Source organism: Telopea speciosissima, unplaced genomic scaffold, assembly GCF_018873765.1.
Source record: "Telopea speciosissima isolate NSW1024214 ecotype Mountain lineage unplaced genomic scaffold, Tspe_v1 Tspe_v1.0014, whole genome shotgun sequence".
In the NCBI taxonomy this organism is placed as follows: Eukaryota; Viridiplantae; Streptophyta; class Magnoliopsida; order Proteales; family Proteaceae; genus Telopea; species Telopea speciosissima.
Window position 1 is genome coordinate 7,630 of NW_025317350.1, and position 72,089 is coordinate 79,718.

At 38.1% G+C, this 72,089-nt stretch overlaps 3 protein-coding genes and 1 long non-coding RNA gene across 4 annotated transcripts; 1 reads left to right on the plus strand and 3 right to left on the minus strand.

Annotated features, from left to right (window-relative positions):
* Window positions 1–15,793: 15,793 nt before the first annotated feature.
* Window positions 15,794–16,390, plus strand: LOC122647227. The gene is made up of 2 exons (XR_006330826.1): window positions 15,794–15,927; window positions 16,251–16,390. It is a non-coding gene; the product is annotated as an uncharacterized LOC122647227 (long non-coding RNA).
* Window positions 15,960–18,660, minus strand: LOC122647226 (pentatricopeptide repeat-containing protein At1g51965, mitochondrial). The gene is made up of 2 exons (XM_043840675.1): window positions 17,865–18,660; window positions 15,960–17,613 (listed from the first exon to the last, which is right to left on the minus strand). Exons 1-2 carry the CDS (start codon window positions 18,621–18,623, stop codon window positions 16,408–16,410), a joined length of 1,965 nt encoding a protein of 654 aa, XP_043696610.1. The 5' UTR covers window positions 18,624–18,660; the 3' UTR covers window positions 15,960–16,407.
* A 39,430-nt stretch (window positions 18,661–58,090) lies between these two features.
* Window positions 58,091–59,288, minus strand: LOC122647211 (disease resistance protein RPV1-like). Its single transcript, XM_043840663.1, has 3 exons — window positions 58,680–59,288; window positions 58,263–58,364; window positions 58,091–58,132 (listed from the first exon to the last, which is right to left on the minus strand). Exons 1-3 carry the CDS (start codon window positions 59,286–59,288, stop codon window positions 58,091–58,093), a joined length of 753 nt encoding a protein of 250 aa, XP_043696598.1.
* An 11,085-nt stretch (window positions 59,289–70,373) lies between these two features.
* On the minus strand, window positions 70,374–71,054 carry LOC122647212 (disease resistance protein RUN1-like; the record flags this gene model as incomplete). Its single annotated transcript, XM_043840664.1, has 1 exon — window positions 70,374–71,054. A coding segment is annotated over one exon (681 nt), but the record flags the coding sequence as incomplete, so codon positions are not given.
* Between the last annotated feature and the right edge of the window lie 1,035 nt (window positions 71,055–72,089).

A 72,089-nucleotide genomic window follows, 5' to 3' on the forward strand; every position in this document is an offset into this window, starting at 1 on the left:
ACTGCCAAGGATTGTTTTAGCTTTGTAATCTTTTCTCTCTGCTTAATCTTAAAAGCCAATGCCTGTGACATTGCGACTGGATTCCAAAACCTTAAGCATCTAAAGAATTTTGGCATGGCATCTCATTCAGTATGTTTTAAGATACATAGTATTGTACTGTTGGATCTCATTCAGATTGAGATAAAAGAATCTTTGATACTGCCAAGGATTGTTTTAGCTTTGTAATCTTTTCTCTCTGCTTAATCTTAAAAGCCAATGCCAGTGACATTGCCACTAGGTTCCAAAACCTTAAGCATCTAAAGAATTTTGGCATGGCATCTCATTCAGTATGTTTTAAGATACATTGTACTGTTGGATTTTTTTTTTGGGGGTGTGGTGGTTAATTGAGATGTTTATATGTTTTCTGGTTTGAGAAGTTTGTAGGGTACAAGGTTAAAGGTCAGATTATAATTGGTTGGGACTTGGGAGGATTAAGGAGATTGTTAATTGGATGTAGGTTTCTTCATGTCCTTTAATTCTAGTTTGTCTACTAGTTCCTTTTGGCTGGCTGATGTTGGGAGTTGTTCCTGGCTGGAATGCAGGTGAATGGTCTTTATGTATAGATCATGAAAATGATGGAAAAGAACCCTTTGGTAGTTGAAAATTAGCATTTAACAGAATTGAGTGTGTTGAGCAAATCAGATCTGATGAACAACTGCAGAACTGAAAAGATCTTTCCAGTCCATACCAGGTGAAAGATGGCACCAGTTTAGTCCTCTTCACTTGATCAAAACTAATCAATGGCTGCAGTCAGAGGAGAGATACAAGCCAGTATAGTACCAATGATTGCGTAGTTGTAAGCTACTAAGCTTATTTGGGGCTGATTGGTCCCTTATTTTAGCTTTATGTTGGGCTTATTTGCCAGTGTTTATTTTTATCTGTTAACTCTAATATGTCCATCCGTATATAAATTATGTAGTGGTTCTTAAGCAAGTGTAGTTTTCTTCTTTTGTCTTTCATTAAGTCTAATATGTCCATCCATATATATAAATTATGTACTGGTTTTTAAGCAAGTGTAGTTTTCTTCTTTTGTCTTTCATTAAGTCTAATATGTCCATCCATATATATAAATTATGTACTGGTTTTTAAGCAAGTGTAGTTTTCTTCTTTTGTATATTTAATATGGGAGCAGCTAGTCGGCCATGCGGCCTAGGCAACACCTAGGTTTTATTCTTCACTTGTTCTCATCATCTATTATGTTTTCAATTAGTTCTATCTATTGCGATCATCTTTTTTATATATATTTTCTAAGTTTTCCTTTTTGTTTCTAACCTTAACCCTTAATTTGAAAACTAGTTCTAAATCCCAACCCTAGACCCAAGAGTCTGGACTTCTTTTCACCTCAATTGCTTGAACCCCTTCAGTATATTGGAGAAATCCAATTTGAAGTTGCCAACTTCTTTTTTCCTACAGTGACCAATCTTTTTTAGGGCGGGCTTTGTGTTTGAATGTTAATGTTGTGGCTGAAATTGATAGATGTCGTCGTGTCGATGGGATTGGATGAGACTTTGATATTGAAATATGGATTTTGTTTTTTTTTTCAATTCTGAATTGAATTATTGGGTTTGAGTCTTTGAGAAGATAAGAAAAGGGAATGGTCATATTTGTAAAATATTTTTCTGTGGATTTTGTCTGTGCTCCCATTCCCCATTTCATTTGTTTAATTATGTTTATATATTAGGGTTATTGTTACATATGATGCATGGGTTGTGTTAAAGATATGTTTAGTAGGTAGAATGCATCATAAAATGCTCAACCTGATCTTCAAAGTTATTTGTAGATATGAATATATAATTTTATGTATGAGTAATTTTGATAGATATTGGACTTATATTAATTGATCCAGCCACCAACACCTAATCTTCAATAGAGGATGTGATGATGATAATGACTGGATATGGTTGGTGATTATTTAACTATAACAATGTCAAGTAGGATTGGGTTTTCAATTGAGTATTGGGGATAATTGTGTGCTATCATTGGAATGCTCTTGTTGAGATTGAGAGAGGTAGTTATGAGAAGATCCATCAGAAGGAGGCTATATGGCTGAAACTAAATAAATTGCTTATGTGGTTAAAATGGACTGATCCAAACTACTTATTTAACTTTTGATCTCTTGTGTAGTCCATTGTAAATTAAACCATGATATTTTGCCTTGATTCAAACCAATTTTCTTGTCGTGGCTAGGATGTTTTTTTCTTACTTTTAAATTGGTCTTTAATGGTGTTTTACTGGCCTCTAAATCTGATCTCCTAGGTCTTTGTTGAACTTGTTTTGTTGAAGATTATTTATTGTGGTAATAAATATCTCCAAATAGTATTTACCTTGTTGAAGTTTTAACTTTTGATCTTAATTTTGTAGGAAAGTGTTATCTTGTTGATTCTGGATACACATATGCCCAGGTATATGGCTCTTTTCAAGAATGTTCGATATCATCAACATGATTTTAAGCATATACAAACATGATGAGCAAAGGTGCTATTCAATTTTATACACTTGTCTTTAAGAATTGTTATTGAGTGGTCAATTGACGTTTTGAAGAAGCGTTTCCCCCATTTTGAAGATGATGCCTTATATGATTTCAAAACACAGTTTTGATTGTGATTGCTTGTGTAGTTGTACACAATTTTATGCAAATCGCTGGAGAAGAAAGAAGTATATGGAGGATGAGATTGGAACGATGAAAGGTTGAGGAGATGGGTTTGGGTTTTGTAATGTAAGGGTAAAATGGTAGTACTACAGTAATGAAGGGTAATATGACCATTTATGAATTTTTTGCTTCAACCAACGGTTTCAACTTAACGGACTAGGGTTATTTGTAAGTTCCACCATAGTCCAAGGGAGGTCCACGTAATTGTTCAAACAATGGGGGGGGGTTCTTGTAATTGGATAAAACTGCAGGTGAGATACATGTAAATTACCCTTAAAGATATGTATGTTGATGTAGTGACTAGCGTCAGAACGGCAGGGGCCAAGGTAGTGAATTCGCAATCTCAATTGGGTTACACCAAGGATCAGTCTTAAGCCATTATTTGTTTGCATTTATCTTGGATGACTTGAGCAGAGGCATACAAGATCCTCTCATGGTGTATGATTTTTGCCGATGATATTTTTTGGTAGATGAGACAAAAGTATGGATTAACGCCAAAGTGGAGCTATGGTAACCAACCTTGGAATAAAAAAAAATCTAAAAATAAATAGAACTAAGACCGAATATATGGTGTGTAATTTTAGCAACTCATGAACAGATAATGAGGTGGTGAATATTGGTAAGAGGGAGAGCCCACAAAGTGATCACTTTGGATATCTAGGATCAATAATAAACAAGGGCAACATAGAAGATAGCAATGCCCAGAAGATTAAAATAGAATGGATGAAGTGGAGAGGTCAGAAGTTATGTGTGATTGAAGTATCACTTTAAAGCTTAAAGTAAAATTTTATAGGACTGTCATTAGATTAGCTATGATGTATAGTGCAGAATGTTGGGTTGTGAAGAAGTGTCATATAAATAAACTTGGTTTTGCAAAGATGAGGATGTTGAGATGGATGCGTGGGAAAACTAGGAACGATAAAGTAAGAAATGGCAATATAAGAATTGGGTTGATCAATGATAAACGTACAGAGAATCGTTTGAGGTAGTATGGTCATGTTCAACGGAGGCCTTCAAATTGAGGGAAACAAAGGAGCCAGTGGCAAGTCTAAGATAACCATAAGAGAAGTGGTCAAAGAAACGCATGCTTAGCTTAGGCCTTGTTCCTGGTATGACCTCAAAGAGAGTTGATTGGAGAGCATAAATCCATGTGGTCGACCCAATTTAGTTGGACTATGATGTTGTGATGTTGTTGTTGTAATACACCCCATTTCGAGGTCTACAGCAGAATGTTGGGCAATTAAGAAGTGGTACATAATTAAGAAGGGTCGATGAGTTTGTGTCAATGTTTTATTCCCCTCCCCTTTACTTCAATTTTATTAATATGTTCTCTTCTAGGATCCATTTAGTCGACCCCCATTAAGTTGGGATAAGGCTATGTTGTTTTGTTGTTGTTGTGCTTATTTTAGGCTTGAATTTGAAACTTCACCAACAAAATGGGTGAAGATTCAGCAAAACCGAACAAGGAAAAGTGTCTAGAAAATTTAGATCAAAATGACGAAATAACACAAACAAATAGATTCTTGCAATTCTATTAGAATCTCACGTACACTTTTTAACCAACTGTCGTGCTTGCTTTAGGCTGTAATTCGACCTGTAAATATCACAAGAGTGAGAATCAATTTAAATGTTGACAAAATCTAGATGCCCCAACTAGGGTATTCCACGGGCTATGAATGTTGTTTCAGATGTCTTGGCTAGGAAGGCTCTGTCTCTTGTGTGTGTGACAGATTAGTCGAATTTCATTCGATGGTTTCATGATTTCTGTGTGAATGAAACCACTGGTTATACGTGCTTTCCCCCTTAGTAAAACCCCCGTTTACCCAAAAAAAAAAAAAAAAAAAAATAGGGTGGCATAGAATTTTCTCAAAAAGTCCTTCAACCTTATTATTATGATAGTTTGTCCAAGCATTCAGGAATAATTTTAGTTTTGTTTTGGCACCAAAAGCCCGAGGAATCTCGCAGGGAATGCAAGAGGATTTGGCAGGATTCCAAGAAATAGAAATCTGGGTGAATAGTACTGACCTAGTTACTTGGTTGATGCAGAGACATCAGGCTGTCTGAACCCTTGAACTCTCTTCCCCATTTTGCTATCTGTCTCTTATAGATTGTATTAAAATTACTATTTTATTTAATAATATTCCTATGGTTTATGCCGCTACTAGGTTAGCTTGTAAGGCAATAGACACTAGGTCTACCTAGGCTGTATTAGACAATGTAACTTCTATTTTATTTTTGGGAAAAGGAACGCTAACTGGTGTTGTGTGTGGGTGTGTACCTACACGCAGACACAATCCGATGTGAAAAGACTACCACACCTCTTGGAAAGGTGGAAAGATCTAAGGGTACAATGATCTTTTCACATCAGGATGTGCCTGAGCACAGGTACACGCCCACACACAACACCGGTTAGTGTTCTTTCTCCTTTTTTCCCCTTTTGATTTTGGTGTTCTCACTATTTATCCCTCAGAATTGTGCTTTTTTCCACAATGTCGGAATGGAGATTCCTTCCCATGCCCTATCACATTATGAGCCATTAGGCTCAAATGGACTGTTTTTTTTTTTTTTTTTTGGGATAGAAATTAGGCTCAAATGGACACTGTCCGACAAAATGTGAAGCCCCACCCACCACCTACTAAACGCCTCTCATTGGTGGAGTTTCCCACTCTGGCATCATGGGAAACCTCTGGAGTTATTTTTTTAAAACAATATTAGCTTTATTATTCAAGATGGATTAATATTTCAATTTTTATTTCTCTTATTTCTAAATATGCTTAATGTTCGAAATTTTTTTAAGATGTATGCTTAATTCTATTCTATGAAGTAGTTACAATCAATCCTTAGATTGAATCCAATTTTCTGTAGATTAAATACAATATTGGGCAATGCAGGGCCTTCTCCGGCCTTTCTTCTTAAGATAAAACACATCAAAAGCCACCGGATAGTTAAGTATTGACAGTCCACCAACCAATATGCCTAGCCTGTTCTTCAAGCTGGTCAATCCACAGTGATACACCAGACTCGTTCCATAGGGTAGAGTCCACAAAGTCCTACCTTAATCAAAATTATAGAATAAATAGTGTAGTAGATTGATATCAATCGTCCAATAGATGGACTTTTTTCCTAAACAGATTGATAGGTACACAAATAGCATAAGAAAAGGTGCTTTGGACCACCCAATAAAGGGTACAACTACCAATGCCCTTCAAAATAAATAGACAATAGCACACAGGAGCCAATAAAAGAGGGGTGTTCCATAGATAGAGCTTAACCTGTTCATGTCTCAGTAATAGAGTATATATGCTAATCCTACCATTCACTTTGGCTCAATTTACCCTCAGCTTCAACAGACCGGCTATGCCCACAAAAAATTCAGCAGACAAATCTTCTACTCATTCAAGTTTTCAAATCTTATTATGATATGTTTCAAAATGGAGTTGAATTTTGGAGAAGGTATTCGTACACGGGAGATTTTCCCATCAACTCCAACAAATAAAAGAGGAAGAGGGGGAGGGGGAGGGGTGTTTTATGTCATTGACATTTATGCCAATCTAACTGCATTTAATGTCAATCGTGCACATGCATATCGCCATGCATGAAAGCTTTTACCTTGAATTTTTTTTTTCTTCAAAGTCCATAAGAAAATATGTATCAGTTCTCGAGTCCTCAACAACATCCTTCAGAGTAAGGGTGTAAATGAATAGCCGAAACCCATTTCCGTATCCATTTAACACTATTCAAATCCGTCCGAAAGCTAAACGGATGCGGACATGCATAGGTTATAGTCATCTGAAAAGCTATATTTACATGTAAACGGATAAAATATCCAATCCATATCCGTGTTCGTATCCATTTAGCACTATCCGAATCCGTCCGAAAGCTAATTTGATGCGGATGCAGATATAACACTATCCGAGCCGAATCCGATCAGTTTACATCCCTAGTCATGGGATCTTCCTTCTTTGGTTTTTCCTGACAAAATGGAACACACAAAGACATAGTTATTTGCATTAAATGAAAAAACTATGGTTGATGGGTTAACCAGAGAGGACTCTTCGAATGTTCAAAGATAAGTGGCTCCTCGACAAACAATGCTGGTCTCATCTGCACGTTTCTTCTTTTTAAAAAAAAAAATTAAGACGATTGCTAAAATATTGACATATCTAAGTATTTATTATTATTATTATTATTATTATGTTATGTTGAAATTGGCTTATTCAGACCATATTATTACTAAGGCATTTAGTTTCCCAATTAAACTTAAATAGAGAGAAAAAAGAAATAATTTCAAATCAAATGGATCGCTGGTCTAATTTTGATCTAGTGGATACATATTCCAATTTATTCACCATTGTATCTAGATCTTATTCAAAGCCAACTTACTGGAAGAAAGAAATAAAAACAGAAAAAAAGAGAAGCACCTTTGATTTGTAGAGCTCATGATTACTTTTAATCACACTCCAATTCCACGTTATCTTCTCATCTACTTCATCCACTCCCTCAATATCACTGTCCCCTACTTCATCCTATCAAAAACAGATGTGAAAGTAACGTTTAAATGGCACAACACTCAGAGATTATTCTGCATTATACCCTATAACACTGAAAGCAAAAAGGGATATAGAAACAAAAGCCAGAAAATAGGACAAAGATTAAGTTTTGGTGCATGCAATCTCACATCATGGTTATCAAGGCGGCAAAACGGCTAGGAGTTGGAGAGGGTCCAAAATCAAAGGCGACACCTTCAAGGCAGCAAGGCGCCTAGGCGGCGCTCAGGGCAATCAAGGAGCCTAGACGCCTAGGCGTTGCCTTGATAACTATGGCTCACATCATTTACACCGATTTCCACAGCTTATGACATAGCTTCATCCATATCTGTTGCACCGCACATATGACAATTACAGGAGCAACACAAATTAGAAGGTGGTTCAAAACTCCACTGAGGCATTTAACTTCCTATGGGAATATCCACCAGTATCATATATCAAGTTCAAATAACAGTGGATTGTGTGCCTATGCCTCCAAAGGACACTTAAATCATGCAGCAGAAAAAATTGATCACAAATGAGATAGCTATATATAGCTGCATCAGAGAAGCTTTATCTTCTACATTACATGTACCTTTTATAAGAAGTGCTTAAAATTCAAATAAATGGTAATGATATGAGAAGAAATCCAAACACAATAGCAGTAAGTTGCACGTCCATGGAATGGATTCACCATTTAATGGTTCTAACAATGGGATATCCTCAATTACAGATTCTAAACTCAGAGACACTAACAATGGGATATCCTCAATTGGATAATCCTAACCATGTAACAGAATATATCTCAGAGACACTACCTGAACAACAGAAAAAGGCCATAGATTAGCTTTTGATCATCCCTTCTCAGAACCATCTTACCTGGTCAATATAGGGATTAAGGATCAGCAGAATGGGATCCAGTGGTGATCACACCTTTCCATATGTTTAAATGCACTTTGTTGACCAAAACTTACAATATATCTGATGGTTTGGTAATCACACCTTTCCATATGTTTAAATACATTTTGATGACCAAACTTAAATGATGGGTAGCTTGTCATTTATCTAAATGAAGTCATAACAGGCAATAGGAAAGGTGCAAGCATAAAATTTTATAGATCATACAAATTAAACTAAGAACTAATTAGACTCGAAGCATACAAACTAATCATAAACTGAAAACAGTCGCATATGTAGCTGCAATTACGTGATTGACTTGAAAGATTGAGGATGCCTTTGAAATCCACGATTTACTAACAAATTCAAGCTGAAAGTAAGTAAACTGAAACTTAACCTACAAAGGATATTAAGACCAAACCCAATGACAAACAAAGAGATATATTACTCTTTTTTTTTTGGGAGGGGGGGAAGGGAGGGGTACTAAGAGTGACATCATACTTAATGTTACAATTTCCAACTACAATTCCACAAGGTTCATGGATTTTATTGAGGCTTCAAGAATTTAAAGATTCAAAACAGTAACAGTAAAAGAACCCCAATCTCTCAAGAGTCGAGCCTCAAAAAAATACATATCCAGAACTCTTTTCAGAAACAGAAGATGGCATAAAGATGTAGAAGTTATTTAAGCTGTATCCATTTTTGCTTCAATCATCACAACAAAGGGAATGTGGTTCTGCTGGTAATACTCAATTTTCTGACCTGCTGAGTTGTACAGTCAGATCAGATGCACAATTTTGCTGGCCTGCTGATATGCATTCGTGCTGCGAAGAACACGGAAGTACTTTGTTCTTCGGCCTTGTTGATGTCACTTTAAGATAACAGCTTGTGATGAATCAGTAAATGTGCCTCCTGTGTTGAGTGCATCTACTTGTGTTACAGTTAAAGTGCTGTGATCCTTGGATTTTCTTGTGTTTGTAGGATCTGTTTTAAAGTATCTTCTATTCTCTAGCAGGTGTGTGCTGCTGTTATAACATGTCTGATTCAAGGGTTACTGTTTCTGATAGTGTCAAGGTTCAGATTACTGCAATAAAGTTGAATGGTGTTGGGGTTTTTTTTATTTACTTTGGTCCCATGTTGTCAGAGTGTATATCCTAGTTAGCAAATTCGGATTCGGGAATTATTCGGGAGAAGAATTATTCGGAATAATGTGTTTGGTAATTTTAAAGATTTGGTAAAAAAAAAAAATGGACTAAATAAAATTCGGGTTCGGGAATTATTCGTTTAAAAAACCAAATTCGGTCAAAAATTCAGACATTATTTTTAATATTTGTATTAAGTATTAACCAAATTCGATCAAAAACATCTCCAACCAAGCATAAGCACTTCTCATTTCATGGACCAGGTTAGCCTTCTCCTTTTCAACATGCTTTCCATAAACATAGCAATGGCTTGCCCTTTCCGTCTTCAAAACCAAAACCCAACCGTAGTAATTAAATCCATAACTCGTGGATTATCTCAAATCCTAGGTAGATCCTCCACCATCAAGACAAGTTTATTTTAATCTAACCCTTAACTTGGATAATCCATAATTTGATAGTCAAAAACTAATATTTTTCTCTGTGCTCACCATAGTTGTCATGGCGTCGCCATGTGATAATATCAGGTGAAGGGATTGGTGGATCTCAATCGACTCCTTGCATTGTGAAGATCGGAGGGCTGCTACTTATCTCCTTGCATCTTGTAGATCGGAGGTCTTTCTTCTCTTCTTCCTGCTACCATTGAAGATTTAATCTTTCAAGTAAGTAGTTTATTAATTCAGCATTTAACCTTCTTCTTCTAATCCTCTAACCTAAGCTCCATCTACTCCTATTATCACCCTTCCATTAATCCATAGATCCATTAGAACCTAAACCCTAAATCCAATTTGCCCTAAATTGCAGAATTTTGTAACTCTTCAAACCTAACTTCTTTATACCAAAATAACCCCTAGACCTGCCCATTAATACCCTATAAACCTCTTTCCTAAAATCTGCCCCTAAACCCTAGCTCAACACCAAAACCCTAACCTAATATTTCTGAATTTCTATTTCTTATTCAAACCTCATTAAAACTATTCTAATAGACTCCTAAAATTCTGCAGACCATTACCCAATAAAACCCTAACTCAATCTCCCATTCCTAACCCTAATTTTGCCCTAGTTACCCTAAACTGCCCATTCGGCCAACCCTAAAACAGAACCTGGTCCTAAGTGAGATTTATTTCACCTAGGCTACATTACATTATTTTTAATATTTGTATTAAGTATTAACCAAATTCGATCAAAAAACATCTCCAACCAAGCATAAGCACTTGTCATTTCATGGACCAGGTTAGCCTTCTCCTTTTCAACATGCTTTCCATAAACATAGCAATGGCTTGCCCTTTCCGTCTTCAAAACCAAAAACCCAACCGTAACAATTAAATCCATAACTGTGGATTATCTCAAATCCTCAGTAGATCCTCCACCATCAAGACAAGTTTATTTTAATCTAACCCTTAACTTGGATAATCCATAATTTGATAGTCAAAAAACTAATATTTTTCTCTGTGCTCACAAGCTATTGTGATTTCCTTATCAATGCTAGCACCCCCATGAGCTGCTTAGTAATGGATACTGTTAGGTAATTATGACCTTTATATAGTAAATAAATTACTTGAAAGGGACAGGATACCATGATGCAGGTAAGGAAATTGTAATTTACTTGCTTCATGGATTGAAGCTGTGGTTGGTTGTGATTTGGAATTTATTTATTTCTACTTGGTTTACTATTTGGATCTAGACATGCATGATCATGTGTAATGATGAGGAATCTAGAATCATCACAGGTATGCTAGTGAGAGCGAAATGAGGTGGTTTCAAATAGAAACCATCCCAGAAGAGAATGTATAATTAGCCTTATGCATTTTAATTAATTGTTTGAAGGTAATGCACAGCACATGACCATCCAATAAGTCTTCGGATCAACTCTACATAAACCCTATCATCTTCCTTCTTTATTACCATCACAACACATAGAAGATAGTGCAAGAGAGATATGGCTTCTGAAATGATAAAAAATACAGAGAGAAGGTGGAGATCTATCAAGGTGAACAGGTATGTAAGAAGAAATCGACTGAAATGTTGGTAGAGATGTCACTTCTCCCAACAATTTGCTACCAGTGGATGAGATGGAGGAGATTGGCTACAACCGAGAAATTGGCTTCTTTTGGATGAAGCTGAAGAGAGCCCAGAAGTACAAATTCTCCAAAGTCAGCGACACCTTGTACGGTACAGAGATCACAGGGTTCATGGAGCATCGTCGACTTAAAGACTTAAAAGGGGTGAGTGGGTGGCTGCAAATCTTTAAAAGGGGTGATTGCAAAGGAGTTGTTCCCCAGCATAAACGTGGCTGAAATGTGTATCGAAGATCCTTCTTCTGGTAAAATTAACTGCAAGACTACTAGTGGCCTTTCTCGCAAACCAGTTAGGTAATGTGATCTTGTATGAGTTTCTAGAAAGGCAAAAGTTTTGTTGGAGAGTTGGGAGTCTTGGACTACAGTCTACAGGTAAGGGGTAAGTGGTAACAGAAATAAATAAAAAAAACAGAGTAATCGCTGCAAACCTGCTCGTAGATCTCCAAATTTGGGGCTCCAAGTTCCAGCCTTCCAGGTCGCAGTCTGGCACTCTGGCCGCTCCACTTCCAAGTTCCAACTTCCACAAAGCTCTTGTTGTCGACAACTGTAGGCCACCCCTAAATCTTCAATCCTCTTAGCTCTACCATATTTGCAGTTGGGAGAACGGAGAAGAAGAGTCTGAAAATCATCTGAGTGAAATTAGAAAGTGTGAAACGGTGAAACCTAACCCTATAGCCAATAATTCTTCTTTTTACCCTTTATTTACTAAAATCCGAATTATTCGGGTTTAATTCGGATTCGGCCAAATTATTCATGGATTTTAAAAAAAGTCTAAGCGAATTTTACCGCTTCTTTGAACCCAGTTCGGATTGGGACAAATTATTCGTAAAATTCGGTTCGGCCGAATAATTTGCCAAATTAAACAACTAAGGTGTATATTAATGCAAATGGCAAGTTAAGATATCTCCTCAATGATCCTCCATTTGTTTTAAAGTATCTTCTATTCTATTCTCTTGCAGGTGTGTGCTGCTGTTATAACATGCCTGATTGAAGGGTTACTGTTTCTGATAGTGTCAAGGTTCAGATTACTGCAATATAGTTGAATGGTGTTGGGATTTTTTTTATTTACTTTGGTCCCATGTTGTCAGAGTGTATATTAATGTAAAGGGCAAGTTAAAATATCTCTTCGATGATCCTCCAGCTATGGATTCTAAAGAATATGATGACATGACAGGTTGAAAATGACACAATTCTGTTTTGGCTCTGAAATAGCATGGCATCCAATATTACAGGTACGGCCAATGTTATTGCAAGACTGTATAAGCAACCCAAGAGGGGGTGAACTGGGAAGTGCAAAATAAAATGTAAATAAAAAAATTCCTACCAACCCTCAAACGTATGCTACCTTAAATCTCCAAACAATTGTTAATAAAACACGATATAAAATGTAATGGAGATGAAGACACAAAGAGAAACAGCACATACAAGATTTATAATCATTCAGCATGGCCTCACTACCATCCTACATCCACTCCCAAAACCCTTCCGGCTTGTAATTTTCAATCTCCTTGCAGGGTAGAAGAAACACCCAACACACAGATCTGGGCCTCAATACCATAGATCAACAATCTCCGTTTAATGGACAGAGCAGCACCTATCACACTCTCCTTGCAGAGTAGGAGAAACACTCTCCACAAGTTCAGGACCTTAATACCCTTCACCAAACCAATCACTAAAAAGTGATCATAAATTCATAATGGCCAAAAACCCAAACACAATGTTACCTCTCAGATAGGCAAATTTGCAAGTACTAGTAATGTAAGACTACAACCAAAATAGGTCTAATCCCAGGAAAGATCAAATAGAAAATCTCCGAAGAACAAGAAAGAGAGCAATGGGATCTCAATTGTTGGAGGAGAATGAGAAGATCTCAAATTGGTAACCACAAGAGAAGTAATAAATATAACCCCACAAATTTGTAACATGTTGAAGTAGCAATCAAGAATAAATAATCTCCTAAATAAAGAGAAGCCAATTAGAATAGAGAGAAAGAAAGATCGAGCAGCACTAAGGGTTTTCTCAAAAACCCTGAAAACCCTAGATTCTCTCCTATATCGATGTTTGGACTGCTCCTGCTGATTCGGTTGATGGAGATGTACCCTGGCAGCAATGATCTTGATGTAGTAATCTTCAAAAAATCGATGTGACAATCAGTTGAAAGAAATCCCAAAAGCTTGTAGTACTCTTGAACTTGATTTGACTGAAACTAGGTTGGAATCAAGAACTGATGAAAGGGAATGGGGAAAGGTGGGGTTAGCTATCTCAGCCTGGGCATCTCAACCATCCTATCTAAGGATTTTCGCAAAGGCTCAAGCTAATATTTCATTAATCAAATTTGTGTACAATGCTGGCCTCCCTTACAAACTTATATAGAAGACTCAAAAATAGACTTTAACACTAAAAAGGAAAAGTCTAACCCAATTCTTAACTAATAAGTTATCCTAAATTGAATAGGAAAGTCAAATAATGAAGAAAACAGACTTAAAATAGGACTCTAACTAAACTAATGAAGTAAATGTCATTTTCCTATTTTCTACCCATATTTTAGGGGCTCGTTAAAGTGGCCAATTACAAAATAAACCTATGGGATCAAAAGCCCCACACCTACTTACCCAACCCAAAGCTTCTTTTCAATAAAATAAACCCTTTAGGTGACTTATCTATACATCAACTAGTGCATATGTTGATCTCTTGCTCAGATGCTCATAGCTCAATGGCTGAATGATTTGCAGGTTGAAGCTCAAAGCCTTCTTTTGCTCAATAGCTCATATGATTTGCAATTTAAAGCGTAATTGCGGATGGATTTTCATGATTTTAGCCTGGCAGCATTTCCATGTATTTGCCCCAAAGTATCTTAATGAAACACTGGCTAAATGACTATTTATGGAGAATTTTCCAACAATTAAAAAACTAGCCATTATGTAGTCTAACAGATCTATTTTATGAACTCTAGTCGACCATTGAACAGGGCTGGCCGGCTGACGCTACGTAGACTGAGAAGAATGCCTCCCAGACATCTTCTAGACAATGTATCAGTTAACCGACCTTGCATCTGTCTGTAGAGGGGTGCTCTTGGTAACCAGCAGACTATGTTCCAGTCATCCAACCTGCAAGCACTCCGGTTTTTCTCTCTGTTTAGAGCCGGTCAGCCGCCAGGTGCAGAAATGGCCTTTTCGCAATTTTAAGCACATCACTTGGACATAATTTTCAATTGACTCTTATGCCATGCCAGGTGAATCAAAATAAAGTCCATTAGGGTTACCAAAGGTTTAAGTCAATGATCATAATGGATGTAAACCATTTAGGTCCAGTTGACCCAGTTAGTCTACACTAAGAGCCAGCTATCTTGGGTCGAATTTAGGACCATAGCTGATTGACCTGAGCATGAGCATTTGGATCATTACATCCTAGGATCATCTAGATATTAGAAGATGAAGCACAAGACCTAGGATACATTTAAGCAAGCTAAAAAAGATCTTCCAATCTTCCAAAGTTGATCCCTCCACATGTACCTGTCAAGTCACCATGGGAAGTTGCATGTATTATTCCCAATGCTGTTACATGCTGCCAACTACTGTATAACACTATAACACATTGTCACATGAGTCCTGAACCCTCTAAATAACTGTCATGCTATCACATATCCTGAACTCACTGTCATTGTACTGTCTGCACTGCCAAGCAACTATCTGCCTCTGTCAGCTCTGCTAAAATACCTGGGATCCCTGTCACATCACATATGATGCCCTGCCATACCAGTACTGCCTGTACACCTCTATACTGACAGCAGACATTTGTACTGCATCAAGATGCACTGTGTTGACAATAACCAACACACATGCCTGTGTTGACAACAATGACAACCATGCACTAACAACCTAAACCCAGCCCAATACCTAAACCACTACACAGCCCATGCCTAAGCCCACATCCAGCCCATGGCAGCCTAGCCAAGCCCGCAAGGCCAACAGTTTGCTGCCCATGTAGGTCGCTGCATGTACAGCCTCATCCCATGCACTCCCATGTCACCCACCCCATGTATGTGGCTGCATGTGCAGCAGCATCCCATGCATACATTAGATAAAAATTTATTTGGCTAGATTAACTATACACAACAAGACTGGCTCAATGTGAACATCGAACATATCAATTTTCTTTCTTCTTCAAATAAATATTAATAATTTGTCTAGATTATTATAAACCATACAAAGGCTGGTTCAAAATGCATTGCAATTTAACTATACAACAAAATATATCCACTAAAATACCCTGTCAATTTTGCAGCAACTTGATGCTTCACTGACATAGAAGTTTATTCATTTTAATAAAGTGAAAATCTACCAATAAGTATAAACCAAGAAGCATTGGTTCATTTAAAGGCTGTCCACTTAGAAATGTAATGGATTTCTACCATCATAAGAATGCCTCTTTTTTTAAATTTCAAACATCAGTCTCCAAATGCTGAAAATAACACCCTATCAAAACCAAAGAGCCTTTTGTGCCAAATAAGAAACCAATCAATAATTCATGACTCCCAATTGCTCAAAGTAGTGTAAATCATCTCTACACCTTTCACCCATGCAACACATCCACAAGATGTTCATAATGCTGCAAGCACACATTTTAAGAGAATGAAAAAACAAAAAATGTTGAGGCACACATGCAGTAAGGATGCAAAGCAAGCAACTAAAAATCCCTGTATCACTTTCTGAACTACATATCAGATTCCAGGCCATACCTGGTGTCCACTCGTAAGCAATTCAGTCGCTTCTCACTACTTTTACCAGCTCATCTCTGCCCTCCCATTAGTCGTCGTTCTAACACCAATTTGCACATCACTCCTCACTGGTGCTCTAGTTGATCCTCACTGAACTAGACAAAACCATCTCAGTCAATTTACGCGCATCTTATCACCCATCAGTACCATTCCCAAGTTCACTTGAATGAATTCATTTCTCCAAATACAGTTACCAATTCCCCTTAAGAACTCCTCAATCATCCCTGATCCTCAAGGTAACATGGGCCAAAACCTATTAACAGCAAATGCCTGTAACACATGTTTTGCCCTACTGTTTTAATCATCTTATCGGGCTTACGACCCAGCCTGTAATAGGGTTCTGCCTGCGTATTCTGACCGTCCTATGTAATCCGCTCTGCAAACGTTCAAGGACTGCATATGTGATAGAATCTGGAGTTAATCCCTGCTGTTTCAGTTTTGCATACAGATCCAGTGCTTCAGCTGTCTTTCCACTTTTCTCAAGACAATCAAGTAAAATGTTATAAGTCACAACGTTGGGATAGCAACCCTCAGCAAGCATCTCATCAAAAAACCTGCAAGCCATCTCTACTCTGTTGGTCTTGCCGAAACATTCAATGAGTGTGCTGTACGTGATTACATCAGGATTCAATCCCCTTTCTTTCATCTCCTTGAACCGCATGTGAGCTTCGACAAGATCACCATTTTTTCCAAGACAGTTAATCAAAGAATTGTAAGTGATAACATCAGGATTACAACTGCTCTTCTCCATTTCCTCAAAGATTTTAATGGCCTCATCAACTTTGCCAGCTCTACCAAAACTGGCGATCAGAATATTGTAGGTGAATATGTCAGGGCAAGGACCATCTCTCATCATCTGTTCGTAAAGATCATGAATGTATGGTATCTGCTTTAACTTGCCAAGAGCTGAGAATAGTGTGTTATACATGATGGTATCAGTGCTGATTCCTTTCTCATGAATCTTACTAAGTAGTTCCAGGGCCTCTACCGTTTTTCCAGCACTGCATAGATTCTCCAACATGGACATGTAAGCATCCCTATCCCCACTATCATGAAAATTCCACATGTTACAAAATACCCTGTGGGCCTCACTTGCATGTCCTAACTTGCTCAGTGTCCTCACAAGATATGCATAAATTGACTTGTTCATAAATTTCTTTGATACTTCTAAAACCTCATCCAGTCTTCCAAGCTTCCCTTCTGCTGCCAGAACTTCCAGAATCACACTGTACGTAAATTCATTTGGTTGGCAGTTGCTCTCAACCATTTTGGAGAAGAGAAATACTGCTTTGTCTACCATCCGGTTCTTAGAAAGTGACTGGATCATAGTGTTGTAAGCAATCAAGTTAGGAGTACAACCCTTCATAATCATCTCCTGAAACAGCGAAAGAGATTCCTCTGGTTTTCCAATCTTTCCAGTCATTCTTATCATAATTGTGTATGTATATTCATCGGGTTCACAATGCTTCCGCTTCATATCACTGAGAATTTTGTAAGCCTGCTCAACCTGCCAAAAAAAAATTTGTTGCTAATCAGCTGGTATGGAATTGATATGGAATATATTGATGAGTATGAGAATGAAACTCGAATTTGTGCTCTTCTAGCTGCTACACATTCATCATAGGGGCTCATATTTTCTGTACTTGGAACACTGATATGAGGTCTTCCTGAATGAAGGAAATGTCAAAATGTGCATACGCAGAAAGCGAATGATAGTTTAACAGTAAACAAGAAAGGGAACAAAAAGAATAATTGAACCTTTTCATCTTTGGCCAGAGCATCCAACAACATATTATATGCAAAGATATCAAGTTTATATCCACGCCTCCTAATCTCTGTGTAAACCTCAAACGCTCTGGAGGAATCATTGAACCTTAGATAGGCTTGAAGAAGACACTTATAAGTATAAGAATTGAAACTGAGGTCCCATTTCTTGACAAAACCCAAACACTTCTCCAGCTCCATAGCCCATTCTATGCTGCTCCCAAAGATCCCAATCAAGATATTGACAGTGGAACTGCTACCTCTCATACCCAATTGCTCCATCTCATCGACAATCCCACGAACAAGTTGGATAGAATCGGGCGCAGACGACTTGGCCAAAATGGTAAGAAGTCGATTGTAGGTGAAGCAATCATGTCTAAAACCGGGGATTGATGAGGAACAGAAGCGGAAGAATTCGAGGGCTTTGCGAGGGGATTTGAGGGCTTTGAGGATTTCACTGGCTTCTGAGGTGGTTATGGTTAGGGCTAAAGTGTTCAGATACTCGGAGAGTTCGAAGAAGGGGTCAGAGGAGGCTGGAGACTGAAGGATTCTGGATACTTTACAGATGAGATAATGGCGTGGTAGAGCGTAGCCCCTGACATCTTTGAGAAGGTCTTCGGGGGCTTCAACTTTGACGGCGACTGCACGGCCATTTTGGGCTTCGCCAACCACTCGGCCGCTGTATTTGGTGGCGAATCGGCGTTTGGAGACGAAATAGCATGTCCCAATTAACTGATGCCGCTGGTGCCTCATAATTCACAGTCATAGTCAATGTCTCTGTTTCATCAGTTTCTCATTAAGTTTCAGAGTAATAAACATTCAAATTCTATTTTTGAAGATGACAACCTTTAAAAGAAGAGAAATTGAAATGTGAAATCTGAAAAAGGTAGAATGTGAAACCTTAAAGCTAAGCGTCCTTGAGCTGATCCTCCTCTTTCTCCGTTGAAGTCTCACTTGAAACATTAAACCCTAGACTTCAAAGTTGAAACGAAGAGTAGTTCTGCTTTGGGAGACTCGCACAGACTCCAGTGGTGGGGATCTGGCTCCTGTCCCACACACGCAGGAGGGTCCAGATCTGTCTCCATCCGTTCCTATGTGGATACCAGATCTGAAATCCCTGTCCAGGAATCCGGATCTGGATCGTTAAGCTCAGATCTGTCCCTATCTTAAAATTTTGGGTAAATTACAAATCACCTCCTGATTTTTTGAAAAACTTAAATCACCCCCTAATTTAGACCCCAAAATGACAAATTAGTTCTTAATGTTAGTTTTATGCTATTAAGTGATGATGTCAACCACTTAAATAAATTTAAATCCCTAAATTACCCTTGATCAATGTTGAAGATGAAGGAAGGATAGTATTGTAAATTTAATTCTACTATTTTAATATAAGAGTAAAATAGTCCTTCCACACCAATAACTAACAGCAAATTAACACTGTTACTGTTGAGGGGGACATTTGAGTTTTTTCAAAAACTAAGGGGTGATCTGAGTTTCGATTGAAAACCAGAGGGTGATCTATAATTTACCCTAAAATTTTTCTTTGTTTTGAGGAGAAGGAGTTTTAGGTTTTTTTTTTTTTTTTTTTTTTTTAATTTATTTATTTATTTTTATTTATAGAAAAGGAGAGGATAGGAGAAGTGGAGGAGGAGATTTGCAAAAAGGGGGAAGAGAAAGAGAAACGAGAGTTTTGAGGAGAGGAAGATGGAATATGGGGGAAGTCGGGTCAAGTTTCGTCAAAGGAGAGGGTGAGAGAGGAAGATGGGTTAAAACGAGAATTTAAAATTTTAGACCGTTGGATGTATAGCTGGCCAAGTGGAAAGATCTTCGGGTGGTGCTGGACGGTCCAGCTCCCGCCACAACTGGACAGGAGCCAGATCCTAGTGGTGGTGGTGTAGTTGTCCTTTGGTTTTGTTTTGGTTTTGGTGTTCAGGGGGTAGCAACACCAGCATGTTGCGACTTTCACATCCGGATTGTTGTGAACCGTTGATCTTATATCAGATTAATCTCAGTCGTTGAATGAAAAAAAAAACTGAAAACCTATTTATCTACCGTCATGTGACAGAGAGCCGATTGAAGAAAAAAAACCAACACACAATAGGGAGACTATGAAAAAGATCCTCTCCAACTCCAACCATCCATTCAACGGTAGTGAGGACTCGGATACGCATCCCCAAGTGTTGATAGGTGTTGGGATGTGTGTCTTAGTCCTCCCAGCTGTTGGATGGGTGGTTAGAGAGGAGTTGGATGCCCAAGTAGTTGGAGAGGATCTGGATCCAAGAACCTGCGAGAAAGAAAGGGAGGTTTTTAGGGTCTCTTTTCTCTCTCTTATTTCCGTTTGATTTATGTTTTTCTCTTCCTACTATGTTTTTCTTTTTCTGTAGTTGTTTGGATCCGTGATGCTCTTTTCTGGCGGTTTTGTGGGATGTTGGGTTTCTGGTATTTTTTTTTTTTTTTTTTTTTTTGTGTGTGCTTAGATTGACTAAAAAGAGATTTTTCTATAATAGTCCATGCAAGGCCAAAGTTATTGCTTTGTTTTCCTCTCTTCGTCCAATAGCCAAGGTTATCATTGGGCTCGATCATTGCCTTCTTCTTTCTAGTGTGACTCTCGTTCCTATGATAGTCAATCCGATGTTGGGGTTCATGCTAATATTGGGTGAAATGTTCAACAACTTGGAAGTTTCTCTAACTCTTCAAGATCAAATCTCTAGGTGGGAATCCCATAAATGGAGTGTGCATAGCTCCCTAAAGTCAATGGACAATTTCTCGAGTTGTTCTCAGGTAATGAGGGTTTTGCAAGGTGTGAGCCATAGTGGGGGTAAAGGCAAGGGTTCTAGGGCTTTGCAAGGTAATTGCTTTGGTGATGTTATTTTCGCTAAGTTGCGGCCTCTAATCTTGTCACAACCCAAACTCGAGAAAAGGGTAATAGGTACAATCCTCATGAGTGATGATCAAAATGATCATGTACATACTACCAAACTAACCCAAGTGTCGGTCTTGATAACATCGAAATAGAAGTCTATTAGGGGGAGGAGTCAGGATCCATTTATAATCACAAGCTCAAAATTGAATTCGTATTAAAAAGCACCTCTGGTGGCATCTACTTACATAAGGGATAGCTACTTAAAGTTATTACATTCATTTAATTACAGCCATCCATATTTACAATATATACACAACATATCAAATGCCAAAAAGTGTCCCTAGAAGTGTGCTTAGGTCCTATCCGCACTGGGCATGCAATCACCACAATGACAACGGACGTGATATGAGAAAAATAAAGTAGATAATGGAATGAGCAAACGGTCCAGTAAGGTATACAGAATCATAACCTAAAACAAGACTATATGCATGATAAGATGATAAATAATTGGGTAAACTACAGATCACCCCTGGTTTTCAATCGAAACTCAAATCACCCCCTGGTTTAGACCCCAAAATGCCAAATTAGTCCCTGACGTTAGTTTTATGGTGTTAAATGATGATGTCACCTAGTTAAATAAATTTAAATTCCTAAACTACCCTTGACCAGTGTTGATTTATGATTTTACCCTTGTAATTAAAAATCCCAAATTCTATCTTCTTCCTCACACACCACTCTTTTCCTCACCTGCAACTCAATCTCAAGCTGAACCTCACCAGAGAGAAGAAAGAGAGTAAAGAGTAGAAATTACAAGGAGTTGCATGCCCGACGAGTGACGACCATTCCTTTCCTAGCCCACCATCCTGCCCCTTTTCTCCCTACTACATTTTACAGATTCAAGTGTTTCTAGACAACATTAGCGAAGGATTCTCTCTCCCCTTCTCCGCAACTTCTCCTTATTCAAATTCTCCTTCTCCTCTGTTTGGCCAAAGTCCGCAGTTTCCCTTATCGCTATCGCTTCAGTTTAATTCTAGCAATTTCGACTTCAATCCTCCACAACCAATCCTTGGAACCCTATTTGAGACCGACAGTGGTTCCCCTTTCTCCATGAAATTGGAGCTCCCATATTGTTCGTTTTGTTCTTCCCACTTCAAATATTGTTCATCTGTATTCCTTCCTGCTTTCACTTTTTCAGCTATTCCTATTTAATGCTTGATTGTTTTTCCTTCTTGGGGTAAAGAGAGAAGTTGTGACGAAATCGCTCAAGTTAGCTCACCAAATCTATTAATACATCAAACCAATGAACTTCCAAAATTCAAGTGGTCTTCATTAATTTCTGCTTTCTTAGTTCTTTAAATCATCATCATCATTATTATTGTTTAATTCAATCTTTCATAGTCCACCACAGTAGAGCATAGTTGTTCTTATAACAAAAATCATGGGTTACTACCATTGATTCATTGCAGGGGTGAAGATAAAGAAAGAGGGAAGAAGACTTGAGGAATTTGTTTGGTATAATCCCTTCTACGATGTCAGAGTTTGAGTGGTATAGCGATAGCGATGAGATTTCAAATGGGCCGTCATTAGGTGTGACTGATGATGAGAAGAGTATGTTCGAACCCTCCATCTCTGATCATTGATTTGGGATTTTAATTCATGACCGGCAAAACCTAACTCTTCATCCCCTAAGTCATCCTCTGTTGTTAGATCGAAAACTTGCAACTTGGATTGATTTCTTGTCTGCCGCTTCTTCTGGTTTTAGCAAACTATTAGCAGAATAATTTATTAGGTTTGGAACTTCTGTGGGTTGAGATTGAGGAGTTGGTTGATAATGAACTTTATTCTTGCAGTGTCCTTGGATTTGGGCTCAAGGAAAGAGAGCTCGATCGTTGTTTCTAAGTTGGAGTTACCGCTAGTCCTTGCTTCCATTGTGAGGATGAAGAAGACTTCTTAAATACCTAAGCTTCTGTTAATTATAGTTATGCTCCTCCTTATTGAGTTGGATTACATTAGACCATTCTTTCTTCCGAAATTCCAATGGAGTTGCAAGGAAGGGGTGGGGTATTTTAGGTTGAAGATGAAGGAAGGGTAGTATTGTAAATTTAATTTTAATGTTTTAGTATAAGGGTAAAATAGTCCTTTCACACTAGTAACTAACAACAGACTAACACCGTTACTATAGAGGGGGTAATTTGAGTTTTTTCAAAAACCAGGGGGTGATTTGTAATTTATCCTAAATAATTTAAAGGGCAAGAGATCTCTACTCAGATGCATGGTCTCTACACATGCGTCTAGGCCAATGGGTGAGCATGCCTGGGTATCTATCCTGAGGCAGAGGCGTCATCTCACGGTGCCCTGTGAGAGGGGTGTAGGAAACACCACCAAGTAGAGATCTTTTTCCCTAACTTAAATGATAGAATGAATCTCAAAATTCAAGCATGCCATCTCAAAGATTAAAAGTAAATATTACATGGTCTATTTGAAATTAGAAGTCTAAGTCAATAATTGATCTGCTAAGGCACATCGAGTGGGAACACGTCATGATCAACAACCACCATTTACACCATTTATATAGTCCATATCACCGGAGCACCAGGCTCTCCAGCTGGCACCATTGGGCATTCCCATAACAGCGGGGGTCATCTTAATAGCTGATAGGCACACCAGGGCATCTTAGCTGGCATCACCAAGGTCCCTCACGTCCCAGACATGTAATGTATTATCCTGGTCACCGGAGCATTGGACAATACTCGTGATCAATGAGTTAGTAAGACAAGAACATAATATTCCCGCCAACACCTATCCCCCTACTGACAAAGGGTGACAATCAATTGGGTTACTGTTTGAACCCTTTTTTCTATTTTTAATTTTAGTCCATTCATCATGTTTCCCTACATTTAATTCTATTCAATTCCATGATCATATCATTTGATTTCATGCATAAAACTATAAATTACAAAAAGCACGAGCATATGTACAATTAATTTTCATGGTCATCGCTTTCAATTTCATTTCATAAAAATTTTCATAGATTTATAACATCAAGTGTGCATACAACATCAAGACAATGCGACTAAATCAAAACAATAGTTATAATATGTTCCACTCACCTCGATGTCGCTTAAAACAACAATTTCATTGACATCAACACCAATCAATTTCTGCCTATATATGCAAACATATATCTAACCTTAATACTATTTCTGTCCTAGTTCCTCATCAATTAAATACCCATTTTCCCTTAAAATTCATCCAATATAGTATCGTCAAAATTCTACCGATAGGTACATAAATAACAGCCCTGAAAAATCTAGGATTTCACCCACTTAACATATCTCGTACGATCACCAAAGTTTACAAGTAATTACCATATCCCTTAACCAAAATCTCCTAAAAATCCCAACTCCGAAATAAATACCTTCTATAGTATTTTGTAAACCACAATCTTAATGTCCAGATTCTATTAAAATCTACGCACTGATATTAAAAATTACAAAATTAATTCATTCAGAATCCAAATTGTTAATGTATATGGTAGAACTAACTAAATAATATTAGTGTATATGGCTGTACATGTTAGGCACCGACTTTGACTTTTGTATAGAGTTATTTATTATCTCTTGTATTCAACTCTTGTATATATATCCCATACTACAATGAATGAAATACTCAGAGTTTTACACATTCTAACATGGTATCAGAGTCATGGTAGTGTAGACACCTCAATTTTGCCCTTAGGGTTTTTCAAAAATCATAGAATACCCAGGGGCATTCTGGTCATTTTTTAATCTAGTCAGGTACCCCTGAACTAATCCTAGAATAAAAAATACACATTGGCTAAACCAATCTATGGAATAAAAAATAAAACAATTAAGTCCAAACCCAGACCAGTTTAAGCTCCAAACTAGCCTTTTGATCCCATAACCCAATGGGGATCCTTTTTTAGTTAGTTAGGAAAGGAGGGCATTTCTATCCTTTTGATTTTCATTGAAAGGAGAGAGTTATGTTGAGGAAAACTCCTTATACACTCCAAGTCATGTTTTGATGATAACAAATAAAGCCTCTCTTGGACTAACATTTGTGTAAGATATTTAGATGAGAGCGTAGCACCAAGTGAGGGAGAGCGTACATAAGAGCGTATGCAAAGACATGAAAATCAAAGAGTCACACACTGAAGTCAAAAGGCTATGATTAACCAAAGAGCATATTGAAGATTGAAGACAAATTTGAAGACTTTGTAATCAAGTGGTTGTAATGATGAAGTCACAATTGATGTAATGCACACATGCACGCATACATCCATTTAGAATGTCCTTAGGAGGTGATTCAACCCCTTAGACATGTGACTAAGTAGTTTTGGAACCCTCCGAACCAACCCCTTAATGGAATTGGACTATTTCTACTGAAATTTCTCAATCCGGCATACCGGTTCCCAATCTGGCATACCGGATCAATGGGAATCTCAGGAAAATGGTCACAGTAACCCTCCGGAGTACGCTGGATAATGATCCAACATACCGGATCCATTTTGGTCTGTGTTTTACACTGATCCGGCATACCGGATAGCTATCCAGCATACCGAATCAATTTGTTACTGTTATAATTTGACCATTTTTCCCTTGTTCAATATGAAAATTAGAAAATCCGGCATACCGGATTGGAATCCAGCATACCGGATTATATATGGCTTTTGAAATCCGATCGTAATTTAGATTCCTAATTAATTTAAGCCATCTAGCCTATAAATACCCACTTGTTTAATGCTCTAAACACCACTACTAATCACAATCAAGAGCCTCCAAAAATAAGTCACTCTCAAGTGAGAATTCAAGCACCAATTCAAGGCATTCACTCTCACTTAGCTTCCTTCACTCAACTTGCATTAAAGCTTCATAAGTTTGAAAGGTAGCAAAGCATTACTAAGGTTTGAGGTAACTCTAAACCCTTTAGTATCACTTTTACTTTATATAAGTAGGTTGAGTCCTCTTGTTCATTAAATCAAGATTAGTTGTTTTTGAATCATTTTGCTCTTTCAAGATTTGTACGAGTCCTTTTGCTCTTACTCAAAATTCGATTTAATGAAATTCTCTCTAAGGTGAGAGGAGTGGACATAGACAAGTGTTGGCCGAACCACTATAAATCTCTTGTGTCACTCTTTGATTTATTGCTTGTCTTTATTTGGTTATTTTTGCATAATTTTTAATTTTACTACCTTCACCTATTCACCCCCCTCTAGGTGAATTCACAAGATAGAAAAGAGGATTTTACCCTAAGGGTAACCCAGACAAAACACGAAAAAAAAAAAACAAACCAAAAAAGAAAATAGAACAAAATAAAAGGTTTTTTTTTTTAATCTTAAGGGTAATCTGGTTAAAACATAAAGACAAAACAAAGAAAAACCAAACCAAAAAAAGAGGGAAAAAAAATATAAAAAGAAAACGAAAAGTCATAAAGAAAGGGGGGTTTCTTTTAGTTTTTCATCGTTTTCAGAGGGGAGGGAAAACAAAGAGAGGAGAAGCGAGGGGAAGAAGAAAAAAAAAATGGGATTGATTAGGGTTTGAGAGTGAGAGAAATTTGAGGAATCAGAGAGAGAAAGAGTGAAACTAGATAGAAGATTAGGGAGAGATCTTGGGAATTGAAGAACGGAAGTGACGGAGGCAGCACTGGATGATCAGAGCGACCTGAATCGTCGACATCAGACGCTGGAGCAACCTGGATCATTGGCATTGCTCCTATATTTTTTGGATTTTTATGTGTCTGATCCACTCTCAATCTTTTTCTCTTTTGATCTGTAATTTTATTTAGTTTTTGGTCTATAAGAATAAACCCTATCCCCTTGCACTTGAATCGATCGTGTGTTGTTGCGCTGGAATCAAGAAGAGCAAGCATTAGAGTCAATCGTGTTTCCGCAGTTTCAGGTATGGATTTCATCTAAGGTTTAAATTCTTGTTGAATCATGGTTGGTCTGAAAGTTCTTGTAGTTTCTATTCATCTTTTGTCCTGCACACTTAATTTTGGATTTCAAATATGAATATTTGAGGCCTTTTTCTTCCATGTATCTTGAATCCAACCTTTGATTTGGTAGTTCTTTTATGTCTGAAACGAACCAGTGATCTTTATTTCTCTTTCTTTCTTGACCAACCTTTTAGACCTAAGATGACCGAATGGTTTTTGTTGATCATTTCTTATTTGCATTCTTGATTGATCACCTAAGCCTGAGATAAATGTGAGATTTATGTAATCTCTATTTCACATTTTCTTGATCGACCTTTTGAATCTAATCTCTATATTTTTTTCTCTTTCTCTGTGACTAATTTTAAATCTGAGATGGAATATATGTCTCAATGACTTCCATTGTGGTTGCTTTTGTGATCAATCCCCGTGTACAATTTTAGATGCAAGAATGCACTATTCTCAGTATCTCTGAATAATTATTTTCTCTCCTTGTAATTTGCATTGTGTCTAATCTCTGTGTTTAATCTTAGATTCAAGATTGCCTATCTCTAATTTCTTTCATGAGTACCCTCGGTGACTGATTTTGGATCCAATCTCTATTGATGAGTCTGAATCCTTTGGCTTACATTTTGTTTTGAACATGAATTGATTTCTAGTTCCGTTACATCTTGATTCCATTTCTAGACTCGAAATCATGTCTTTGTATTCTCCAAATATAATGGACTTATATCATGTTGTTTGCTAAAACCCATCCCTTCTTAATCAAAGTATGGATCAATTGCTTGTATCTGACATTGTTCATGATTTCATATTCTTCTTTGTTGATGCATTCCCACCATTTTTTTTATTCATCATAACGGTTAATTACAAAGCCAAACAATCAGATGCATGACCTATTCAGTATTTTTCATGGATCCATCTAGGACACAATGTCTTGGGATGGGTTTTGACCCTATCTTAGATGGGTAACAATCTATTTCATTTGTTTTGTATACTTAGATCAATCCTAATCATACAGAACTTTGAGGCTATCCCGTTCGGAATTACAAACCCATATGAAATAAGGCGAGATTTATTCGCATTATGGCCCATGACAAAAAATGAAAGTCTCAATCTTAGCTCGGCCCACCTAGTGACTTTTTGGGCCTAAATACGGGCATACATGCCCATCAGACACAGCCCTCTTGGTTTTCTTTGCATTTTTGGGCCTCAAGCCCATTCCAGGATCTAGCGGGCTTATACAAAATTTGGGTAAATGGCTGCTCCAATATTATAACCTCATTGTTCGGGTCTTAAACCTATTTCAGAACCAAATGGGCCCATATGACTGATTTTAGATGATTGCCTCAATCTTATGAATTTTTTTTACCTCAAGCCCATTCCAGGATCTTTTGGGCATACCAATCTTAAGTCTCATTGTTTAGGCCCCTAGCCCATTTCAGAGTTTAATGGGATACATTGCGAATCATCAAAGACCTAGCCAAGCCCATTTAGGAAATCCATAGCAGTCCATTGCAAGCCTAATCCCATAAATCAGATTTGTTCAATTTTTAGGACCTCTATCTACTTATGCTGTTAGTGATGCAACATCCGCTTATTCAACAGAATTCTGCTTAGTAAAAAAATATGGTCGAGAGCTTGACAAATTGCAAAACCTATGACTTGATCAAGCGGATCATCAATCGAATCCATTGCTTCATCGACTGGATCCGGATCATCGACTGATGGACCTGCTACCCTTGCTACCTTTGCTACTTGTGCTACTGGATTGACTTAAGTGACTACCGGTATTAATTGACTTGTGCTATAAATCGTTTTCGAATCAATCTTGAAGAAGAATCACTTTCATCCAAACAAAGGCCCAGTCAGGCCCATTTGTCCATAAAGGGGACCAACCCCTAAATCATTTTGGCTTGTCTAGTTGAGGCCTAATCAGGCCCATTTTAATTCATCGAGGGACTACCCCCCTTGATACAGTCTTTTTTAGCTTAGGCCTAGTTCATCCCATTTTAAAAGAAAAACTTTGTTTTAATTTTTTCTTCTTTTGTCTTTTCTTTTATATTTTATTTTATAAATCATTTTTTCTTTGATTTCAAAAATGATTTTTCTTATTGCCATTGACAAGCGGCTTAGATCCATCATGATCTTTGACCCAAGTCATTTGGCATACATCAATCGGCCCTAGGAAATCGCTCTTTTAATCGATTGCATCCCGAGTCAAGCTCATAAGACCTTGGGACACCAGATCCTTAAATCATGCATATGGGCTTCAATCAAGCCCGTCATCAACAAATCATCCGAGTCCTTTTCAAACTTTTAGGCTTTCGAAAAAGTCAACCAAGTGATTGGGTTCAAGTTCGAACCCAATCGAGTTTTTTTTCTAAAAGCATTCCCTTTGAAGCATGTCATCTCATTTGGAGTTGGTTTGTGTATTGGGCTGCATTATAATAAAAGTTGAGTCATTTTTTGGTATCTGAATCGTCCTATATTGGCCAGTCCAATATCCGGACTCCCCTAGAGCCGTACATTCCCAATTTGTCAATACAAATCGGTTTTCTCTTTTTAATCTTTTTGTATTTTGTTTTCACTTTGAGTCCCTTTTGATTGCATTCGGCCTATTCAACCCAAAATAAGTTAAAGTACGAGTGTGGGGAGTTATAGCATTCCAAATTAAGACCATAAGCGATAATACGTGATAATCTAGTATATAGGATCATATTGGGAGGTGAGTGTACAATCTCGGGCACCAATGCCCTTCGATTAGCCATTCAGAGATGGTTAAATGGGTGTTTAATTAATCCACCATCCCCTGCCATAATAGCCTTTATTTTATAATTCTTGTCTTTTATAATTATAAGTTGCAATCTTGATGTATCATCCCTTTAGCTATTTTTATGATCTTGATTATGATTTGTCATTGTCCTTAATTTATTGCCTTCAAATGAGATAGAAGAACATAACAATTTGATCTAAGACAACACATACCATAGAATATACCTAGCCTAAGAAAAGTGCCTTTTAGAGAATTGTTTAGGGTCTAGCAATAACAGGGAGACCTTCTTTCTATCGGATAGGTTGGGTGCCTAATACCTTCCCAACCTGTAATTTGACACCCACCTAGAGTTCTGGGAATGATCCAACTGCCTTATCCGCTCTGGAATCATTAGTTTTCTCTCCTCTAAAAGAAGAGAGACATTCTTTGGGCCTTAGGCCGTCTAACCTAGGTGACGACTTTTTCATATTTGGCTTAATGGGCCCTCTTGTGGCAGCAAAGTGGCCCATCTCATAGGAAACCCCTTTCACACCGCATATGACCATGTGGTATGATCCCAGTCCATCTATCAAAGGACTTGAGGGACGATGTGTTGTCTCTATTGTGACGACTTCACTAGGGATTGTCAGACTCCCGATTAGACCCTTTTATGTTACAAAACAATTCTCTGTTAGGACTTTGCTATGTTAATTTATCTTTCATATTGTATACACTTATTTCACACACGTACACTGCACGGTCTGCTTGTATACCCCCATAGTGTCACTGTAAGGGTCCCTCATGCAGATTTGGGCCACCCCCAGTGGCATCACAAACCTTGATACCGTACCTACTTTAGTTTTCAACTTATCCAATTAATTGAAGAACTACCTAATGATCTTTGGGACATACATTTAGGTGTCCCGAAAGGCATTATGGTAGACATTTCAATTGATTTGATCAAGTTGTTCCCTAAAGTGGTACATAAAGAGGAAACACCACCGTACTCGGGACACAATTGTAACCGGTATGCCGATGATCCTTGTCAAGGAGAACCATTTTTTCAGCCTTGCATACTTCGAGCATATACCTTGTCGGGACATAGCTTGGAAACCTAGGAACAACACAGCTAATTGTAACAATTGTTTGAGGTTCAAATTGGAACTCCTACAACAGCTGATATTACCCTACCATGGTTCTTCGGATGCTAACAGAACTTCAAGGTTCCACCCTTTTCATAGAAGTGCGAATATTGTGTTCCCTGTTGGTCAATATTTTTTTTACCATACGATTGACAAAGTGCGGTGATGCCGATATAACCATCATAAGGTGGCTATGATAGAGGCGATGCCTACGTAGTCAATTAAAAGTGGTATGCATATTTTTGACCAATGGAGGATCACATGTTTGTATTTTGATGCTAGGGGGAGACCCTGGTTGTATTTATTATATAAGTCCCTGAAGCATCAGGTTCGTATAATACCAGCTATGAGGATCTTCTAATTTAGACCGCCATATTTGAGATCATCAATTAGGAATCTTTTCAACTTTTATCATACTCCAATTTGTTACAAAGTTGGAATTACTCCTAATTGAGCTGACTTTGCTTGGTGTGTCTTTAGTTTGGTCATATAGGGAATTTAGTTTAGGCTTCCATCCTTACCAAATTCAAAGCCATGTAAAATAATTATCTTCATCTAAAGTAACTATGTAAGCCATAAAAACCTAGTTTAAAACTCTGTCCATTAAACTTATTGTCACCCTGAGTGTCCTTATTTCTTCCCTTTTGTCATCCATAGGTGTTGAGATCCTGTCTAGTCGTGTCCATTTCATAAGTCCTCTTTCGTGGTCCATAAGTTATGCTTTGGGTTACCATTTCAAAATCCTAATCCACACATATATACATCTTCCATAATTTGGATTATCATCTTTTAGAACCCTATTCCATACAAATCTTCCTTGTACATATCCTCCATGTTTTGGGTTATCATTTCAAAATCCTATTGCACATGAGTAATTCGTGTGAATATCTTTCATGTTCTGGGTAATCATCTAAAACCCTCTTCCATGCGAGTCTTCTGTGTGAACATCTTCCATGTTTTGGGTTATCATTCTAGACCCTATTTCATACGAGAACATCCCTCTTGCTTTGGGTTAATCTCGAAAGCCTAATCTGCACTAGCTTTCCATGTGTACCTATTCCACACGATTTTCTCATGCACACATTTCATGATCCAATTAAATGCATAAAACTCTGATTTTTACATCATTTGTATTTTATATTTTGTATGATTTAGGTAAATGCATAAGACCCTGATTCTACATCATTTGCATTTCACAATTTGTTTTGGTTAAGGAACACATTGTCCATACTTGAGTTTGGCTTCAATCTCTGAAGAATCTTAAACATATACACGAACTTTATTGGGGCCAAACTTGGGACAAAGGGATCTCTATTCTAACCATCTTTGGATTCAATGCATAATTTGAATTTTGATTCGGCATCATTCTGGTCTTAGGATATTTTCCATCAACCAGTAGTCCAGAGGCCTCACCAACATCCATTCCTAACTCGCGTCCTTTCACTCCTCTCTTTAACAGAGTATACTGAGATTGAATATTAAGCATGAGTTCTAGTGGAAGCCCTCCTCTCATTGTTTTGGTGTCATTGGAAGATCGAGTAGCCAATATGGAGTAGATGTTGTCCAACTTGACTAGTATGGTGTAGAAACTGATGGATTGGGCAGAGTCAGCGCAATTACCATATCCAAGTCATCATCATACTCTTGGGACTATTTTCCCTAACCTAACTTTGAAAGAAGATCATGATAGGATGACAAACTTTGGTCATGCTTTGGAAGCACCTGAAATTGAGGCAGAGAAAACATCAAAACTGGAGAATCCTAAGCATACTCTCTTGGATACAAAAGAAAAAGGTGTCGAAGAAGAACTTTCTCCAGAAACTCAGCTACCCAATGAGTGGTCTTTTGAAGGGTTAAAGGGGGCAAGTTATCCCCATAAGCAACAAATGAAGAAATGCAAAAGTGTAGGTCTTTATCAATTTAGTGTGGGTCTGTCCGGTATTTCTTCACCCCATCATTCATGAACTTGCAGAATCAGTTTAGCCCGATATGCTATGTTTGGATCTAACAAATTCAATTCTCCCAAGAAAAGGTTGGGGGAGATGACCCAGAAATAGGAGAGATCCTCCTTTCTGAGGTAATAACATCCCCTGGGTGGCCTACACAACAGAGCAAACCAAGAAGCTCATAACCATGGCAACCTTTTGAATCTTTGATAGCACCCCATATTCCAGAGCAAGTTTTGTCATATAGTCGTGAGGGGATAATCCACAAATTTGGGGATACCCTTGGAGAAAGTTTTCACCAAATTTTTGGAAGCCGGTTTGATAACCAAAGCAAAACCCATGACACTTTCGGGCCTAGAATGGAATGACCAAAGCTCGTACTGCTACTGCCACTCCCAGTGGGGTCATGCAACAAATAACTGTATCTATTTGAAGTAGTCAGTACAAGATCTTCTGGATGCTAAGAAATTTGAGATCCGGTCTAAGCAACTCAATATGATTCCTAATGTTGCTCAGTGTACTGTTCGGAGACCTACTCAATCAAGGGTTAATGATGCCAACTCTTCCTAAGGACATTCCAATCCCTACTCTGAAATGGTACAAATCAGAGTTATATTGTGCATTTCACATGCAAGCGGGGGCATTCCATTAACAATTATGAAGATCTTCAAAGGGAATAATAGATCCTTATAAATGACAAGAAGGTTCAGATCCCCTCGCCTAGGACAAAGGTCGCTATTTCCCCTGCGCCAATATTAGTACTACCCCTTGCTAGAAAAAGAAAAAGTCCTTATCCTCGCTACCCAAAAAGGCAATATACTGACTTAGGGATTTCTCTAGGAGAAGCTTTCACCATATTGTACAAGGCAGGTTTGATCCATATGCCTGAACAAAATCCACCCCAAAAAAATAGGCAAATATGGTACAAGCAGGAATTATTTTGCGCATTCCATATGCAAGTGGGACATTCTACTGACGAGTGTTTCCAACTCCTGAACGAAATAGAGAACCCTCTCGATCAGAAGAAGATCAAGATTCCTCTGGGGTAGTTTTAGCGATAACAAAGTAATGTCATGATCATGAGAGAAGATGTCGAGTTTGCTTTCATTTCTTTGAGTTACTCATTCAATGGGTTAAACTTCATATGCCTTTTTGTTTCTCTTACAGTTTTATCTTTTAGAGTCATATAAAAGTTGTTCATCATCAAAATCAATAAAATGTGCTTACTTTCCAAATCCTTGTCTCGTTATCTTTCATTTCAAATAATATAGGCTTGTGTGTCGTAGCATTGATGATGGAAGTTTCTTAAGCTTTCCATTCGTCTGATCCCCTTCAAAAGAACCTGAAACCTAGAAAGAGGTTTTGTCACATGTGATCCAAAAAGGGAGGTCATTTTTTTTTGGTCACTAGTCTTTACCAAAACTAAATCCCAGTCATCATAATCCTTTGCTCACCCACATCCAGCCTTAGCCTATTCGTTGGAAAACTTGTATGACCCACCCATAGCCTGCCATCCCCATTACCTTCAATCCATCATTACCTATCATTTCCCCAGGATTTGATGATGACAAGAAGATAGAGCATTTTCATAGAAAAGAGAAGAAAGGAAAGAAAATCATTGACACGTTGTTGAGCCTTGATAATAAAAGATCTTGAGCTTTCCATACATCTAATCCCGTTCAAATGAGCTTGGAGCTTAAGAGGAGACTTTACTTCATCAAACCTATTAAGGGAGGCCATCCTTGTCCGCTAGTTATCCAAAGAAGTCCTGAGACGTTAAAATCCTCTAGTTAACCTTTTAAGCCTTAGTCTATTATTTGGAAAACTTATATGGCTCACCCATACCCTGCCATCCCATTGTCCTTCAAACACTTAATCCTATCATCTCCCAGGGTCTGATTAATACATTATACCAAAGCCCATTTTTGCCACAGGGGCAAACAAAAAATTAGGAGAGTCAATTGCTCAGAAAAGAAAAAGGGGGGCAAAGTGGCAAAAGAATTCAATAGCTCAAAAAAGGGCAAAGAAAAATGAAGAGAGTCAATAACCCAAGCAGCAACAAAAAACAAAAAAAAAGTTGCAATTCATGGAAAAGAGTTCCATATCCCGAATAGGGGCAAGAAAGAGGATTCTTATAGAATAAAAAAGGGAGTTTGGTTCTCAGTTAGACCATGGGAGCATACTTTGAGCCTTTTACCCTTCCTTTGGAGTCAAGTCCTAAGCCCCGTTGCAACCTTATGAAGTCCTCCTAGGCCAGATGCGGTGAGGTTTTCCTCTAATAGCTTTGAGCTCACCTGGCTATGATGGAACTTAATTATGAAGGCTCTTACATGTGCCTAAGGGACGCAATGTTCAAACGAGAGCAGGAAAGAAGAGTCTCTTACAAACAGAACCTAAAGGAAAGAAACAAAGAGTGGTTGAACCATGAGTTGTCAAATTCTCAATTAAATCTTGGGGCAAATTTTGAGCCTTTTATATTTCCTTTGGAGCTAAGTCCTAAGCCCCATTATAACCTAGAGAAGTCCTCCTAGATTATATGATGACGAGATTTTTTCTGACGATAGTTTCGGGCTCACCCGACTATGATAGAGCTTAATCATCAATGCTTTGACACTAAAGCCATGTCTCTTTCCACTGAACTACGTTTGACCTGATCCCTCTCCAGGGTACGGAGGCAGTTTGGCATATACTTTTGCTGAGCTCGATCTTCATCCATTTTTTTTTCAAAAAAATCATTCTCTTTTGTAATCCCTCTTCCTTGAAATACGTTTGCCTTGTCACATCCTGGTTTATACAAGAAGCTTATCTCAAACACAAAGTCCAGTCCTTTTCATTTCTTTGTCCATCTACATGTCCCTCTTTCATTAATTTGAAACATCTCTCTCACGATCAACGAAAGATATAGTGATAAGATTGCCATAGTGCTCTTGAAAGGACAAGAGTAAAAGATCTTCCTGTCAGTGGGGCAAAAGATAAGAGCAAAAAATAGCACAATGATACACAATATACTAGGGCATAGTCTGACATCAAGGACAATAAAAAATGGATATTCTTATATTTGCAACATGTAAGTCCCTCATGGAAAAGTCTAAAATCAGATACAAGGTTGCCTCACCATAGAGGGACAGGCAATTTCTATTCATGAGCTTTGATACCAAATAGGCTATATTGATAATATTGGCTAAAGATGCCTTCAAACGTTACAACAAAAAATATTTATAGGCAATACAATGATAGACTTGACATACTTTGAAATCCACGGACTTATCACAACGTGAAATCCACGGACTTAATACATATTGAAATCCCCAAAGCATTCAACATGACAGGTCACTACAAATACATGACACAACAAACAGAATACGACAACGGTAACTAAGATCACTAACTTTAACACGGCTTTAACTACTTTTCAGGCCACGAAAACCACATGAACTACTTTAGTCTGTCTTTGGACTGTTGGATGAATCAGCACCAGTGCGGTAGTAGAAGTATTGGTGGACTTCATACTCCACATGTTGCCTCATGATGTGATGGATTAGTGGGTGTTGTAGAACATTATTGACATCCCATGCTATGTGAGTGGAGTTGAGAAGGATAGAAGGCAAGGTAGCCGGGTCCAAATTATTTTTGGTACACATGGTTCTCATGAACTGTCTCCATCGTTCCCCTATCGAGTCATTGGCATCTCTTTAGGCAAAGAGGTCATCATCACTAGTTCCGAGAATGGAGAAGGACGGACTATAGGCTATGAGATGGTAATCAAGGATGGGAGGTTCAACGAGGGTAGGGTGGATGTGGTCAACAGGGCGATGGAAAAAGATGGTGACAAAGAGATGATCGTGAGGCAAGCAGCTCAGCATATTAATCCAATGTGGGATGGGGGCAAAGAGTTGGAGGAACCTCACAAAATGAGAGGGCACCGCAAGGTGTAGATAAGAATTGGGCCAGGATGGCAACCTATATCTGGAAGAGGTTTGGCGTAAGTAGTGGATGAGGGCAGGGATGGAAAAACACATGGCGATTTTATGCACAACTAACAGGTGCCAGAAAAATACCACAAACTCTTTGTCAAACATATAATACTGGGTGATGGTGAAAAGAGTTAAGTATGGATAATCTGGGTGATAGACCATCCAATCGTAGGTAAGGCCATACCTGTGAGCAAGGACTGCAAGGAGAGATTGGTAGGTTTGGGTACTGTAAGCAACCATGATTCTGCCCAAAATATCTAAGTAAATTTCGGGGGAAAGAGTGGACAGAAGATGGACAATATCAGGTAAGGGGGGGGTCTGGTGGTGGTGGTTCGGATGGGCCTGGGTCATTCGGGTTGGACCGAGAAGATGAATTGCGGGAACAGAAGGAAGGCCAGAGTGGCATACAGAGGATGGGAATGGATGAATTGATCGGCCTTTTTGTCTGAGAAAGGAAATCTGTGAGAATGTTTTCTTTGCCTTTGATGTGTTTGACCTTAAAAGACCACTGAGAAAACCAGTCTGCCCATCGGAGGAGCTGTGGCTCAGGAAGAACCTTTGCTTGAATTGAAGCATTTTTGGGAAGGAAGACATATCCATCTCAACTTGGAAAGTGTGACTGATGAGATAAAATTGAAACTTCTTAATGCCACGCCTGATAGCCAATATTTCCTTGAAGGTAGAATGGTAATGTTGTTCTGCTAGTTTGAACTGTGCGCTTCTGTATCCGTAGACTTTTTTGGTTCCATCCTTTGATTCTTCTAAAAGAACTGCTGCCCACTGCTCATCACTTGCATCTGTTTGCAAGACTCTAAGTCTTATAGAAGGAATTTGCAGAGGGGGGAGATGCTGGGCAATTTCCTTTAGAGTTTTGACTGCCTTGCTGTGGACCCCCGTCCATGGGGGAGGATTTTTCTTGAGAAGCTTGTTCAGAGGTCCTGTATGTTGAGTTTGGTGTAGAATGAACTCAGTCATATAATTTATTATCCCAAAGAATTGCTGAAGCTGATGCACAGTGAGAGGACCATCAGGGAATTGGACGAGAGATTTCCCAATATGAGGTTGAAGCTCATATTTTCCCTTATTAATTATAACACCAAAGAAATCTATTGTCTAGACTCCGATCTCCATCTTCTTGGGCGAGAGCATAATTCCGTATTGCACAGCAATGGCATGAAATTGAGCAACTAAGTGGTGGTGCTCTTCTTCTGTCTTGGAAAAGAGAAGGATGTCATCAATATAGATAAGAGCCTGGGTTTGGATGGGTGCATAGATTTTCATCATTGCCTTCTGGAAGAGAGATGGGGCGACCTTGAGGCCGAATGGCATGATATGCCAATGGAAATGGTATCCAGGGATGCAAAAATCTATTTTGGGTCGATCATCAGGGTGAATGTCAAGCTGCCAAAATCTTGCCTTTAAGTCAAACTTACTAAAAACCATAGCCTCAGAAAGTTACAACATAAGGGTCGCTCTTGTTGACAATGGGAATTTATCATCTGCCAGGAATGCATTGAGGGGTTGGTAATTGATGACGAGCCGAAGTTTGCCCCGAGATTGTTCTGCTCTCTTGTGAACATAGAATGCTTCAATGCCCAAGGAGAAGAAGTTGGTTCAATAAGACTTTGGGCTTGTAGGAGTGTGACTTCTTCTCGAGCAAGAGCAAGATGGGATGGATTCATGTCCGTGTGACTGGCTTTAGTTGGATTTGCATCTTCATTCTTCTTGAAGGGGAGCCTGATGAAAAACTGTGGGTTTTGCCAGAGAGGATGCTTACACTTAGTAAGGAATTTAGTGTGGGAATCTGCACAACACTGAGAGATCAACTGCTGCTTGATATATGCAAAAGGAATTGTTAGAAAAAGATTAAGAACCAATGTCCAGGGGAGAACTTGCTTTTTATAGGTCAGGCCATGGGCACTCCATTGAAGGGAAGGGAGTTTGTTGAGAAGGTCAAAACCAATAAGAGCATCACGACTAGGTAGAGAGGACCCTAGGACCCTATGGTTAATGACCAAAGTGGGAAATATTTTGAACTTGATTGGGTCTTTGGAAATAAGATCCACTGAAAAGGTCTTGCCGTCAGCTATGGTGAAGTACTATTTGTGAGGCTTCCAACAGCAAGGGGGTAAAACATGGGGTGCTAAAATGGTCATGGTTGCTCCAGTGTCAAAATATCCGATAATCTTGACTGGGCGGTCCCATGCTGTTGGGACTATGTATAAGAGGGCTAGGGGGAGGAGAACCTTAGATGCTGGAAGTAGCTGTAGGGGTAACGGTGGAGATGAGGGTGAAGGATTAGAGTGGAAGAGGGGGTAGATGGATTCAAATCCGTTGAACTCCGTTTCAGACCCAGATTCTATCTTCGATAACTATACTTCCAATGTAAATAAAAGATCTGGGGAGAATTCATCATCTATAGAGTACATTGACTCTATATCAGCATCCATGTCATCAGTGGTGTCAACCTTGGCCAACATATGCATGAGGTTGGTCTTCCTCCTCTTATCAGGGTAATTCTTGGCAAAATGACCTTTTTTCCCACAAGAATAGCATGTATCAGAAGTCTTTCCTCAGAATTTCTTCTTCTTGAAATATCGGTATTTCTTGCTTTTAGGATGCTTATGGGACGGATGAGAGTGCTTATGAAAAGCTGATTTGCACCTGTGAATCTTGGAAAAATGGGATTGCTTCTTTATGGGACAAGAACAGTTCTTGTCTTTGCATTTAATTTTCAAATATGAACTGTCACAGGTGTCCTTTAGCTTTTCTGTGGTCTTCTCCCATGTTTTGAAAAATTGCTGTTGATCACAGAGCCTTTGAAGAGCAGTTTGAATTTCCTGGTACAGTCTACCAAGGGTGATCTGATGAAGTTGGAGACCTTGGATATGCTAATTCTTTGCTGTATCTTTGCCCAGAGGCTCTGGGAAAGAATTTAGGAATACCTGCTTCATATTTACATCATCAAGACCGCCAAGGATGTAGAAACGATCCATCATTCTTGTAAAATGTTTCTCAAGGTCTGATTTTTGGAAAGAGCAGCATTTCATCTGGAAGTATTCTTCCTTGGCTTTGACTCTGTTGCTCTCAATCGGACCTATGAATTCATTATAGAGTTGGGATACAAATTCATCAATACCTATTTGTACCCATTGTAGCTACCTATAAGGGCTAAGGGACATGTACCATTCTCATAAGGTGCCATGCGTTCTTGCCAGAAACTTTGTAATGGCCGCATGAGAGAAGTCATTCCCTCTTGAAGCAGTTCCGAAGTCAACCAAGCATGGAATTCTGAGATCTTATCAGGCCACTTATGGAATGGAATTCCATCAAAAGTGAACAATTGCTTGGGGTCTTGATTTTGATAAGGTTGGTCCGGCATCGGAGCCTGTAGGTTAACTTGGGAGCGTTTTTGTCGACATGGTCTTCATCATCCAAGATGATGGGATCGGTGACTCCCGTACCTGCCTGTTGGTTCTGTTGGTTTGGCTGAGTGTTTGGTTGGGCTATAAAAGCAAGGGGGAAATGATCATCAGACTCAATGGAGGAGTCAGACATGATAGAGCTGGAATCATGGTGATCTTGTATAGGGAGAACTGAGATTGCTTATTTGGAGGTAGAATGGAGTTGTTTCAGAAAAGGACTCAAGGCATTTGGGTTCTTTTCAGGAATCAATGGGGAACATGCTGGCTGAGTAGTGTGTGGCTTGGTAGCTGGAGGTACATATGGGATGAAGGGAGGTGGCCTTGATGGGGCAGTATAGGTTGGTTGAAAAGTAGGTTGAGAGTATGGCTGATGATGGCTGATATGGCTGATAACCTTGCTGTGGAGAGTGATGTAGTGTAGATCTTTCCTGAGAGGAGGATGAGGAAGTTGACTTATCTTGGGATGAGGATGAAGATTTTTCGTTGCTTGATGCATCTCTGGTCTCGTTATAGCTCCTTGAGTAATTCTGTCGGAAAGGTATGTTGTGCTATTGAAGAATCAACTTCAATGACGGGAGGAAACTCAGGGAAGAATGGACTGGGAGACGTCTGAAGAAGAGTCTGCACCCAACGAAGCTGTTCCTCCAATGCCTTCTTTTCCTTTTCACGAACTGAGATGAGGGTAGAAGCATACGCAACGTCCTTGACTGTGGTGGCTATGTGCATAAGTTCATTGTGCAAAGCTTCAATCTTCTCCTTCAGATATCTGACATCCAGATCTTGTTTTTGCAAGGCCAAAGTAGTGTGTTCTTGGTAGGACACTATTTTCAAAAGATATTGGTTCTGAACTATAGCATTCTCTGCTTGCTAGTTCAGCTGGGCTTCAAAAGTAGAGTTTCTAGGCCTCTGGCCATTCTGGTCCACTGTATTTGGAGGAGTGGCCTTCCAACGGTGCATTCTCTGGTTAGCATCTTCATAGTCAGCTGCTTGGGGGAAATTTTTACTAATAGAGGAGGACGATCCGCTACCCATCATATAGCAAGGTGTGGGTTGAGGGGAGCAGCATCCTAATGAACAGAGTTTTCTATTACCATACTCAACAATGAATTGATACTTTCCAGGGTCATCACCAAGAGGACCAACATTTGGACAACCACGTTGGTAGCGTTGCCAGAGAGGATCCAGGACTTTCTTCTTTTCTTCTGAGGGGGAGATTTTTGACGCCTGTGAGGTTCATCATCCTCATCAGTTTGACAACAATTTGGATAGTCACAGATGTAGAACCATTTATGGTCTGTAGGACTCTAAAATCGATAAATTAGATTCCCATTGGCATCAAAAGCAACAATCAGGACCTGAGGCAACCAGGCTGGGAGCTCTTCAGGAAGAACGGGGACTGCTGGACACATGTTCGCTGGTTTTGGGAAACTAACCTCTGTCTTTCCTCCTTCCAGACGCTTGTAAGAAGGGTCAGTAAAAACAATCGAAGGAGTAGCCGTTTCTTCATGGGTCGATTCATAAGCGGTGATCCAAGATTCTGGGATCAGCTTAATCAGATCAGATCGACTAAGCTATTGGGGAACATGTGTGATAGTGGGTGTTCTGTCAGAGTCGATATGTAGAAACAGGGCCGAATCATTACTGGTATGGCCAGTGTTGAGATCAAAAGCATGGTTTTGAAGCCTGTAACAAATCTAGTAGTGCAAGGTTGCCACAATGATAGATTCTACCTAAGGTGCGCCAATGATATAGACGAGGAATTTCCAGGCAATGGGAAGATTGGGGTCTTTCAGCGAGATATTATAATTAGGATACAGAGTGTAAAAAATTGTGCCATCATTCAGGGTAATTTGAACATTGGTGATGGTAGCATGGGGGTATTGCTTGAATCTGGTATCCAAGAGATCTAGTTTCATCACCATGGGAAGACCCTTTCACCCATGCAAGGTAAGAGTAATATTTACTGCACCGAGATGGAGGTGAGTGTATCCTAAAGCAAGCCATTGCCGAATGAGGTCAGGGCTGATCTTAATGGGAAAATATTGTTCCTTGCCAGAAGCTGTGACCTGATTTTGTGAAAATGGAGGTGCCTGGACATATTCTTTTAAACCAGGGGTTTTTCTAGGGGAGAGAATGGTCTTAATCTTCTTGGTGAAGGATGATGGATTCTGAGGGAAAATATCATAAGGATTCAGAATGGAAAAATTGGTGGGGTGGATCTGTTGATCAGCAAGAGTGTAACAGAGCTCGTACAAATAATCTACCTTAGATGCATGTGTCTGTGGGAATGTAATGGAGGAAGAACTTGAGGAGGAAGGTCTTGGAGGTTGTAAGGCCATGACTTATGCTAATGAAGAGTTATGCTGAGGAAGAGTTCACCTACTAGATGGAGATACTTTCTCTGAATGGTTTCTAAAGAGGTTTTCAAAACAAGTACCACAATTTGGCTGAAGCTGGAAAGGATAGACACAGAAGGTTTTTTGAGCATGTCTGGGATGTACAACAGTCTCATGCCTAAGACCCAGATCTGGTGCTCAAGGACTCTTATCTACGTATATACATTCAAGACGACAGACAGACGGATGCCATTCCTTTCTGATGGGGAGGATCCTTTATGAAGGCAACCCCAGAGCATACTTGGATAAGGCAGAAATAGAACCTCAAAAGAAAACCATCCTAGAAAGAGCAGAGGTCCTCCCAGTAAGCGAAAAAGAGGAATTTAGAACATACTGCTAGCTCTGATACCAAATAGGATGGTTCATTGAATAAGGAGGAGTAAGCTCATGCCTTTCACTTTTGGTTTAGTTTGGGTTTACTCTGTTGAAGAGAGGGAACAACCACTTTATTTCATCATCAAATCCATTTAGACCATCACATCTAATCATCATTACCATGAACTCTCATTTCCATCAGCGACTCATCTATAGAAACTCCAAAATCACCCCCTGTAATCCTTGACTAGAATAATACCAAGTTTAGATCATATTGTGTTCGAATTCGTTCAAAAATTTATAGATCCCTATCGAATAATGGTGTGCCCCCATTCTCTCATGTCTAATATCATAAACAGACCATTGTTGGTTGAAGCTAATGGCCATATGAAATGTCAAAATTCTCGTGATGGAATTTGGGGGCAATACTCACTGTCGGTTTGTTTTCCCTTGTTAAAGCTTTATTTGATTTTTATCTTTACTTCTGAAAAGACATGAATAGTGTATTCAAAAATCATCATTCATACATTCCTGTATAAGCATAGCTTTAACTTCATCAACCCTAGATAGTCTGAACTAGTCAGTTTCAATCATAATCATGCATTTATCACAACACTGTCATTTCATTCTTTATAGGTAGACATTCAACAAAGTTCAAACCATAGAGCCGTCCATGATCTCATCAATCACCATTCCTTAGTAATTTAAACCACGGGTAGATCATCATTTGTCATCCTTCATTCTTGATAAAAAACCTCTGTAGTTAATCATTTCATCTTTCACTTCGTCTTTATCTAAAACCTCTGTAGCTGATCATTCCATCTTTCACTCCATTCTTGATCAAAAGCTTTTGTGGCCAAACGTTTTGTCTTTCATTTTCACAATCAACAACTTTTCATGAGTACCTATAGCCCACCATTTCATCCAACACTTTCCTTGTTCATTTCATATTTACACTTTCATAATCAAAACCCTCCATAAGAACTTCCAAAACCAATCATTCCATCTTTCTTTTCATGGCCAAAACCTTCCAACATGATCATGAGTATCTATAGCTCACCATTTCATCCCACACTTACATGATCATTTCTTCTTACACTTTCATAATCTAAAGATTCCATAGCCGAATGCTTCATTCTTGATCAAAAACTTCTGTGGCCGATCATTCCATCTTTTATTTTTATGACCACAACTTCCATAGCCGATCACAATCAAGCATATCTACATCTCACTATTCCTTCATCTTACACTTTCATGATTAAAGGCTTCCTTAACCGATTACTCCATTCTTGATCAAAAGCTTATGTAGTCAAATGGTTCGTCTTTCATTTTCGCAATCCTCAACTTCCATAGTCAATCACAATCAAGCGTATCTATATCCTACCATTCCTTCATCTTGCACTTTCATGATTAAAAGCTTCCATAATTGATTACCTCACTCTTGGCCAAGAACTTTTGTAGTTGACCATTCCATCTTTCATTTTTCATAACCAAAACTTTCCATAGTCGATCACAATTGTGAACACCTATAACCTTCCCTTTCATTTTGCATTTTCATGATCACTCCATCATATGGTTTCATAATCTTACCCTTCAATGATTAGAAGCTCTCATAGCCGATTACTTCATCCCTGATAAAAAAACTTCTACTTTAAAAGCTTTCGTAGCTCATCCTTGATCATACATTTCTATAGCTGGTCAATCCTGTGTTCCCTTTTTAGAGATGATTGTGAGCTAATCACTCTTGCCTAATCAAGTTTGACTAAAAGCTGAAAGACTTGTTAGTTATTCTCCTCCATGGTTGCAAACTCCAATAACCAATTCAAATAATCAACCCTGAAAATCTCTTGGTTTAAAGTTGAAGTGCTACCCCCGAATTTTCAAAAAGCCTCAATCCAAAAAACTAAAAGTCAACTTTGGTGTAGTCCTCCATCCAGTCCTTAGCTCTAATGTAAGCCTCTAGAAGCACAGTCCTAGTCAACTTTGGTGTAGTCCTTCATCCAATCCTTATTCTAGTGTAAGCCTCTAGAAGCATAATTCAAGTCAACTTTAGTGCAGTCCTCCATCCAGTCCTTAACTCTAGTGTAAGCCTCTAGAAGCACAGTCCAAGTCAACTTTGGTACAGTCCTACATCCAGTCCTTAGCTTTAGTGTAAGCCTCTAGAAGCACAGTCCAAGCCAACTTTGGTGCAGTCCTCCATCCAGTCCTTAGCTCTAATACAAGCCTCTAGAAGCACAGTCTAAGTCAACTTTGGAGCAGTCCTCCATCCAGCCCTTAGCTCTAGTGTAAGCCTCTAGAAGTACAGTCCAAGTCAACTTTGGTGCAGTCCTCCATCCAGCTTTAGCTCTAGTGTAAGCCTTTAGCACACTAAGTCAACTTTGGTATAGTCCTCCATCCACCCTTAGCTCTAGTGTAAGCCTCTAGAAGCCTGTCAAGTCAAGTTTGGTGTAGTCCTCCATCCAGTCTTTAGCTCTAGTGTAAGCCTTTAGAAGCACAGTCTAAGTCAACTTTGGTATAGTCCTCCATCCAGTCCTTAGCTCTAGTGTAAGCCTCTAGAAGCACAGTCCAAGTCAACTTTGGTATAGTCCTCCATCTAGTCCTTAGCTCTAGTGTAAGCCTCTAGAAGCATAGTCCAAGTCAACTTTGGTGTAGTCCTCCATCCAGTCCTTAGCTCTAGTGTAAGCCTCTAGAAGCACAATCAAAGCCAACTTTGGTGTAGCCCTCCATCTAGTCCTTAGCTCTAGTGTAAACCTCTAGAAGAGCAGTCCAAGTCAACTTGGTGTAGTCCTCCAGTCCTTTGCTCTAGTGTAGGCCTCTAGATGTGTAGTCCAAGTCAACTTTGGTGTAATCCTTCAGTCCTTAGCTCTAGTGTAAACCTCTAGAAGCGCAGTCCAAGTCAACTTTGGTGTAGTCCTCCAGTCCTTAGCTCTAGTGTAAACCTCTAGAAGCACAATCCAAGTCAATTTCGGTGTAGTCCTCCAACCTTTGGCTCTAGTACAGGCCTCTAGAAGCGCAGTCCCAATCAACCCCGGTGTAGTCGTCTAGTCTTTCGCCCTCTAGAAGCGTAGTCCGCAAGCCTTTTGTTTTAGTTTAGTCATCTAGAAGAGCAATCCAAATCAATTCTACTGTAATATGTCAATAAGTCGGTCCCGATCCCGTCGGCCAAATAAAACTCAAATAAATACTTCCTGAATAACAAAATATCGGGGTCTCTTTTCTTTACTCCCAGACCATTTCATAATCCGCGGGTAAAGAGGGGCATTCTGTAGACACCCCAATTTTTCCTTTAGGATTTTTCAAAAGCCATAGTATACCCAGAGGCTGGTCATTTTTTAACCTAGTCAGGTACCCCTAAACTAATCCTAGAATTAAAAATACCTATTGGCTAAACCAATCTATGGAATAAACAATAAAACAATTAAGTCCAAACCCTGACCAGTTTAAGCCCCAAACCAGCCTTTTGATCCCATAACCCAATTGGGATCCTTTTTTAGTTAGGAAAGGAGGGCATTTCTGTCCTTTTGATTTTCATTGAAAGGATAGAGATAGAAGAGAGGATTTTACCCTAAGGGTAATCCAGACAAAACACAAAAAAAAAACCAAAAAACAAAAGAGAACAAAATAAAAGGTTTTCTTTTTTATCGTAAGGGTAATCTGGTCAAAACATAAAGACAATACAAAGAAAAATCAAACAAAAAAAAGAGGGGAAAAAATATAAAAAGAAAACGAAAAGTCATAAAGAAGATTCTTTTAGTTTTTCATCGTTTTCAGAGGGGAGGGAAAACGAAGGGAGGAGGAGAGAGGGGAAGAAGAAAAAAAAAAAGGGATTGATTAGGGTTTGAGAGTGGGAGAAATTTGAGGATTCAGAGAGAGAAAGAGTGAAACTAGATAGAAGATTAGGGAGACATCTTGGGAATCAAAGAATGGAAGTGACGGAGGCAGCTCTGGATGATCAGAGCGACCTGAATCATTGACATCAGACGCCAAAGCAACCTGGATCGTTGGCATTGCTCCGATATTTCTTGGATTTTTATGTGTCTGATCCATTCTCGATCTTCTTCTCTCTTGATCTGTAATTTTTACTTAGTTTTTGGTCTGTAATAATAAACCCTATCCCCTTGCACCTGAATCGATCGTGTGTTGCTGCGCTGGAATCAAGAAGAGCAAGCATTAGAGTCAATGGTGTTTCTGCAGTTTCACGTATGGCTTTCTTCTTAGGTTTAAATTCTTATTGAATCATGGTTGATCTGAAAGTTCTTGTAGTTTCTGTTCATCTTTTGTTCTGCGCACTTAATTTCGGATTTGAAATATGAATATCTGAGGCCTTTTTCTTGCATGTATCTTGAATCCAATATTTGATTTGGTAGTTCTTTTAGGTCTGAATTGAACCAGTAATCTTTATTTCTCTTTCTTTCTTGACCAACCTTTTAGACCTATGACCGAATGGTTTCTGTTGATCATTTTTATTTGTATTCTTGATTGATTTCTTAAGCCTGAGATAAATGTGCGATCTATGAAATCTCTATTTCACATTTTCTTGATCGATCTATTGAATCCAATCTCTATATTTTTTTCTCTTTCTCTGTGATTGATTTTAAATCTAAGATGAAATATATGTCTCAATGATTTCCATTGTGGTTGCTTTTGTGATCAATCCCCGTGTATGATTTTAGATGCAAGAATGCACTATTCTCGATATCTCTGAATAATTCTTTTCTCTCCTTGTAATTTGCATTGTGTCTAATCTCTGTGTTTAATCTTAGATTCAAGAATGCCTATTTCTAATTTCTATCATGATTACCCTCTTTGACTGATTTTGGATCCAATCTCTGTTGATGAGTCTAAATCTTTTGGCTTGCATTTTGTTTTGAACACGAATTGATTTCTAGTTCCATTACATCTTGATTCCAATTCTAGACATGAAATCATGTCTTTGTATTCTCCAAATATAATGGACCTATGTCATGTTGTTTGCTAAACCCCATCCCTTCTTAATCAAAGTATGGCTCAATTGCTTGTATGAGCTGGTGTCATTCTAACATTGGTCATGATCTCATATTCGTGGTTGTTGATGCATTCCCACCATTTTTTTTAATCCATCATAATGGTTAATTGCAGAACCAAACAATTAGGACCTATTCACTATTTTTCTTGGATCCATCTAGGACACAATGTCTCGGGGGTTTTGACCCTTGCTTAGATGGATAGCAATCTATTCCATTTGTTTTGTATACTTAAATCAATCCTAATCATACAAAACTTTGGGGCTATCCTGTTCGGAATTACAAACCCATATGAAATAAGGCGAGATTTAATCCCATTATAGCCCATTACAAAAAAACGAAAGTCTCAATCTTAGCTCGGTCCATCCCATGACTTTTTGGCCTAAGTACGGGCATCCATGCCCATCAGACACAACCCTCTTGGTTTTCTTTGCATTTTTGGGCCTCATGCCCGTTTCAGGATCTAGCGGGCTTATATAATTTGGAAAAATGGCTGCTCCAATATTTTAACCTCATTGTTTGGGTCTCAAACCTATTTTAGAACCTAATGGGCCCATATGGCTGATTTTAGATGATTGCCTTAGTCTTATGATTTTTTTTGCCTCAAGCCCATTCCAGGATCTTTTGGGCTTACCAATCTTATATCTCATTGTTTAGGCCCCTAGGCCCATTTCAGAGTTTAATGGGATACATTGAGAATCATCAAAGACCTAGCCAAGCCCATTTAGGAAATCCACTGCAATTCATTGTAGGCCTAATCCCAGAAATCAGATTTGTTCAATTTTTAGGGCCTGATCAGGCCTATTAATTGACTTGTGCTGTAAATCGTTTTTGAATCAATCTTGAAGCAGAATCACTTTCATCCAAACTAAGGCCCAGTCAGGCCCATTTGTCCATAAAGAGGACCAACCCCTAAATCATTTTGGCTTGTCTAGTTGAGGCCTAATCAAGCCGATTTTAATTCATCTAGGGACTACCCCCCTAGATCCAGTCTTTTTTAGCCTAGGCCCAGTCCGACCCATTTTAAAAGAAAAACTTTGTTTTGATTTTTCTTCTTTTGTCTTTTATTTTTTATTTTGTTTTCTAAATCATTTTTTCTTTGATTTTAAAAATGATTTTTTTTATTATCGTCGACAAGTAGCTTAGATACATCATGATCTTTGACCCAAGTCATTTGGCATACATCAATCGGCCCTAAAAAATATCTCTTTTAATCGATTGCATCTTGAATCAAGCTCATGAGACCTTGGGATACCAGATCCTTAAATCATGCATATGGACTTCGATCAAGCCCGTCATCAACAAATCATTCGAGTCCTTATCAAACTTTTAGGCTTTCAAAAAAGCCAGCCAAGTGATTGGGTTCAAGTCCGAACCCAATCGGGTTTCTTTCCTAAAGTCATTCCCTTTGAAGCATGTCATCTCATTTGGAGTTGGTTTGTGTATTGGACTGCATTATAATAAAAGTTGAGTCATTTTTTTGTATTTGAATCGACCTTTATTGGCCAGTCCAATAACTGGATTCCCCTAGGGCCGTACATTCCCAATTTGTCAATACAAATCGGGTTTCTCTTTTTAATCTTTTTGTATTTTGTTTTCACTTTGAGTCCCTTTTGACTGCATTCGGCCTATTCAACCCAAAATAAGTCGAAGGACGAGTGTGGGGAGTTATAGTCTTCCAAATTAAGGCCATAAGCGATAATACGTGATAATCTAGTATATAGGATCATATTGGGAGGTGAGTGTACAATCTCGGACACCCAATGCCCTTCGATTAGCCATTTAGAGATGGCTAAATAGGTCTTTAATTAATCCACCATCCCATGCCATAATAGCCTTTATTTTATAATTCTTGTCTTTTATAATTATAAGTTGCATTCTTGATGTATCATCCCTTTAGCCGTTTTTATGATATTGCTTATGATTTGCCATTGTCCTTATTTTATTGCCTTCAAATCATAAGATAGAAGAACATAACAATTTGGCCTAGGATAGCACATACCATAGAATATACCTAGCCTAGGAAAAGTGCCTTTTAGAGAATTTTTTAGGGTCTAGCAACAACAGGGAGAATGACCTTCTGGTCGGGCAGGTTGGGTGCCTAATACCTTCCTAACCTGTAATTTGACACCCACCCAGAGTTTTGGGAATGATCCAAGTGCCTTATCCGCTCTGGAGTCATTAGTTTTCTCTCCTCTAAAAGAAGAGAGACATTCTTTGGGCCCTAGGCCCTCTAACCTAGGTGGCGACTTTTTCTTTGGCTTGATGGGTCCTCTTGTGGCACCAAAGTGGCCCATCTCATAGGAAACCCCTTTCACACCACGTATGACCATGCGGTACGATCTGAGTCCATCCATCCAAGGACTTGAGGGACGATTCGTTGTCTCTACAGGTAGCTCTGCATCCAGAGCGTCCAACCCCTCTTTGCCACCCACCGCCATCGCCATCGTCACCGCCAAAACAACTTCTGCTCCCCATCATCATTTCACCACCAAGCCACTACCCTTGTAGGGATTCCTCTTGTGTAGGGTTTTGTTTCCGTAGCCCCTGCAATGTCTTGAATCCTTCTAGTCGTCGTTTGTCCATTATCACGTAACCTACTGTCGTGATATCTTGGATCCTCATCAAAGCTCTGTGTGACGGCCCAAAACCCGAACACTCGGATTTCGAGTTGTTAACTCATATCAAACAGGCTAATCATCATTGTAACACGTTAGTCTTCTAAAAAAAAATCCCGTCATAATGGTCATTGAATTAAAACCAAAATAAATGTCATTATCTTCAAAAGAGGGTAACATAACTAATGGTCCAAACCATCTAAACTGAAGTAGAAAAATAGTTCAACATGAACACTCCAACTAAAGAAAACCAAAAGTACTAACAGTAGATAAGCTTAATAAAATGGGGAAAGGCTTTTCATGATCACGCGCACTCAAGACTACACGTTCCCAAAATCCCTGGCTAGATCTACGTCATCATTTGCAAAACATCACATCTTCCCTGAGTTTTTGGAAACTCAATAGGCTACCTTAAATAATAGTGCTTGTAAAGACATGATAACAGTGGTTCATGGTCTAATTAAGTGACGGAATATAGTATAAATAAGTGTAAAGTTCCATATCTAATAAATTAACCACAATTTGAATGCTTATATAATACAATCCAAAATCCAAATCAAATTTCGAAATAACAAATACACTAAATATCGTATAGCTTGTCTATCAAAGAGCAATAGCCATCAAAAGTAAACCTCGGCAAAATAGGAAAAACTCATTTCAAAACAAGGGCAGTTGCATGGAAATCTTCCTTTTATATTTATAGAGACGAACAACGACCACCAAAATAACTAGTGGTACAAGTATAGCCCACTAGGCTACAATACTAAGACAGTATGAATACTAATGCTGGCCTATTTCCATTTCTTATCCGTTAAAAGGTGGTATAGGACTTACAAAGAAAATCGGAGTCAAAGACAAAGGGCTTTCACCACCCATACCGTCGCACGAGGTTTCTAGTGAGAAACAACAAAAGGGACTCTATCGGTAGGACCATAATCCATCTTTCTGGGCAGCCACCCTCAATGACTAGTAAACCAGTCCCACTTTCAGCTCAAAAGTATTATCAAACATAATAGAGTAAAGCAATAAAATAATCACATAAGAATAGACTCCAAAACAGAATTTAAAACATCAAATCAGTGTATTAAACAGTTACATGAAAAAAAAAATCAAAACTGAATTTTAAAACCCTATAACTATATTAAATGGTCACATGAAAATGAAGCTAAAATAGAATTTTAAAACACCATAACAGTATATTAAATGGTTACATGAAAATAAAACTAAAACAGAATTTAAAAAACACAAAACAATTTATTAAACAGTTACACGAGATGAAGCTAAAATAGATTTTTAAAACAACATAACAGAGTATTAAATGGTATTATGAGATGAAACCAAAACTGATTTTAAAAATAGCATATCAGGGTATCAAATGGTAACATGAGATGAAATCAAAACAGATTTTAAAAACAACATAACGTACAATTATAGACAGAGGTATAACAATAGTTTTAGAATGGACTTCAAAACAGAATTTTAAGATAACATATCAGATATTTAGGGAATCTCAATTAGGACTGAGCCTATAACGGATTTTTTTTTATATAACTTTAATCTGTTAAAGACCCTTAGCCTATGAACACCAAACCCAAAACAAACCTAAAACAAGAACTTTAGTCCACCAAAAACTGAGTTTCTTTTCAGATAATTCAACAGAAAATAGGATAAGGGCTTACCTTAAGCAAAACCAATGTCCTCTTTCTTCTTCTCCTCAGTAGGGTTCTTCTTAGTCTTTCTCCGATCCTTTTCCAACCTCCTTAGCTCTCTCTTAGTCTTGAAACTTTATGGCCAAGATGGAATGATTTTCAAGGGCCTAATTTCCTCTAATTCAAATATCCCAAATCATAGTCAAAACAGGGAAACGAGAATCAATCGAACCTCACTTTCCTTCCCTATTCCCTGAAATCCTCTTTTTTCCTTTCTTAACCTTTGTTTTCTTAAGGGGGGAGAATGTAACGCCCCAAGAATATGGCCTAGTAGCGGCCTGCCTAAGAGATCGTTGAGGTGTCCCTACCAATACACAGCTGAGTACCAGGAGGTTTGGGAGATCGGTGAGGGGGTACAAACTTAGTCCCACATCGACTAGGGAGGGAGATCCCGAGCTATTGATAAAGAGTATCCTCCTCTACTTGGTATGACACGTTTTAAAGCCTTGAGACCCATTGGGTCAGAGATGACAATATCAAACCAATAAAAGGGCTGGGTCGTTACACTGCGCCCATAGAGTGGTTTTGTTGCCATCTCTGTTTGGGATCGTCTTCGTTGTCTGTCCATAGAGCTTCAGACTTGGGGACTTGGGGTTTGTCTTGCTACCATCCCTGTTTGGGATCGTCTGATCATCGTCTGTCATTGTAAAGGGATTCACTTTTGCACGGATCTCAGCTATTGCATGGCTCTGTTTCATTGCTGTCTTCACCGCCATCATCAACAGTCCGCCTGATGCCCTGTCTTGTCCAAAGTCCATCGCCAATGGCCTGTGTAAAACCGTTGGTTGATGGCCTATTTCCTATGTCTAAGATCAACCTTCATTATAAAAAAAAAAAAGAATTCTATCTCCTAGTTGCTGCATCCAGCACTCACCTTCTCACTTGCCGAGGCCACCTTTACACCTGCAAAACCTCCATAATCTCACTGCCCATCGTTGTCTATCGTCCTTCCCATCATTGTACCATGATCTGAAACCCACAAGACCCTTGCATCCCTGCCCCATCGTCAAACATAAAACTGTACCAACCCTTCAATCGCCGTTACAACCAACCAGCACCTTCACTCGAATAGGAACTTTTGAATCTGAATGCATGTACCTTCGTCATCGTCGATACCGTCTTCGTTGTGACTTTCATCATGGCCTTTGGACCTTCTGCGAAACCATTCCAGGCTATTTGCATATTTTCTATTCTCTCTGCCTTCTTTGTCTTTTCTTCTTTATTATTCCACCCATTAGTCCCACCCAATCACTTTCTTTTCTCTGTCTTAGTTATTATATCTCACCTAAGTCATATTATACTCATTTTGTCAACAAGGCAATCAAATCAATCTTGTTGCATTTTCATACTCGTCTTGCGTCTTCTTTCTTTATTTTAAACTTTTCTGTTTGCATATATCGCTTTGAATCCACCCGTTGTTGACCATTACGTACTTCACTTTGTTCCTTCCATATCCTGTCTTATGACTCTTATCCTGTTTTACATCCATTTCTTTACTACAAAAATTTTTGACAGAGCATTGGCTCCACTTTCCCATCCATTTCTGACCTTTGTTGACAATCGGCACCAAAGTGTTAGTACTACGATCATCACCCCATATTGTCACACCGACCCATGCCACTGTCTTATCTTTTTGTTTATTATTATTTCATCCACTTTGTCTCGCAATCTTCATCATCAATTCCAGCCAATCTTTTCCGATGTCTCGTGTTCTATTTTATACCCATCCCATGAACCTAAAAAAAAAATAAAAAATAAAAAATCGTCTAAAAGGAGGGTTATACTGGCAAACCACCACCTGCATCAGCAACATTCATTCGGTCTCCCATCCATCCGCATTATTTTTCGTCAAGGCACACTTTGGTTAGGACATGCTGGTTCTTTTTCCAAAGCTCGCCCATGTGTTCTCAGTTTCTATCATCCAAACTCCAAATGGTTTTCAACCATGTTGAGTTTGAGGGGGAGTGTTAATATATATGGTAGGACCGACTCAATAATATTAGTGTATATAATTGTATATGTTAGGCATCGACTTTGACTTTTGTATAGAGTTATTTATTATCTCTTGTATTCAACTTTTGTATATATCCTATATTACAATGAATGAAATACGCAAAATTTTACACATTCTAACACAAATGATTATAAAATTTTTCAGACTTAATAACAGTGTTACCAAGAAACAAAATCCGACTCAAAGTTTTCATATTGATTTCACATAGTTAAATTCCAGTGCATAGATTTTGCCTGAAATCTACACCAAAATTAAACATTGCATAAACACGGATATAAAATAACTCTAAATTTCCCATAATGATTCTAAACTATAAAAAAATTATCCATAACAAATTTTCAGGTTTCGTCTCAAAGCATAGGTCAGGTTATTGATCATCCCTTTACACTGTTATTGTTTTTACTCTTCCAACTAATCAGTTCCGAGTTAATAAGTTATGGAGATATCAAATGACCTCAGTTAAAGTCCAAACCTTCTAGGATTAAAATAGAAATAATAAGGACCATATTAAAATATTTTCATGTCAAAATTCAAATTCTAGGTCAGGTTTTTATCCTCCTCTTTTTTGAATTCAGATTTTGTCCCTGATTAAAACACATATTTATCTCCATTATTGCATCTGAGCTAAAGGTTCCAAACTCAGCAAAATCAAAATCATCAATCTGATCCCTAAATCCTAGATATCTGTAACATGATAATATAATCATGCATCAAATCTGTGAATTAAATTCTCTCTCTCTCTCTCTCTCTCTCTCTCTATGGTTTCATGTCTGAAAAGGTTGTTTTCTCTAAGTAATTCCCCATCCAAAACTTGGTCCCCAAGCTATTGTTCAAAATAGAAAAATTCACCTTTCCATCTTTCCTTTTACCATCAATTTCATTGACTAAAATATCTTCGCAAACTTGATGCCTAAGAAATGTAGAATGAGAATTTTCTAAAGTCTTGCCACAACATGTAATGTCCACTTGTTCTATCACTAGCTTATTATTACACATGTATTATAATTTCATTAGTTATATCATAAATTGTATTATTATGATTTAAATTTATTGTATTAATTAGTTAGTGCATACCTACATACATATACTATAATATCATATAATTATTTACACCTTAGCATGCATTATCATACCTAATCTGTTATATACTTAATCAACAAAGGTATGCACATTAAGTTTGACTTAAATCTCTATCACTAGCATGATTGCAAATATTAGAGTTTTCCAAAAGTTTTAAAGTATTATTACATCATCCCCTTCTTATAAAAATTATATCTTCAAAATTGTTTATACTTCAAACGTTAAACAAATGTGGATAACTTGACCACATGTCATCTTCCAAGGCTCTAGCCCATGCGTAGGTCCACTTAAGACAAATCATTAGTTTAACATTCTAATAAGAGAGTAAGAAATGGGAAAATAGTTTTTCTCATTATCAAAATGTCATCTCTAGTCCCCTCCCTCAGTCCCTCCATTGTGTTGAACCCTTCTATTGTGCTCTTAAGTTTTGAAAAGCTATAAATTATATCTCACTAGAAACACCCAACTAGCTTTTTCAAAGATTTATATGAGAGATTCAGAAATTTCACTAATAAATAGTCTGATGTAGTTACAACATGGTTTAAAAAATGGGAATCGAGTACAGGATCGTCTCTATCGATTCCAAATTGAATCCACTTGGAATTGGTGAAAATTGTCGAAATTAATCCGAATCAATCGAACTTGGTCATATTTGGTTCAACACTGCACTATGTATTGGGGTTAATTGGGATCGGCAATGGTCGATTCTGATCCAATATTTCGTTGATTCTAATCCAATATTTCCCTGCAACAGAACTAAGATGTTGAAATCATCTCATATAGTTTCCTGTAAGACTCTTGAACTGAAAATCACCATTAACTATTATTAAGCAACCAAAAGGTGCTGGCAACCACAACCTCTGGCCACCCTACATAGTCACACATGTAGCACCAGATATATGCACCAAGATTAGTGAATGTGAGGCCCTCATCACTATAATAAAGTTACTTGACAAAACTCTTTGTGCAATATCAAGTGTTATAGAGGGGTCATAGAAGCAAATGCTTTCTTAATTGCAGGGTTGTGGGTGAAGAAGCCAGCCCAAAAACCATGATCAAACACTAATGGGATTGAGACAGTGAATGCTTCAAAATTTTAAGCAACAACCACCAGTTGGTAGGCTTAGGAGTGAAAAGAAATGATAAAATTAATTAATCTCACCTGAAATTCTCCAATGCCGGGAAATACCAAGCCCCACTTCAATGTCTGTAATAAGTCCTGCCTCTAAGAAATCTGACATGTTCTCTCTCTCTCTAAAGCTCTTCATGTAGTCACCATATATATAAACCTATATATAGAAATTAGTACTACCCATGATGCTTCATCATGAAAATGTCATAACAAAGTTACAAACAGTGTTGAGAAGAAGAGCATGACCTCCTGAGAAAATCAAACGTCAAGTCTGTTTTGACTTTTATTTCAGGAATACTATTTCAGGCCATTGCACTTTCACATCTCGACCCTTTAAGGCTCCTCCAGGTCATGATAACACTTCTGTTTCTTTATTTCTTTATTTTTTTTTTATGGAAACAAAAATCGAATAGAAATCTGTTTGTTAACACTAATTCTTTTTCTTTTTTTGTTCTGGAATGAACCGAAACGAATAAATTGCTGAGAAATAGAAAAAAAGGAAATTCAATTTGAATATTCTTTGTCCCATAAATAAAAGAAAGAAATAATTAAGAGGAAGGGGGAGGGGAGCTGCTCTTAAATGAACACATGGTTAACGTGATGGGCAAAGTAGTAATTTCATGTTCAAAATAAAATACCACCTCCAGTGCAACTTCCACCTCCCTTCACCACCACCTCCTCCACCATCGTCGCTGCCACCGCCATCACCATTACCACCACCACCCCCGTTTCGTGAGGAGGCTGTTTCCTGACTCGAACCATGACCATTAGGTCAGAATGGAGAAACCTTACCATTGCGCCGAGTTCCGCCCTCAAAGACTGCACCAGCTGGGAAATAAAATGCATATAAGAGTTTCATTGGTCATATAATCACGTTCAATACACTCTAAAAGACACCAACCTAATTGAAATTCTAGCTTAGCAGACTAAATCCAAATATTTGAGGGACAGAAACCTGATTTTAGCACTGATATCACGTTCATGTCATTAAAACGCATTTTAGAGCTAAATGATATGATACACTTACCAAATATCCCACCATTTGGATGATTTGGTCCACAGAAAATGGCATTTGCTGCTGATCATCAATCAAACTGATTGCATCAACAAATATACACATGGTTAGATTTTCTTCTTATTTTTATATCATATTTAAAAAAAAAAATGAGAGATAAAACAAAAAAGGTTGGAACGGAAACCTGATTTAATTAGGGGCAAATTAACGGAGATCCTTCAGCATCATCATCATCATCAAGAAATGAAGATTCACAATCATGATATGAAGATTTACCATCATCATCCTCATCATACGAAGAAGAAGATTCAGAGAAAACCACCGGAATCTCTTCTCTAGCATCATCGTGTGACCATCTGAAGAAATCTGCTACCTTCCTCTTGACAAAACTACAATATTCTTCTTGTTTAGATATTATTTGCTGCTCCTCCCATTCTGTGCTTTCCAACAATAAGAGCTTCCACAATTTCAATTCAATTGGGGCAAGAATCCAAGGCCTGCTTAAACTTGTATATCCAACTTTTATTTCCACAATTTCATCTGTTTCTTCCAATGGAAACCCAAACCAGTCAAACCCTTTGAAATGGTGAGTGTATATTAAATCTTGCTCAGTAGTAAATTTAACTCTCCTCATTGGCAGATCAATGTAATAACGAATCTTTCTATGTTTTCCACGGATGATATCAGCTTCAAGATACATTTGGAAGTTCACAAGCTCACCCTCTTGTACCGGGACTGGAACCGGGACCGGGCGGGTTAATGGCAATGCAAAAATAAGACATTGAATTAACCCCTTACGTATATATGCCCCATCATCATCATCATCATCATCATCATCATCATTAACATTCAACATTCAAGGAGACAACACTACTACTTGTCTATATCTCATCATCATCATCATCCGCTAATAAAAGTGTTCCCTGCAAAAAATAATAATAATATTAATAATAAGGCTTGAAAGGAAAGGATGGGAGTAGGAACAATCAATAATCATCAATGAATTATTTAAGAAACCAATTAAGACAGCATTAAGACAGAAAAATAATTAACCTGGCCAATTATCTTCCTTCCAGCATCTGCTATGGTGTTGCAATTACTTATGGACAGTTGTTTCAAGGACTTTGTTCCCTTGAGGCCTCCAATATCTTCTAACTTTTTGCAATTATAAAGACTTAATTCCATCAAATTAGTTAGGCCCGACAAATCTGGGAGTGACTCGAGCCTTGTGTATCCTCGCAATTTGACCTTTTCAAGCTATCGAACACCACTAAACTAGGGTGGGAGAGAAGATTCCAGCTTGTTGTTCCCCATTCTTAACTCCACTAAACCAGGGAGCATTACAAAATCATCATTCGATGATAGTAAAATGTTGGTTCCTACCAGGATAATGCAATGCAAACACCTCAGTCTCCCCCCAAATATTGGATCTAGCGTCACTAGGTTATGGCAATCCTCAACACTTAATACCTTAAGTTTCTTTAACCATCCAACACCATTAGGAACTTCTTTAATATTTGTCTGGTTCAAAAAAAGTTTAACCAAACATTTAAGATTACCAATGGCCTTAGGCAACCTGTTTAGTGACTCCATTCCATTGAGATCAAATGTTTCGAGAGAACTTAGCCTGCAAATACTGTCTGGGAGTTCTTCGATTTTTGTCCCATGCAAGGAAAAGTTAACCAAAGACTTTAAATCACCGATTGACTCAGGCAAGCTTTTGAGTGATGAGCACTCATAGAGACTCAGATTTTTGAGAGAACTCAGCCTGCAAATACTGTTTGGGAGTTCTTCCATTTTTGCCCCACTCAAGGAAAACTTCACCAAAGACTTTAAATCACCGATTGACTCAGGTAAGCATTTGAGTGATAGGCAATATTGGAGACTCAGATCTTTGAGAGAACTTAGACTGCAAATACTGTTTGGGAGTTCTTCCATTTTTTCCCCATCCAAGGAAAACTTCACCAAAGACTTTAGATCACCAATTGACTCAGGCAAGCTTTTGAGTGATGGGCAATATTCGAGACTCAGATCTTTGAGAGAACTCAGCCTGCAAATACTGTTTGGGAGTTCTTCCATTTTTGTCCCACTCAAGGAAAACTTCACCAAAGATTGTAGATCACCAATTGACTTAGGCAAGCTTTTGAGTGATGAGCACTCAATGAGACTCAGATATTTGAGAGAACTCAGCCTGCAAATACTGTTTGGGAGTCTTTTGATTTTTGTCCCATCTAAGGAAAACATAATCAAAGACTTTAGATCACTGATTGACTCAGGCAACCTTTTGAGTGATGAGCAATAGCTGAGACCCAAATCTTTGAGAGAACTTAACCTGCAAATACTGTTTGGGAGTCTTTCAATTTTTGTCCAACCCAAGGAAAGTGTAACCAAGGACTTTAGATCACCAATGGATTTGTGTAAATTAACCATTCAAGAGCAAACTTCAAGATCCAGTGTCTCTAAGTAAGGAAACCATGAAAAGTCAGGGGATTCATATAGACAAAGACATTTCCTAAGACGGAGAACTTTCACTTTTTGGAACCGCTGTCAAAAAAAAAAAAGGAGAAAATATAAGATAATGCTATATTTATAATATTTGATAACGAAATGGGAAAAAAGAAAAAAGGACAAAAACTATACATGAATTTCATTTTGGGGCTTGTTTGTCCAAGCTTTTCTAATCTTGCTGTCTGATAGGTCCATATGAACTAAATTCTTGTGATAAAAATTTGCAGGTAGAATTTCCAAAGGGCATTGCCTCCAACTGAACCGTCTTAAATTAGAAGGAAGATGTGGAATGTGTTGGAAAACACATTCCTCCATAAACTGATTTTGATGATAACAAACATTAAGATTAATACTAATATTCCAATCTTTAAGCAAGCTTCATAGTCAGACGTTGGAAGCATCAAGCATCCAGGAAAAACTTGATCAACGGAGCTCACAATAGAAGAGTTAAGGAAAAGAAGAAATTTGAAGATTGAAGAACATCTTCTAAAGGAAGCCAAGAATTAACAAGACAAAGATTCTCCAAGAAGATTCAAGTGTATTAGAACACATTTCTTTACATGTGCATATCACATTGTACACACATTGCATTCACATGTAAGAGACCCTAGGAGGAACTCATTCCCATGCCCTAGACTCAAGAAACATGGCCATTAAAGTGTTAGACAAAAACCTATGAAGTCCCAAGCAATTGGACCAAAAATCCCCTTGAGACAATCAAAAAGCAGGACAACTGCGTCGGTCGACCTACGGACTCGTCGATCGACCTACTGAATATAAAAAACACACACTGTTTCCGGTGGCCTCGGTTACAGCCAGACAGAATTATAGGTCGACCGACACTTGTAGGTCGATCCATAGGTCGACCGACAATCGATCGACAACCCCAAACTTGGCCTTAACGGTTAGTTTCTCAGCGGCTAGTTTTTGATGGTCGATCGACAACCTTTATAGTGTCGACGCAGTCTAAAAATATGATTGTTTTATATCCGTTGGAGAACAAACAAACTCCAACTTTTGACTTTATAAAACACATCCAAACAAGAAACAAAATACATCTTTTAAGAGAAAAAGTGCATAGTACATTTGTGAAAAGTACAAAAGTGAAAATTTGTCATTGAGCTAAATTATTCAATTCAAGCTCTTCAAAGAGATCTTACTAAGCTCTTAACTCTCCACTCTCTCCAACTCATGCCATCAAGGAGAATCATCTAGGAGACTCAAGGTGCATCACTCTCATTCATATCATTGTGCACCATCACTCAAAGGGTAAAAGTGTCACTACTCTTTGATAGGTATTTATACCAAACTTCTATTGTATTTACTTGTTTATGCTTTTGACTTGATAAAGCATTGTTGTATTAATTTTGACCGTACTTAGATTAGTACAAGGACCCTCTCATCCTTAAGAGATTGAAAGGATACTCTTGTCCTGGAACTAAGATTGTAAGGATCCTCTTATCCTGTTAAAAAGAGTTGTAAATGTGTCATTTCCCCACCTATTGTATTGAAAGGGAAATACTAGTGGAATTCTCTTAAGGTTGAGAGGAGTGGATGTAGGCTAAGTTAGCCGAAACACTATAAATCTTGTGTCTCATTTACTTTTGCTTTTTATATTTAATATAAGTGTGCAATCAATCGAAAAAGAGGCAAAATCCACTAGTAGTAACTTATTCACCCCTCTAGGTTACCCAACAATTGGTATCGGAGCGGAGCTCAAAACTAAGACCATATTTATCTTTATATTGTGCTAAAAATGATCCATGGCATCATCATCATCTACACACCAAATTGAGGGGCTCAACACTTCTAGGCCTCCATACTTTGATGGTGAAGGATTTTCCTCTTTGGAAGTGTAGGTTCAAAAATTATGTGTGTACTCATAATATTGATGTATGGACTGTGATTGAGGAAGGTCCCTTCTAAATCACAAAAGAAGTTGGAGGAAAAATTATACCTAAGGAGAAATCCGAATGGACACCATCGAATAAAACACACATACAACAAAACTACAAAGCTATTGCATTCCTACAATGTGCTCTTAGTGAAAAGGAATTCAATAGAACTAGTATGTGTAACATGGTTAAGGAGATGTTTAATACTCTTGTGGTTACCTATGAAGGAACATCACAAGTTAAACAACTCAAAATTGACAAGCTTATTCATGAATATGAATTGTTTAAAATGCTTGATGATGAAAGTGTTTATAACATGTTTACTAGGTTTACTAACATTGTTAACAAGTTGAAAAGTTTAGAAAAGGAATACACCAAAGCGAAGAATGTAAGGAAGATCTTGAGATCACTACCCTCCAAGTGGAGACCAATGGTGACCGCCATCAAACAAGCAAAAGATCTAGAGGTCCTATACATGGATGAATTGATGGGTACTCTACAAACCCATGAAGTTGAACTCCTTGAAGATGATAAAGTCATAGAAGTAAAAGAACCAAGGAGAAAGTCCATCGCACTCAAGACCTCTTGTGAATCCGAAGAAGAAGAAAGCGATGAAGAGGATTTAGAGAAAGAAATCTCTCTAATCACAAGGAAGTTTTAAAAATTCCTAAGAAAGAGAGGAGGAAGATTCTACAAAAGGACAACCATCAAAAGAAAACAAAGGTAAAACATACACAAAGGAAAAACCTTTCAATACTAACAAGGACATTGTGTGTTATGAATGTAGAAAGCCCGGACACTTCAAAACCGAGTGCCCCCAAGCTAAAAAGAAAGGAAAGTAGAAAGAAAAAGGCTTGCACCGCTGAGATATCATGGGATTCAAGTGATAGTGATGAAGAAAATAATGAATCCGATGAAGAGACCGTCAACTTGGCACTAATGGCTCACAACAATGATGATGACAAGGTAAACTCTCCCTATCATAGCTCCTTATCGGTTTGCAATGATGATTTAGAACATGAAGAACTTCAAGATGCCTTTAAAGAACTTTATAATGTAAGTCTCCAAGAGGAAGCTTCTAAAAAGGCCTTAAAAAAAGAAGTAGCCAATCTTCTACACAAAATTGATGAGTTGACTTCACATGCACACAACCTAGAAGAAGAAAATAAGAATCTAACCTCCACATTGCACACATTTACTAAGGGTCAAAATACCTTAGATACATTATTAGGAAACACACAAAAGGGACCTCAAAATAAAGAAGGTCTAGGCTATGATGGTAAAAGACCACATCAAGCCAAAGGAAAGGGAAAGATGAGAACTCCAAAATGGAGAAAATCAAACCAAGGCCAAACCTCACATCCCATTGTATGTGAAAAATGTCATTTACCCGGACATAAAACTTGCATCGGTGCCTATATTGATGGTAAGGTGATATATAAAGAATAGGGTACAAAAAGGAAGCATCATGCATTCTACTACACTTCTCAAAAGAGGACCAACAAACCTCACAGAGAATTTGTGCCCCAAAGGCCACAAAGGCAATATCCCAAGCCTAAGCCATTTTAACCATATAGGCAAAATGCTTCATATATGCCATATGCATCCCAAAGACCTCAAAATCACTATAGACCAAACACATACACTAGGCCCCATGATCACCAAAGGGCCTATATCAACAATAAGTCTTACACATCACAAAATTACTATGTTCTATATAGACACTATGAATTTCAAGGGCCAAGAAGAACCCAAAGATCATATGGACATCAAAAACCTACATCTATCACTCCTACAACACAAAATCAAAATTCTATAAGAGCTTGGATACCTAAGGGTATGATCGATCCTAACCTCAATGGACCCATGAGATTATGGGGACCAACATATAATTGATTGCTTTTGTAGGTATGCTTAAAGAGCAAGAAAGCAATTGAATGGTATATTGATAGTGGATGCTCCAAGCATATGACGGCTAACCCTAATCTATTTACCAAGCTAAACAAATACAATGGAGGAATGGTGACATTTGAGGACAATAGCAAAGGAAAAATCATTGGTATCGGTGAAATCACCATTGGAGGTACAATCATATCCAATGTATGCCTAGTTGATAATTTAAAGTATAATTTGCTTAGTGTGAGTCAACTATGTAATATAGGATATAGTGTCATTTTCAAAACCTCTCATTGGTTAGTGAAAAATTCAAATGATAAGACTATCTTGAAAGGAATTAGGAAAAATAATATCTATATTTGCTTATTGGATGAAGCTAATTCTAGTAATACATGTCTTATGTTAAATGATGTTGATCCTTACCTATGGCATAGAAAATTATGACATGTTAATGTAAAAGTAATTAAGACCATTGCATCTAAGAATTTAGTTAGAAACTTACCCAAACTCAAATTTGAAAAATACCATGTATGTGATGCTTGTCAAAGAGAAAAACAAACCAATGTGTCTTATAAATCTAAAAATGAAGTGTCTACCACTAGACCCTTAGAACTACTACACTTGGACTTGTTTGGACCTATTACTACACCTAGCCTAGGCGGTTCAAGATACATCTTTGTAATAGTTGATGATTTCTCTCGCTTCACATGGACTCTATTTTTAAAATATGAAGATGAAGCCTTTGATGAATTTGCATCTCTATGTAAGAGAATACAAAACCAAAAGGGATATCTCATAAAAACCATTAGAAGTGATCATGGAGGAGAATTTGACAATCTCAACCAATTTGGGAGTTATTGCAATGAATAAGGCATAACCCATAACTTCTCCGCTCCTAGAACACCTCAATCCAATGGGGTGGTTGAAAGAAAGAATAGATCACTCTAAAAGACCGCTAGAACAATGATAAATGAATACTCTCTTCCAAAATATTTTTGGGCCGAAGCGATCAATACGGTTTGTTATGTGTTAAATCGTGTGTTAATTAGACCTATATTACTCAAAACACCCTATGAACTCTATCATAATAAACTACCTAAAGTTGATTACTTTAAAGTGTTTGGGTGTATATGCTATATATTGAATACTAAGGATAACTTAGACAAATTTGATGCTAAAGTCGATGATGACATTTTCCTTGGATACTCTTCAAATAGTCGAGCCTATAGAGTCTTCAATAAGAAAATCTTGATTATTGAAGAATCAATGAATATAAAATTTGATGAATCTCATCCTAATGATAGACACAAGCCATTGGTTGATGATGATGATACATTTGTTGAGATTAGGGAGAGCATAGAAAATTTCTCTCTAAGAGAACCCGAAGACCAACCAAAGGATCTACCCAAAGAGGTTAGACCTTGGAAAGACCATCCCTTGGATCATGTCATTGGAGACTTAGACAAAGGAATCCAAACTAGATCTAAAACTCAAGACATTTGCAACAATGTTGCCTTCATATCTAAAATTGAACCTAAAAATATAAAAGAAGCATTGGAAGATAATGATTGGATAGTAGCTATGCAAGAAGAGCTCCATCAATTTGAAAGAAACAATGTTTGGGAGCTTGTCCCAAAACCCAAAAATCATTCTATTATAAGAGCCAAATGGGTGTTTAGAAACAAACTTGATGAAGATGGATTAATTATTAGAAACAAAGCTAGATTAGTTGCCAAAGAATATAATCAACAAGAAGGGATACATTTTGATGAAACCTATGCACCGGTAGCAAGACTAGAATCTATTAGAATGCTACTTGCTTTTGTATGTCATAAAAATTTTAAGCTGTACCAAATAGATGTCAAAAGTGCTTTTTAAATGGCTTTATCATGGAGGAAGTATATGTTGCACAACCTCCGGATTTGAGGATACAAAATATCTGGATCATATCTTCAAACTTAACAAAGCTCTCTATGGACTCAAACAAGCTCCTAGAGCTTGGTATGAGAGATTAAGTGAATTCCTAATCGAAAGTGGACTTCAAATGGGTAAGGTTGATACAACTTTGTTTGTGAAACATAAAGGAAAAGACTTTATTATTGTGCAAATATATGTTGATGATATTATATTTGGATCCACCAATGAAAATCTTTGTGTTGAATTTAGCAAATGCATGAGTGATGAATTTGAAATGAGTTTGATGGGTGAACTAAATTTTTTCTTAGGACTTCAAATTAAGCAAACCAAAAATAGAATCTTTATATGTCAAACTAAATACACTAAAGAACTTCTCAAGAAATTTGATTTTGATGGACAAAAGTCATCTAGCACCCCCATGAGTACCTCTCTAAAGCTATCTAAAGATGAGGAAAGCGCTCCCATAGACCCTACACGCTATAGAGGCATGATTGACAGCCTTCTATATCTCACCGCTAGTAGGCCAGACATCATGTTTAGTGTGTGTGCTTGTGCTAGATTCCAAGCTAATCCAATGCAATCCCACTTTAGTGCCGTTAAAAGGATCTTTAAATATCTTAAAGGTACTACAAATGTAGGATTATGGTACCCAATGAACTAAAATTTTGATTTAATAAGCTTTTCGGATGCCGACTTTGCAGGGTGCCATCTTGATCGTAAGAGTACAAGTGGCACATGCCACTTCTTAGGATCTTGCTTGGTTTCATGGTTTAGTAAGAAACAAAACTCTGTTGCTCTGGCAAACTCTCATGGACTATAGGATACATTTTGATTCATCTCCAATTAATTGCGATAATACAAGTGCAATCAATTTAAGCAAAAATCCCATTCTCCATTCAAGAGCCAAACATATTGATATTAGGCATCACTTTCTTAGAGACACAGTTCAAAAAGGGGAAATTGTTCTAAAATACATTGAAACTGAAAAACAACTCGCAGACATCCTCACCAAGCCATTAAGTGAAGAGAGATTACGCTATTTGAGAGAGAACTTGGGATCTGCAACCCTTTTGAGTAAAGTGAAATCCTCAAAAAGCCCAAAAATCAGGCTGCTAGAGAATTACAGGCTAAAATCCCATAAAATCCCTGTTTTTGACTGTCGGTCATGACGGACTCGTGTAGGTCGACCGACACGGAAAAATTCATTTTTAAACAAGAACCAGGAGGATTCTTTTCATTTTCCTCTTCTTTTGTTCGAGACCTCTCCTCTCCAAAACCCTTTTCTCACGAACTCCAAGGCAAAACCCTACAAAATTCCTTGAGATTTCATCAAATCCAAGCCCCAGATCACTCTTCCTACACAATCTACCCACTTCCAACCCAAAAATCTCTATTTCTCTCAAATCTCTAAAACCCTAGGTTTCAAATGGCTCCAAAGCAAAGCAAGGGCAAGCAACCAAAGAAAAAAGCCAAAGTTGGAGAGAGCTCTATAGCATATGACAAGTCTCTCTTCATCTTAGAAGAAGCCTCCATTCTCTGGGGAAGATTTGAGAAGAGAAAGGTTGACAAGAAAAGAACTGTAAGAGTTTCTCAATTCCTTGACTATGACATTGAAGAATATTTTAAATATTTGGGTTGGGAAAATACCTTAGTTTATGTTGATCCCTGCTATCCTGACCTTGCCAAACACTTTTACTGTAATCTTAGAACCCAAATAGTGAATGATAGGCTTGCCATCACATCCCTAGTAAAGGGTGTTCCCATCATGTTCACTTATGAAGATCTAGGAGAGATCATGAGAATTCCCACCTTAGGAGATACGAGATATCTTCCTCCCAAAGGGGATGCCAAGACCTTTATGAATGTAGATGAAATTTATGGTGCCATCATGAAAGACTATGTTGGGTTTGAACCAACTGTTAAAGCTATCCAACTTCATGAACTACCTAGAATGATCAGTTTCATTGTAAGCTACAACATCTTGCCCAAAGGAGGCCATAGAGACCAAGTCAATCCCTTTCAAGCCTACATTACTTGGTGTCTTGTCATTGTCAATCCTATCAATCTTCCATACTTGATTATGAAGACCATGGAACACTATGCAGTACCTCATTATAGGGGAAACCTTCCATATGGCGGGACTCATAACTGTCATCCTTAAGTTCCATGAGGTGGATCTCTCGGGAATTCATTGACCCCAAGATGCTTGACATTGACTCATCCACCATCAAGAAGATGAAGCTGGGTTTTGTTCGGCTCCTCCTTCACACCAAGCCCGAAGGAAGCGAGCTACCCAACATGTCACAGGTGAAGAAGCGAGTCACAAGAAGAGGACGATAGTGAGGATGAAGACTATGTTGGTGAACCCTCGGGAGACTATGTCACCAGAGGAGAATTTTTAAGTTTTTGCCAACAACTTGACACCCCTGAAGGGCTTTGATGATCACTTCACCTCTCTCCACAAAGATCAAGAAGAGATTCTTCGCATCCAAAAGGAGAACCAAGTGATCTTGCGCGTCTCAATCGCATGTCTTTCCTCCTCCTCCACAGTAGAGATAGTTGACATCACTCGACTTTATATTAGAACTCTTGATATGTACTTTTGTGGCATTCTTTTAAAACATGGAACTTCTATTTTGAAGCACATGATGCTTTTAAAATTAACACTTTATTGGGCTTCATATTATTTTCTCTCTGTTCTTCTAACCATGCAGGGAGTCATTTTCTTAGGGGGAGCCACCCTAAGATTGTTTTTGCTTGTTCTTGATTACTAGCACTGGCTCAGGGGGAGCTACTCATACTCTACACCTCCTTTTTGCGTTGACAAAAGGGGGAGAAGTTATTATGATTCAAATATTCATAATATGTGATAATGCATATATGATATGCATAATTTACCTTGAATTATGATTCAAATAATCATATGATGTATGATAATGCATATTCATCTTGAGTTACATGCCTACATAAGAAATGCATATATTTATCTTGAAATTGTATGCATACATGAGTAATGCATATTTTGAATCACATGTTTGTCATCATCAAAAAGGGGAGATTATTGAAAAACACATTCCTCCATAAACTGATTTTGATGATAACAAACATTAAGATTAATACTAATATTCCAATCTTTAAGCAAGCTTCATAGTCAGGCGTTGGAAGCATCAAGCATCCAGGAAAGACTTGATCAACGGAGCTCACAATGAAGAGTTAAGGAAAAGAAGAAATTTGAAGATTGAAGAACATCTTCTAAAGGAAGCCAAGAATTAACAAGACAAAGACTCTCCAAGAAGATTCAAGTGTATTAGAACACATTTCTTTACATGTGCATATCACATTGCACACACATTGCATTCACATGTAAGAGACCCTAGGAGGAACTCATTCCCATGCCCTAGGCTCAAGAAACATAGCCATTAAAGTGTTAGACAAAAACCTATGAAGTCCCAAGCAAGCTAGACCAAAAATCCCCTTGACAGACAATAAAAAATAGGACATCCGTCGTGGTCGACCTACTGAGAATATAAAAAACACACTGTTTCCGTGCTGTTGGTTGCAACCGATAGAATTATAGGTCGACCGACACTTGTAGGTCGATCCATAGGTCGACCGACAATCGACCGACAGCCCCAAACTTGGCCTTAACGGCTAGTTTCTCAACGGCTAGTTTTTGATGGTCGACCGACAACCTTTATAGGTCGATTGACAGTCTAAAAATATGACTGTTTTATATCCGTTGGAGAACAAACAAACTCCAACTTTTGGCTTTATAAAATACATCCAAACAAGAAACAAAATACATCTTTTAATAGAAAAAGTGCATAGTACATTTGTGAAAAGTATAAAAGTAAAAATTTATCATTAAGCTAAATTATTCAATTCAAGCTCTTCAAAGAGATCTTACCAAACTCTTAACTCTCCACTCTCTCCAACTCATGCCATCAAGGAGAATCATCTAGGAGACTCAAGGTGCATCACTCTCATTCATATCATTGAGCACCATCACTCATAGGGTAAAAGTGTCACTACTCTTTGATAGGTATTTATACCAAACTTCTATTGTATTTACTTGTTTATGCTTTTGACTTGATAAAGCATTGTTGTATTAATCTAGACCGTACTTAGATTAGTACAAGGACCCTCTCATCCTTAAGAGATTGAAATGATACTCTTGTTCTGGAACTAAGATTGTAAGGATCCTCTTATCTTGTTAAAAAGAGTTGTAAATGTGTCATTTCCCCACCTATTGTATTGAAAGGGAAATACTAGTGGAATTCTCTTAAGGTTGAGAGGAGTGGATGTAGGCTAAGTTAGCCGAACCACTATAAATCTTGTGCCTCATTTACTTTTGTTTTTTATATTTAATATAAGTGTGCAATCAATCGAAAAAGAGGCAAAATCCACTAGTGGTAACCTATTCACCCCCCTCTAGGTTACCCAACAGAATGTCTACTTCACAATTTTCTCCATCAATGTAGAGGTATCTTAGCTTGGACATCATTGCAAAATCTTCCCTACGTAGCCATAAACTCCGAAAATTGAGAGGACTTACACCATGTTGAGACGAGGGTAGGAGGATGCCTTCAATTATTTGAGTTCCCTGTTATGTAAAAGAGAAAACAAAAATGAAAACTGATGCCTGCAAACCCAATGAAAGAAAAGGGAAAAAAGACATGGAGGAACTAACTCATTAAATGCACTTTATGTATATATTTATTATGCTTGGTGCTCATGTACTTCAATTCATCTTAGCGTTTCTCAAAAAGCTAGAATAATATACTTACTTAGAACTGAAAAAGGGCCTAAGTAAAAAGCCTTACCTTATGTTCTTCTAATACTTTGAGTATATCATCATAAGACCATAATTGGGTGCACTTACTAGGCTCCATACGACTTTCTTCCAAAACAATTCCCCTTCCCATGGCTTTAATTTGATCATGCATGCTTAGCACATGATAGGAATCTCCCATGCTTCCTCCAGGCTTGAATTGTAGGAGAGACCTTTGAGTGAGTTTTTTACTATTGATATCACATTAAAGCCACAATCTTCCCATAGAGAAATGACAATTTCTTTGTTCCATCCAACGAAAAAGCAGGCTGCATCAAGAAATATCGATTTCTCATCCTCTTCTAAACAATCATAACTTATCCTCAACTTTTTGTGGACATCTGAATGAGGAATTTTTTTCAGTTTATTTAACATACTTTCCCATACATTTTTGTCTCTTTCACAAATGAGAGAAGAACCCAACACTTCTAGAGTTAAAGGCAATCCTCTTGCCACTTGTATCATACCATGGGAAAGCTGCTTAAAATCGTCAGGGGGATATTTCTTTGAAAATGCATGCAAACTAAAGAGCTGAAGAGATTGCTCATCATCCAGTTTTGGAGGCCGGTATATTTCATCAACTTTAGCTACATTTAAAATATGTTCATCTCTACTTGTTATGACAATCTTACTTCCCGGACCAAATAAAATGGATTCAATAGCCAAATCTTTAAGTTGGGAATAAGAATCCACATCATCAAGAATAAAAAGAACTTTTTTCCCTTCTAGTATTTCTTTTACCAATTGTTGTCCTCTATAAACATTGCATGTTTCAGCATTCTTTTTGGAGACACTATAAATAAATTTTTGTTGAAGAGAAAGTAAACCATTTGGTCCTGATGCTTCTTCTGATCTGACATTTGCAAGAAAGCAACTCATTTCAAACTCTTTAAAAATGCGATTTTAGAGAGTTATTGCAATAGATGTCTTCCCAATACCACCGATACCACAGATTCCCACCAACCGAACATCATTGGAGCCACCATTCAACAGAGATGATGATAGGTCGGCTACACGGTCATCTAATCCAATAGGATTTTTAACATCACCCAAGCAATTGCTACTCAATTCACTCACTGCCCAATCAACAACTAATTTGACTAGCTCTGATTGATTTCTGCAGTTATTTCATATCAAGAAAAAATAAAATGCATAAGTAAGCAGGTAAGATTCTAAATCCTTAAGGCTAAGAACTTAATAAGATATTGTATGAGGTTAACAAAACAGATAAAACTATTAATCAACAAATTAAAGAAGTTTGTAAGTGGGATTCAAGAATTACGTACCCATTTACTTGTTCAAGTTCGTATCCCTTTTTTCCTCCTACCACAGACAAGGCTGACTTCCAATCTTGTATTTCGGCATCATAAAATTTGTGGTCCTTGTGTTTCTGAAACGATCCTTCAAAACTTGCAGTTTGATTGCAAGCATCTCTGATTGATTTCTGCAGTTAATTCATAACAAAACAAAATAATAAAATTATGTTCTGAAAAATCTGTTTTCTTTTTTTTTTTTTGTTAAACTGGAGGGAAAACAAGGGGGTGCATGCAGCCCACTTGCGCAGGCTGCAGGCACTCCCTGCGCAGCCCATAGGCACAGGGCCCACGGACAGCAGCCTTGGGCTGCAGGCCGTAGGCCTACTGCCCGTAGGCTAAAGCCCAGGACGGACAGCAGCTTGCAGGCCCGCAGCCCGCAAGCTTGCTGCCCGCAGGCAGCAGCCCACAAGGGGATGCGCACAAGGGTAGGTTCATGGGGAAGGGCGTGCGTAGAGGCTTGGCAGCGTGCGCTCCCCCCCCACATATAGAACATGATTAAAAAATTTTAAAATAAAAA

Excerpts from the sequence above, each read along its gene's own strand:
- LOC122647226 (XM_043840675.1), bottom strand. The coding sequence starts at position 18,623 with ATGAGGCACCAGCGGCATCAGTTAATTGGGACATGCTATTTCGTCTCC. Across the intron at positions 17,614-17,864 it reads CTCTGGCCAAAGATGAAAAG|GTTGAGCAGGCTTACAAAAT; the intron begins GTTCAATTATTC and ends TTTTTTTGGCAG.
- LOC122647211 (XM_043840663.1), bottom strand. The coding sequence starts at position 59,288 with ATGGAAGAACTCCCAAACAGTATTTGCAGGCTGAGTTCTCTCAAAGAT. Across the intron at positions 58,365-58,679 it reads GATGGTTAAAGAAACTTAAG|TTAGAAGATATTGGAGGCCT; the intron begins GTATTAAGTGTT and ends AATTGCAAAAAG. Across the intron at positions 58,133-58,262 it reads GAAGGAAGATAATTGGCCAG|GGAACACTTTTATTAGCGGA; the intron begins GTTAATTATTTT and ends TATTTTTTGCAG.